At 33.4% G+C, this 72,089-nt stretch overlaps 4 protein-coding genes and 2 long non-coding RNA genes across 6 annotated transcripts in view; 5 read left to right on the forward strand and 1 right to left on the reverse strand.

The window, feature by feature from the left end:
* The first annotated feature begins 12,906 nt into the window (after window positions 1–12,906).
* LOC145005732 (putative pectin methylesterase CGR2) lies at window positions 12,907–16,040 on the forward strand. Its single transcript, XM_078964842.1, has 7 exons — window positions 12,907–13,094; window positions 13,548–13,683; window positions 13,793–13,832; window positions 13,909–13,941; window positions 14,036–14,419; window positions 14,524–14,579; window positions 15,679–16,040. Exons 2-7 carry the CDS (start codon window positions 13,567–13,569, stop codon window positions 15,829–15,831), a joined length of 783 nt encoding a protein of 260 aa, XP_078820968.1. The 5' UTR covers window positions 12,907–13,094; window positions 13,548–13,566; the 3' UTR covers window positions 15,832–16,040.
* Window positions 16,041–22,575: 6,535 nt separating this feature from the next.
* On the forward strand, window positions 22,576–23,332 carry LOC145004593 (pathogenesis-related leaf protein 4-like). The gene has a single exon (XM_078963540.1). It carries the CDS (start codon window positions 22,599–22,601, stop codon window positions 23,088–23,090), a length of 492 nt encoding a protein of 163 aa, XP_078819666.1. The 5' UTR covers window positions 22,576–22,598; the 3' UTR covers window positions 23,091–23,332.
* Window positions 23,333–30,408: 7,076 nt separating this feature from the next.
* LOC145005944 (uncharacterized) lies at window positions 30,409–33,669 on the forward strand. Its single transcript, XR_013662722.1, has 3 exons — window positions 30,409–30,603; window positions 31,448–31,515; window positions 32,815–33,669. It is a non-coding gene; the product is annotated as an uncharacterized LOC145005944 (long non-coding RNA).
* An 18,329-nt stretch (window positions 33,670–51,998) lies between these two features.
* LOC145004714 (pathogenesis-related leaf protein 4-like) lies at window positions 51,999–52,591 on the forward strand. Its single transcript, XM_078963692.1, has one exon. The coding sequence runs from the start codon at window positions 52,023–52,025 to the stop codon at window positions 52,512–52,514; it is 492 nt and encodes a 163-aa protein (XP_078819818.1). The 5' UTR covers window positions 51,999–52,022; the 3' UTR covers window positions 52,515–52,591.
* Window positions 52,592–63,188: 10,597 nt separating this feature from the next.
* On the forward strand, window positions 63,189–65,005 carry LOC145005787 (myb-like protein X). Its single transcript, XM_078964895.1, has 2 exons — window positions 63,189–63,460; window positions 63,907–65,005. Exon 2 carries the CDS (start codon window positions 63,953–63,955, stop codon window positions 64,877–64,879), a length of 927 nt encoding a protein of 308 aa, XP_078821021.1. The 5' UTR covers window positions 63,189–63,460; window positions 63,907–63,952; the 3' UTR covers window positions 64,880–65,005.
* Window positions 65,006–70,971: 5,966 nt separating this feature from the next.
* The window catches only part of LOC145004103 (uncharacterized), a 6,108-nt gene continuing 4,990 nt past the window's right edge, over window positions 70,972–72,089 (reverse strand). Inside the window, exon 4 of the long non-coding RNA XR_013662269.1 lies at window positions 70,972–72,089. This exon is cut by the window's right edge and continues 497 nt beyond it. This is a non-coding gene — a long non-coding RNA (uncharacterized LOC145004103).

The following is a 72,089-nucleotide window of genomic DNA, read 5'->3' on the forward strand; positions in this document are numbered from 1 at the left end:
GGTGAACGAATTTGAGGTGTAAATCCCTTAGAATTAGAGTATGATAAGGATTCAAGGATTATCTTATTGGTTGCTTAATGGATAATCAACTAGATAAGGATAATGACTGAAACCCTATCTCTACACCTATATAAACACCCCTAGGGCCATGAATTCGTGTATACCTTCCCAAGAGGTCCTAGATACGAATTCTAACCTCTTACCTCTTTCTTTATACCTTCTCCATTTGCTTATGGTGTTTGTGAACCATTAGAGGAGTGACACTTGTGACTCTAAGCATTCCAAAGTCAATTCAAGGAGATTTGTGATTGTTATTGCTACATAACAATCAAGGTAACACTATAAACTTATTCTCATGTTAATATGATTATATGTATGCTAGAATTAGGGTTTATAGTCTTGGATTCTGAGCATGTACAATAGAGAAACCTAGATCCAAGCATTCGGGTTTGTATGAGCACATAGGATGTCTTATGACCAAAACCCATCATGTAGGTCATGCTTGTGCCTTAGAATCTAGGGTGTTAGGAGCCCAAGTTGAGAGATGTGATAAGGGCTTCATTGTCTGTTCTTGTATGATTGGGGCTTGGAAGTTTGAGTCACGGCCAAAAGGCTTGATAGGGTCACTTAAGTCTTATTGGGATCTATGTGCATCTTGTTAAGCTGCAAGTGTTGTTGTTTGTTGGTGGATCCATAGTAATCCCGAGTGTTGTTGTTGGTTAGTGGATTGGGGATAATCCCGAATCTGTTATTGGTTAGTGGATTAGGGGTTAGTCCGAGTGCTTGTTGGTTGGTGGATCGGGGTAAGACTGAATGTTTTTGTTGGTTAGTGGATCGGGGGTGAGCCCGAGTGTTGGCAGTAAATAGCTAAGCAGGGTTGCCGAAGCCGAGTAGGAGCGTGGCCCAGTTTAGTATGTGACCAGTTGGTTTTCATCGTGATGGTGCACTTATGTGCGAGATTAGCATGAGGGAGTTTGGCCGATAAGGTTTTGAGTTGTTCAAATAAGCAGATTTTTGGACATCTTGGTTGATGTGAGGGGTTGCATCTTGAAGTGGAAGCGAGAGCTGATTTCAAGGATGAAATCTAATTTAACTAGGGGAGCATTATAACATCCTGTTCTTATCATTTCTTATTTCAGGATCGTGGTCCAGAAGTCGATTGTGTAAAGGCTTTGGGTCTTAAGGAGGTAATTGTTGGATTAGGTGTCTAAGCCCATAACTATAATTGGGATGTACTTGATCCGATGGTAGCATGGTCCTTTTGGGTTGCCTTCACCATATCAATTTGATAGGATGAATTATGGAGAAAGAGGTTGATAAATGGTTTATTAATATATTATAAGAATAATATATTAATTGAGAAATCATATTATTTAATTAGTATTGATTAGAAATTAATTTGGAATTAATTTAGTGATCAAAAGAGACTGATTAAATGTAAGGGGACTGATATTGCAAATCATTGATAGTTGCAAGTTGGGCTGATGGACTCCTAAAGGATGGAGTGCACGAAATCTATAGAAGCACATAAACATTTCGTCCAAGGGGCTTTCTAGAAGGATTCCATGGATTGTTTAGGGCTTAAGCAGAGAATTAGGGTTTCCATCTAAAACCCTAACATCTCAACTATATAAGGAGCCCTTAGCTTAAGGTTTTCGGCCCCTATGCATTCATTGAGAACCCTAGTCGAAATCTTGAAGCTTCCATCACCTCTCTCTTGTTCATCCTTTGCTAAGTGGTGTTTGTGACTACGTTAGAGGTGCAACACTTAAGGCATTAAGATCTTGAAGGTCAAGATCAAGCTACTAACAAGAAATGTATTCTTCTAACCTAAGATGATTATATTTTGTTTTTCTTGTATGCTAGATTATGGTTTTGCTTTTGAATATTAATTTGAATGCATAACTTGAGAAAAACCTAGATCCAAAGCAATTAGGGTTGCATGTGCACATAGAAATATTGTAATGCTCAAAACCCATCAGTGGTATTAGAGCTTAGGGTGTTTTTATGTTATATTTGATCTAATTGTAATCATTCAAAGCTGGAATGAAAATCGGTTTTGCTGACTGACTGCTGAACTTGATGAGTTCTATGATGAAATCGACGAGTCCATGCCCTGACTTGACGAGTTGGTTCGTCTGTTGGCAGATTTTTTGGATTTCAAGCCTATTTTATATAATGATAATTACCATAAACTATTTTAACTATTTAAAATCGAACTTTTTAGATATGGTAATGAATATTCTCATCTAATTAAAGGATAATGGTCAAATTTTAAGATAATGTTCAAAATTATATGAGTAGTTTAATTATTTAAAATTTGATCTAGAAAGCTTTGAAGAGTCTCAAAATTTTCCCTCAACTTTTGGAATTTAAAATTTAATTAAAAGCTTAATTTTAAAATATTAAATTCTAAAACCCTAGTATTTTAAAAGTTTAAAATACAACACTTATACTATTATAATATATGTATATGTATATATATATATATATATATATATATATATATATATATATATATATATATATATATATATATATAAGGAAACGACCTATAAAATGACCGCCATTAGGTATCCACTCTTACCTACCGCACTATTGACTAGTGGAGGGTCGTTAGCCAAACGAGTAGGATAGGACATTAATTCCTCATTAATAAGTATAATGAAAGTTATAAAGTAACTAAATATTTTTATAAATTCACAATCTTAGTTACTTTAGGAAAAATGTGAAAATGATGTTAGTTCATGAAATTTCACTTTGCACCTTGCTAAGTAGTTAATGGAGCATGTGTGGTTAACCGGCACACTAACTTGGACTAACAAGTATGGCAATTGTAACACCCACAAATTCGGGTTAGTCAATTTACACACAATAAGCGTCAAAAATGACTTTGTAATAAAAGATTATTTAGAATAAATAATCTTAATCAAGTTATATTATATTTCACAAGGGTTCCGTACATATAAAGAACTCCGAAATCCGAGTTATAACGAAGAAGTTATGAGCTGTCGAAGTTTTACGGTAAAACCGACACGACACCGGGAATCGTACAAATTGAATTTACGATAAAATACTTTCTAGAATTAGCAATCTAAACGAAATTCGTAGTATATGTTAAACCAAGAGTGTACATAAAAAGAACATCCAAATCTGACTTCGTACGAGGAAGTTATGATTTTTCTAAGATTTAGCATAACAGTAAACAACCTGGAAATTCGAATTTTAGATCGGTCGATTTTTAGCCAAAATAATCTAAAAGAGAAATGAAGATATCGTTAATAGGAGTTAAACGATAAAAAGACAATATAAAACGGAGCTCGTATGCGAAATATATGGACGAAGCTTAGTCTCTACTCTTCAAGTGCGGCGAATTCGATGCAGATTTGTAAATCTGAGATAGAATAAGAATTGGTCGACGAGGTCTAAATGAAACTTGTAGTACTCGTAAATACCAATGTGTGGATATAAATAACGTCGAGAATAGAGCTCGTATGAGAAAGATATGGATGAAACTTAGTATCTACTCTTCAAGCGCGACGAATTCGATACAGTTTTGTAAATCTGAGCTACAATGAGAATTAGCAGACGGGGTACAAATGAAAGTTTTAGTGCTTGTAAATACCAATGTGTGGATATAAATAATGTAGAAAATGAATCTCGTACGTGGAAGATACAGACGAAGCTTAGAGACTACTCTACGATAAAACCCCTATAAATAAAGGGTGAATCCTTCATATTTCTCACACCTTTCACCCTCTCTTTCTCTCTATACTTTCTCTGTATAAGTCCCCTAACCCCCCCCCTCCCAGACTAGGTAAACCCCTATCACCCGAAGGAAGCCACGAGGTTCCCGAAGTCCCGAGAAAAAGGGTCTTTTGGTTCGGAAACGCTGCTCCAAGCGAAGCCCGATTTTCGAGAAAATCCGCTGTAAATGAGTTACGCCTACGCTATTTTTAATATAACTTTTAATTAATTATAGTAATGTTATTAAGACCTTATGGTAATTATTTGGGCTATTATTATGGGTTATATAAGTGTTGTTGTAATATATTTTTAACCACTCGTGGTACAGGGAATCTGGTTTGTAGGGCCGCTTGGGTTGCTAGATTCAGAAGTGCTATATGCCAAAATGATCTTGCCCTCCGGGATTTCATGTCTGGCCCCTGTCTATACATAGTGGGTGAAGAGTATTGTTTAACTCTTATATAATAGTAATAATAGCTAGACTATTAATTAGTCTCGGTAAAACGTTAGACTAAACTCTAGTGGTAATGGTACTAGGTTTTGTTGAAGGAAATTGTTTTAAAGTAAACGAAGTGCTGTCCGAGAACCGCATCACCACCTTATCAGGTGATGCGGGCCCTAGTGTGGAGGATCGGGCCCTTGCGTTCCTAGAGGCCCACGATCGTGTGACTAAAGGGGCTTCACGGAAATAGCCATAACTTTGGCTACGAATCTCCATTTCGGGCCTACGACCAGTCAAATCGAAGCTTGGAGCAAGGAGCACGTCTAGATAAGTCCCCAAAGGGGACTTACCCATTTTTTAGTCCAGAAATCGCTTTCTAAATGGAGTTATGAACAATTTTGTTATTTTTCCTTAATTTTTGGGTTTTGTTTTTGGGTTTGTATTTGGCCCATGGACTTTTAGGGTTTCATTTTAATTTCTGCTTCTTATTTAACTGTTTTTGATGTAATTTGGATGGTCGATCATCAATTTTATGAACTTTCGATTTTCTCCCAAATTCTGTGTGTTAATCCAGATTTGAAGCCAATCCCACGGTATTCGTAGAATCAACGTGGTTTTGAAGAGATTGTCCTGGCTATTCTTTTAGAATCAACAGGTTCATTCTTGTTTATCTTTGTGTTGTTTTTTGCGCTGCATCATCAGGTGAGTGCATAGTTACTTTCATCTTACACATAGATACGAAGTATTTAATATAAATTATGTGTTGTGAGTGCATAGTTACTTTCATCTTACACAAAGATACAAATTATTTTATATAAATTACATGCTATGTGTGCATATTATCTGAATACTTGTTGTCTATGCTGGATGAACGATTTTATACATGCTTCAAATGAATTAAACTGTATATGTACTTTTATATCTACAAAATATGTCGGGTAAAACATGGGTAGATGAAATATGAGTCGGATGATGAGATAAGAGGTGATATAGACCATGAGATAAGGGTGAGAGGTGAACAATGAGAGAAGCCTTTTACCCAAATGATGGACCCATCATCTAGCAGAGTATGGATGACAACCATGGACTATTCTAGATAGCCCAGTGGAACACTAGCAGATGACAGGTGTGAATCTTTTTTGCTTGGGAATATGACTAAATAACCTTTCACCTGTACTTGTGAAAGAGGTGAGGGATTGTTGGATCTCATACTCATAGATGTGTGTAGGCCCTTCAGATCCATCAGAAAGGATGCTAACCTCTTCTATATGTCTTTCACCGACGATTATAACAGATATTGATATATCTACTTAATCAAGAACAAGTCGGAAACCTTTGAAAAGTTCAAAGAGTTTAAGCAAGAAGCGGAGAATTAATTGGGTGGGAAGATAAAGATGCTCAGATCCGATAGGGGTAGTGAGTATCTTAGTATCGAGTTCCACAACTATCTTAAGGAATGTGGAATTGTTTCACAATTGACGCCGTCTAGAACACCGTAGCTAAATGGTGTGGCTGAGAGGCGCAATTGAACCTTCTTAGACATGGTTCATTCCATGATGAGTCGAGCTTCGTCACCTATCTCATTCTGGGGGTATGCCTTAGAGACTGTCGCCCATATCCTTAATCTAGTCCCAACTAAGAAGGTTGCCAAAATACCTCACGAGATATGGATATAGAAGGTTCCCTCGTTGGCACATATCAAGGTTTGGGGTTGTGAAGCTTTCGTAAGACGAGAGATTCACAACAAGCTTGAACCTTGAAGTGAGCGGTGTATTTTCATCGATTACCCATAGAAATCCTTTAGATATCCTTTCTACAGACCTAGTGACAATGTGGTCTTCGTAGCAAGGAGAGTGGTTTTCCGCGAAAGAGAACTCATATACCAAGATATCACAACTAGCATTTTGGCTAATAATTATGTCTATATGTAATCAATTCTTGATGTATCTTGTAACTTCAAGTTTAAGGTTATACATATTACTGATTTTAAAAACAACTGTTCAAATTAAAACACACTCGTGAAGCCCAAAACCTAATTCGATATGTTTCATACACTCGACTTTGGGTTGTAACCCTAATACCCCGGTTCAAACTCTTATTAGACCATGACCCTCTTATTGGGCCTAATAGGCCAATGAAAAATCTCAATTGGATTATGTTCAGTTAAGGAACCTTATTTGGGCCCTAAATGGACCCACATTCATTAAACTATAGCATGTTGGGTCATAAGACTTTTATGGTCCTTAATGTGCCTAGAATGTCTCATTTCGTTTTCATGGTCCTTATTGGGCCAAAAACCATATAATTAATTGTAATGGGCTAAAAACCCTTTGTTTTTACCCTTTTTGGGCCGTGAACTCATGAGAGGGCCCAATGGGCCGAAAAAATTATTTTAGGCTACACAAATTCGAATGATTATCCAAATGGAACCAACACTTATTCTTTTCTCCTTTCTCCCCTCTCATTCTCGTTTTTGTGATAAAAAATTTCATAAGATCCAAGACCTTGACACCTAATCTTTATTCATAGGTAATCGATGCAATTACCTCACATGTTTCCAAGGTTAAATACACTAAACCTTCATGTAATAACCATCCCATTCTCTCCCTTTCTTCTTCTTTTTATTCTCGGCCAAGGAGAAAATTCTCCACTCTCCATTCAAACTTCCAAACACACTAAGACACCTCTCTAAATCCTCAAGAATTCTTACTTTTCTTCTAAACTTTTGTGTGTGCTTGTGTGTGTGTTCAAGAATACTTCATCAAGGTTCATCATTTTGATAAGATACTCCATATTCAAGTGTTTAACTTCATCATAAGACAGATCTTCACTCATTAACACTCTAATTCGTGATTCATTCTCTTGAAATCACCTAGATTTCGAAGATCTCATCCAAGGAGTAAGCTAGGCCGAAAACACCTTCTTCATTTCTTCAACAACCGATCCATCGCCCCAAAGTGAGTTCATATCCCCTATTTTCGGTTTTTATTATGTTTTTGGGGAGGATACAGGTCGCTTTATGTTAGATCGATGTGTTTATGCATGATTATGTGTGTTTCTATGTTATATGTTTAGACTATGTGTCGAGACTTCATTAATTTCGAAAGATCTACTAAAACTTGGTGATGTTTGTAAATCAAAACACTCTATGCAACTTATCATGAAGATGAAAGGATTAAACATGATAGGGATGTTTGAAAACTAAGTAAAACCGTTTCAAGGGCCATTTTTGGACAAATAAACAAAAAGGTGAAGCCTTTAGGGCATTCATGGCTTCTCAAGGACCAAAAGAGTCATTTTTATATAAAAATGGGTCTTAAAGATATTTATGGTTTTAAAAGGGCTAAAAGTGTTAATTTTCACAAAATGGGCTTAAAATTTGACCTTTACGGTTTAATGGGCTAAATTTGTAAACTTTTGACTTTTGTGGGTTAAATTTTCATTTTAAAGAAAATTTCTTATCAAGCAATGAATGAACATATTAGCATCAAATACAATTGAAACCAATCAAAGCTCTGATACCACTGAGGGGTTTGAGCCAAAAGAACATCCTATGTGCTCGTGCAAACCCTAATGCTTGGATCTAAGTTTCACTAATTGTACATGCAATCATCCAAGCCTTAGAAACCATAGATCTAATGAGAAGGACTTGAAACTACAATAAACAAATCAGATCTAGATCATTACCTCTTGTTGCTTTCTTAAATATTCTTGTCTTTGAAGCTTAGAGTCACAAGTGTCACTCCCCTGATGGCTTACAAACACCAATATCAAAAGAATGATCTTGGAGAGAGGTTGGAGGCTTCTTGAATTCGGCTCTATAGCTCTTAGGAATAGGGTAGGCCGAATTCTGGAACCTTAGGGTCCTATTTATACTGTAGCTGTTAGGGTTTAAGTAAAAAAAACCTAATGGATTGCTTAGGCCTTAAACTATCCAAGGAAGCTTTTGGAATAAGGCCTTAGAGCCGAAATTAGGGATAGACACATCCTAATTTCATCCAAGCCTAGTCCAAGAGACTCCTCAGCCCAATACTTAGCTGTCATACATTTGACAGTTTAAGTCCCTGTCATTAAATTATTTTCTTTTAGCCACAAATTTAATTTCTTAATTAATTCTTGTGTAATATTATTTTAATTATATGATTTCTCCATTAGTATATTATTCATATAACATATTAATAAATCATAATAACCTCTTTATTCACAAATCATCCTATTATGTTGCTTTGGTGAAGGCAACCCAAAAGGACCATGCACGATCGGGTCAAGTACTTACCAAATATAGTTACGAGCTTAGACACTAATCCAATAGTAAGATCATATGTTCGGGTGGCTATCTCACATCCGGTTACTTATGGTTACACATTTCATGGAGGTTAGCTGGTAGCGAGACAGTGTGCTCTGAGAGGACTAGTAGGTGGTAGTGAGTTGTATGATTGATGTTTACCTATCTTATGTGCCTACTTGATTCTTGATTGTTTATGTGTCGACATATGCATGCTTGTATGTTTATCGTTTTAGGGTATTTTGGGTGATACTCACTAAATTTTGTGCTTACACAGTAGTTTATGTTTTTCAGGTTTTATCGGTGATCGTGGGAAGCGAAGGAGGGACTATACACACTCATCAACAACATTAGGGATTTCACATTTCTGATATTACTTTGATTTTCACTAAATGTATTTTGGAGTAAACGGTTTTCTTTGTAATGGCTAGAAATGGTGGGTCTAAATCAGGCAACTATAGTGGTATATCTGCATATTCTTTTGGATGACCAGAAATGGTGGGTCCAAATTAGGCAACTGTAAATGTATGTCTGTTCATCTTCTAGATGACAAACACTTGATTCGTTTAAACGATTCATCAGGCGGGGATAAATTTTCCTGATAATCCTAGATTAGGATATGTGATAATCGATTGGGGTGGGTATGTTTAAGTATGAGGGTTTATAGATATCCAAGTCGAAGACTCATCTATATATTGTTTGGTAACAATTGGTTTAATTTGTAGTGTGTGTGTATGTCAATATATATATATATATATATATATATATATATATATATATATATATATATATATATATATATATATATATATATATATATATTAATTATAACATTATGGGATTGAAATCCCTATGTACCCACCAAGTTTATCAACCTGACCTACTTAGGTAGTGTTTGTTTTTTGTCTGCAAATCTGTGTGACCTCTTCTGTCTACGTCGCGCAGACCACACGCAGACATTAACCTTCGTAAACTGTTTGTTTTTTGAAGACTGCAGACCTAAAAATGTCTGCGTGCCCTCTTCTTGACGCAGATGTGGACCAGAGTCTTCTAACATCTTCATACATCTTCTAGCATAAAAAAACATATATATCTTTATTTTTTTAAAGTTTTTTTTAAAATTTATATTTTTTCCAACTTTATTAATGATAAACAACTTGAAAAAAAACCTTAAAAAAAAACGTTCGACGATACAAACATGATATTTTTGACAATTTTATAAATAAAGATTTATTACAATAATAGTTGTTGAAGTTGTTTATATAAATATGAAAAAAATCATAATATATTCTTATATTTTCTTGCCAAATTTTGTAAAACATTATTTAATACAGTATCGGAGAAAATATTTATGGTACATTTTTAATGGATTTAATTGAAAAAATCGAAGTTTATTTCCATCAATTTATATATCAAATTCTTTTATCACTAATTATAATGTTTAGTTATAACTGTGCAACCAAAGTTGTTGGTTTTTATCAAATATATACGTTAATTCATATCATTTTTATTTTTATTTTTATACAATAATACATAAAAGTTTATCTAGATTCGTTAATTATTTATAACAAAGTCATAAAAATATTAAAAAATCACTTTGATGTTTAAAAAAATCAGTTTATTTAGATTTCAGTTTATTTTAGTAGTCCGCAGATGTTAAAAAAACAAACAATCTTTTTTTTTTCAGACTGCAGACGTTTGGTCCACCTCTTTTACTGCAGAGGTCTACAGATGTGGTCTGCAGACTGCAGATATTTTGCCTCAGAAAAAACAAACAACATCTTAGTTTCTTTATATCATAAGTAGCAGTACAAAGATACATACATTATGGGAGATTCAAGGAGATGTAGACTGTTAGTTTAAGATACTATAAGACCTGTTGATACTTATATTTTGTATCGGTTAAGACATCCTAAACTATTACAAATCAATGATTTTTTTTTCAACTGTTATATTTAATTGGTTTAACTGAGTTTTTATAAAAGTCGAACAATCGATCAAGAAAAAGATATAAAACATGTGGTAACTAAACTGCATTTTTTTTCGTAATTCTCAGTCGAATCAACTGGACCGGCATATTTTAACCAATTTTGAAAAGAATAATAGAATTTTTTTAAAGATAAAACTGCAAAATTGGTCCCTATGGTTCGATAAAAATTGTTGGTATGGTCCAAAAAGTTTCCAAATTGCATGAAAGGTCCAAAATCAAGAATTTCCTATGATTTTGGTCCTAAAAAAGTTAAAATGTCCATCTTGCCTTTTAGTTTCTTTTCTTTATTTCCTTATTTTTACTTTAATACTTTTTTAATTAAATAGAAAAAGAACGTCCCCAACCCGTCGTTCTTCCCCTTTGTTCTTTCCATTTGACTTTCTCTACATCCCTCTCTTTTTCTCTCTTATACACAACTTGCAAATCAAGAACAATTTCAGAACAAAAAATGTGTGTGGGTATGTGCTTTGTTATAAACCAGTATTTCCAACAAACAACAAAACTTTGATGAGCACCAAAACTCCAACATCATCCTTGCAATCATCCCTTCTCCCTTTCACCTGTAAAATCTTACTTCTACCTGCATCATCTTATTCACTCACTCTTGCGTCCCTTTCACTCCCTTTCTCTATTTCTCTATCGTCATCTTACTAATTCAACACTCATATACACCGATGAACACACATACAAACACTCTACAATCAAGTTGCATTTTGAATCTTAAATTTACAAGCCCTATATTTGCAATATCTATAGAAGTCAAGCCCATAATTTAACAAGACCCATGTTGAATCGATTCATATAGGTTCACTTGGACCTCTAACCTACGATTGAAGGGTAAGACTCCCATGTCTCTCCTATCATCTTCTTGACCAAGACACCCATATTGATTAATCACATGAACAAATTTAGAATCTGGTAACTCTCATAACATACGCCTCATGCTTAAATCGAAAACGTTCTGTGATTCTGAACCTAGAATCTGGTAACTCTCATCTCCCCCGAAACATTTTGCTTCAAACGACTCTCTTATCACCGAGCCCTATGATTTCGATTCCAAGACCTAATTGACTCAATTTCGATTTCCCCAAATCCATATAGAAGGCCAGATGTGTGTCTCATTAAGCTCCTTAATGAGATTGTACGATGTTGGAAGCATCTGGAGGTAGGGCTGAGATTATAGTGGGTTCGTGGGCATCTGATCCTAGTGATGGTGGAATTAACATATCATTGAGTTGTCTCAACTCAACGAGTATATTTTTCCCACCATGTTTTCTCCATCTTTATTCAAATTAGGTTGATGGAAGCTACAATGTAATTAGGTTGATGGAAATCATCATGGTGAGCAGCGTTTAGTGTTTTTCAAAAGAGGATGAAATGCAAAATCATATAATCCATGAGAGAGAGAGAGAGAGATAGGCCTGGCAATGGAGAGGGTTTTGACCCTGATCCGATCCAAACCCTTAACAATTATATGGGTTTGAAGCATAGTTTTTGATCCGTTTACCCGTTAATGACCCGTACCCGCTAACCCTTTTATTAAAAGGGTCGGGTATGGATCATCATCGATCCGCTCCGTTTATAACCCGCCCCATATAAATTTTAGAAATATAAATTTATATTTTATATTACATAAAGTTTACATTAAATTCCAATCAGAAGTTCAAAGAGAAAAGCCCAAAGACTAAATTGTTTTTACATAGGATTCGAGGACTCAACTTCTAGACTTCCAGTCTTCTCCCAAGAGTCATGATTTCAATTCATTTATATTTCATCATGTAATCACCAATTTCATTTATAAATCAATAAGGTCATTTATCAACTGAAAGAAATTTTGTAATTGCTATTCTCTATCAATGCAATCGACGATCAAAAATCGATTGGAAGTAACTAAAATAATGATTTTAATTTCAATAGAAAGTCCTCGAGTACATAATGTGTTTTCTAAATCAAAACTTAGTTTTATTTATAAATTTGATTTTATGATTTAAGTAAAATGTGTTTGATTATTCAAAAAACCTACGAGTTACGGGGCGGGTTTGGATATCTGCTGATTCGGTGGATAAGGGTATGAGTTTGATTATTCAAAACCCTGCAGGTTCCGGAGCGAGTTTGGATCGGATTTTGAAATTTGTTAAAAAGGTTTGGATTAAGGTCGATTCGCTTCAAACCCGCCCCATTGTCAGGTCTAGAGAGAGAGAGAGAGAGGATGTCCATTCTTTTATTTTTATTTTTAATTGATAAAATATTAAAATAAAAATATAATTTGATTTTGGACCAAAACTTTTTAAACCGAGTTCAAGTGTCCATAGTTTTTGGTAAATCACAAGCACCAATTCTACAGGTTACTCTGTTTTAAAAGACGGCTATTATTGTTGTTTTCTCTCGCTAATATTCTTTATTTGTTTATTTATTATTGATTTTTTGTTGTAGTTCTTTAAACCCAGCCCCGAGGTGGCAGCGGAGGGAAGGGATAAGGGTAAAGTAGCATAAATATGCCACTATGAACGCACAAGAGTCTTTCCCCTTTTTCTACATTTACTGAAACAAAGACAGATCCAGATCGGAACCACTGGTAGGCTCAACTAAAGATCCCGAAGCTCCAAGCTCTCTCCATTGTTCAGTTGAAGGTATCTCTCTTTGTCTTCTTCGCACACACGAGACCTAACAAAGCAGTTTCTATGTGTCTATTACATGGCTATTAACTGCTGATTCGTTCTTTTTTAAATTTAAACCTCCAACGTAACGTTTTTGACACAGTTCACAGATTCAATTTCTTTGTTTTTGATCGGAACGATTTCGTTAAGGACTTATTTTTAGTTTACTGATACTTTGAATTGATTGATTGTATGCTATATAGAAGTTAACATTACAGTTAATCGCATTGGAAAATTATGCTCAATCCCAACATTCATCAGCATTGGACTCTTTGCTTATGGAACTACAATGAATTAACCCTAACATTCGAAATTTTGAAATACGAACAACGATAAAACAGTATATTCAGATATCAATGTTCTAAGATCCAAAATTGATTGGGATCATGTGACTTTCGAGAACACTAAATCCATTTTGATATGCAGGTCAATCACAACTATAACAATGAGAAGACCATCATCAGGTTTATCTAGAAGAGATGGAGCTAGCATTCCATTTATGGGATCTTTACACCCAAAATCACGCCCATCACCTTTCCTTTCCATTGGGCTTGTACTACTGGTAAATCATTTGAATAAACATATTCTCATTTCTTCATGTTGCCCTAATCTCCATTTGTCCTAATTTCCCTTTCCTAAACATACAGTTTCAAATTCTTTGATTTTTTCAGGGGGCTTTTCTGATAATTGGGTATCTTTACAGTGGTTCAGGTTATTATCAATATTCATAATTATAGTTACTTAAACCTGTGGATGCTAATCTAAAACTAATCTTATATTTTGACAGGTGGAAACAATGCTGCTTTTAATAGACTTGAAGGTAAACACAAACCATTCAAGATACTATACAACTGAACATTATTTGTTTCACATCACAAGATTTGTTTACAACAATTTCCTTGTGTTTTATGAAGGTGGTGGATCATGCACATCTGAAATCTTTCAAGCATTGCCATATCTGAAAAAAGCATATGGAGAGAGCATGCATAAAATCCTCCATGTGGGCCCCGACACGTGTGCAGTGGTGTGGAATTTGTTAAAAGAAGGGGATGATAAAGAAACAGAAGCATGGGGTGTGGAGCCATATGATTTGGATGATAGTGATGCCAATTGCAAGAGTCTTATAAGAAAAGGAATTGTTCGTGTAGCTGATATCAAGTTTTCTCTTCCTTATAGATCAAAATCTTTTTCACTTGTTATTGTGTCAGATGCATTGGATTATTTGTCCCCAAAGTACCTCAATAAGACACTTCCGGAATTGGCTCGGGTTTCTTCGGATGGATTTATTATTTTCTCAGGTAAAATTGTATTTCTGTAAGTTTTTTTTAGTAAATGACCATTTTACCCTTTTGTTATGTTGTAATGTTATGATTATTTGTTGTACTTTGTTTTGTGGATTTAGGTTATCCTGGGCAACGGAGTTTGAAAGTTGCTGAGCTGTCGAAATTTGGACGCCCTGTAAGTTTTTTTTAGTAAATGACCTGTTTACCCTTTTGTTTAGAAACACCCGTATATATGTGTGTTTTCATTAGCTTAGTATATTAAGTCCATTAAGTCAGAAAAAAAGAAACAACGTGATGGACGAAATGATTTGTCTGATTTTGAGTAAATGACCATTTTACCCTTTTGAATAATTAAGATTTTTGGTAAATGACCGTTTTACCCTTTTGTTTAGAAACACCCCTATATATATGTGTGTCTTCATTAGCTTAATATATTAAGTTCATTAAGTCAGAAAGAAACAAACAATGCGTTGGACGAATTGATTAGTCTGATTTTGTGTAAATGACCGTTTTACCCTTTTGTTTAATCAAGATTTTTGGTAAATGACCGTTTTACCCTTTTGTTTAGAAACATCCGTATATATGCATGTCTTCATTAGCTTAATATCTTAAGTCCATTACATTAAAAAGAAGAGTAAATTACACGAATGGTCCCTATGGTTTAGGGTAATTTACGCGTTTGGTCCCTAACTTATTTTTTTAACTCGGAAGGTCCCTACTGTTTGTTTTTGTTACACGCTTGGTCCCTATATCTTACCTAAAAAGACTATTATGCCCTTAATTTTTTTAATTTATTTAAATAAACACCCTTAATCCCACCCCCTCAACTTACCTCACCTACTCCATCATTTTTTCCTCTTTAAATAATAGTCTTTTTAGATAAGATAGGGACCAAACGCGTAACAAAAATAAACAGTAGGGACCAAACGCGTAACAAAAACAAACCATAAGGACCTTCCGAGTTAAAAAAATAAGTTAGGGACCAAGCACGCAAATTACCCCAAACCATAAGGACCATTCGTGTAATTTACTTTAAAAAGAAACAAACAACACTTTGGACGAAGTGATTCGTCTGATTTTGAGTAAATGACCATTTTACCCTTTTGTTTAAAAACTGTTCTACATATGTACAATTTAAGTGCTTAATATATTAAAGTCTATTAAGTTAAAAAGAAACACACATTTCCCCTTACATCCTAACCTTTTACAACTTCGACGTCATTTAAAAATGTAGTTATTTACATAAATGACATATTTGCCCTTTTCTGTATTAGGCGAAACTACGAACTGCTTCTTGGTGGATTCGGTTTTTTGTTCAAAGCAGAATAGAAGAGAATGAAGAAGCAATCAAGAAGTTTGAATTAGCTGCAGCTGAAAAACACTATCAATCATCATGCCAGATTTTCCACCTTAAATCATTCATTTAAAACACCCCTCAAGGTTAATTAATTATTATTATAAAGTTTATAAACATTACACGATTCTGTATGTGTTTTTTAAAAAGAAGAAAAAAATTGGTATTTATTGTAAATTTTTGGTTTAGCATCATTCAAGATGATGTAGTTTGTTGTAACTTTATATGATATGTTTTTATGTAGTTTTGGATAATAGTGTCAATTTAGTCTGTTTGCTTAAAGAGTTCTTCTGGTTGCCTACTTTTTCATTCTTTTGGTGAAAAATGAAAATGCATTAGAAGCAATGTTCTTAGGGAAATTATTATAACTATTGTATCATTTTTTTTTTTTTTTTTTGAACCGGCAAATCTAACCTACTCCCAAACTACTGTATCATGTAACGTGTTGATAATAAATTTGAGAACTTTGTTAATTATTCTTTGGTTTAGGTCATTTTCACTCAGCGAACGAACTGTTTGTTTTATTTTACTTTGCTTAAACTATCATTAGTTACCGATTTATTTATTTTCATTTTAGTCATTGAATTTTTCTAGATGTTTTATTTTAATCATTGGATTTTGTTTAATCTATCATTAATATTAGTTATTGAACTTGTTTAAAATTTTCGTTTTAGTCGTTCTACTTTAGTATTATTATTTATAAAAAGGAAATCTCTAGTAAAGTTCTAAAATTTTGGTATAGTTTATGTTTTAGTCAGTGTTGTAAAAATCCCGACTAGGTCCCGATTAGTCCTTAGACGCTACTCGACCGATTAGAGGACCCCTAGCGATTAATCCCTACATATATAATGAGGGAAACATTATAAAATTATGAAATTTTAACATTTTGAAGAAGTTTTATCTCTATAAAAACTATTTGAGGCATGATTAGTGTTGTATTAATCATATTAATTTATTTTGATATCATATTAGTGGTATTTACTAAATTTGATATGATATTAGTCATATTTAATTTTTTAAAATTTAACAAATTAGCAATTAATGATACCTGATTAATCACCCGATTAATCTCTGTCTAGCCGATTAATCGTTTGACCCCAGTCCACCGATTAGCTAACGCCGAACGTTTTTTACAACCTTGGTTTTAGTCCTTTTTTTTTTGTTTATTTTATTTTATTTATTTATTATGAAAAAGTCATGAAAACCAATGTTTTAAAAAAAAGGTTTACTTAAATCGGTATAATGACCGGTTAGACCGGTGTATGTCGGCATTCGATTTGTATATATTTCAGATAACCTAATCGATTGAACTATTTAATTTTCTTTGGAATTGGACTGTTTTATTAATAGGTTATGTGAAATTCAATTATCCACGTCCAATAAACCGGTTCAAATAGTTTTTTTTACTGGTTCTATCAAATAGGTTCAACCCACTTTCTGAAGAAATTGTGTGGTTCAATCCAGTCTAGAACGTGACATAAAACCGACTATTGTTGAACCACTTTTGTTTCGGTTTCCTGGTCTAACCGGTTCAAACCAGTTTTAAAAACAGCAATGAAAATCGGTAAAGTGTTGCATTTCTTACCCCTATTGGCATTCCACGTCAAGGCATATCATTTATTTGAAAAAATCAAAATTTTTCAAAGGAAAATGAGAGGTTATTACACACAAAGGATGCCTCTTACCACTAAGTTAGAAGGATCTTATTCTTATAACTTGCCGAACATATATATATATATATATATATATATATATATATATATATATATATATATATATATATATATTAATTCCAGACCTAAAAAAAACAAAGAAAAAAGAGAAGAGGGGATCTAAAACTCTGGCACTCCCTCTCCCATACCAACCTCTTAGTCAATTGTGCTACAACTAAGACTGTAAATAAATCGAACGAATACGAACAAAGACTTGTCCATGTTCGTTTGTTTAAGTTAGGCGAACAAAAGAACGTATACGGACGGATAAACAAACGAGTTTTTTTGTTCATGTTCGTTTGTTTGTGTCCGTGAACACGCTAAACGGACATAAACGAACAAGGGCGGAGCTTTATACAGCCCCCCCCCCCCCCCCCCCCCCCCCTTGATTTTTTGGTTAAAAGAAGCCCCTATACTTTAATTTTATACATATTAGACCCAAAAATATAAAAGCTACCTGCATGATTACAACTCACTTTCTACAATGTATCCCATATATTCCACACAAAATCACAAACCAGTCAAATGAGATTCAGAGAGAAAAAAACACTACACAAATCATAGGAAGTAGTAAGATTGTGTGTATGATTAAGTACCTCTCCATCAATAATCTCCCGCTGGCCAAATCAATAATGAACGACAGAACAACCCTAGGAAACGGAGATGGCAGTGGAGACGGTGGTTGTGACATCCCCGAAATCACGATCAGAAAAGAGCGGTTTCATTTATGATTTTAAAATAATTTCAGAATAAATCCATTGATTTAAAAAGGTTGCGAAATTTGTTCCAAAAAAAAACAATATGGTAAAATAATGTTTATCAAAACATTTCTTTAAGAAATGTATTTTCATTTTATACTAAAACTCGGGATGTCATGTTCCGATACAGACACAAATTCATAAACAATAAAACATAGACCTTACACAGTTACATACAACTACTGGTCTATAAACAAAAATATCTTCACAAGCTCTCCAACTTATGCTCTCGCGCCACTACCTGTAATACAAAGAAACTGAGTGGGTCAGGCTTGAGAGTCTGGTAAGCATATAGGGTTTTCAACCCACAATAAATAATTATATTTAATTTCACCAACCAATAACAACCCGATTATCCATTACCGTTATCCTCACTTTACGTCCCTATGACAACAACTATTACAAAGGACCTAATCTAGGATTTTCATGGGGCGGACACTACTGCAAAGGGGTTTCCTCAGCTATGAATGTCCTAAGCCAACCATGAGGGGGATAGAATACAACAAATCAACACCCAAGTTCACTACACCTACAGGTTATGAGCCTACCAACGTTCCACTAAACTGTCTAGAAAAGTCCGTGGTCATTATCCATATTCTGTTGGACGACTAGATCACAATCACATCGAGGCCTCTCATCATTTTTATTTCATCACACATCACTATCTACCCATATTCTGCCCAACATATTCGTAGATAAAGTATACTTGTTTATATACAACTTAAAACCTGTATAACATATTCATTCAATACGCATACCAAATAAAAAATAGTATATAATCACATAACACATATTTCATAGAGTATAATTCATATATGTGTATTATCAGAAAGCAACTACACACTTACTCATATCATATATCTAATACATTCATCAATACTTGTATTAAAATCGTGTATATGAAATGAACTATGCACTCACTTGATAAGATGTTTATCGGACAGCACTACGGCTCTAAGTTTAGTATTCTTCGGTGAATCTGGGATATCTTCACACACCGGGCTTCTCGCGGGCAGAGCTTCGACTCGAAACTCTTTTCTTCTTGGGATCTTCAAGGCTTTGGGACTCGTTTTGGGTCTCGGGATGATACCGGGGCTTTGGGGGTACTTCAAGACGGCTAGAGAGAGTATCAGGAGTGAGAGAGTGAGGAATTAGCAACCATGGCCGGCTGCCCTTCAACTTCTATTTATAGGGCTGAATTTTTGTGGTCACGTCGTGAGCCACAACTGCTCATGTCGTGAGCTCAGTATGTCACTGTGTTCGTTATTCAGCCACTTGCTCTGGAAGGCTTTCATCACCTACTCACGTCGTGAACACTGTGCTCACGTCGTGAGCTCTGACATAGGTGGAAATTCGTGCCCTGAACTTTAGAAATTCATATCTTTTGCATACGAGCTCCGTTTTCGACGTTCTTTATATGCACGCGTAGGTGAGATTATGCTCTACAACTCTCGTTTAGACTCTGTCGGCTAATTTTGATTTTAACATTTATTATAGTATTTTAGTAGGTCGAGACAGAAAAACTCCGTTAGGAATTCACAACTCCTTCATCTGACGTTTGTTTTCATTTGTTTTTTCACCATTAGACTACTATCGACGAGATCTTCGATTTTCCTTTATATTGTTTCGGCTAGAAATCACTCGATCTCATATTCGAACTTTGGGCTGCATATTGCTGAGTCGAAACTTCGAAAAATCATAACTTCCTCATGCAAAGTCAACTTTAGACGATTTTTTTATGCACGCTCTCGGTCTAACGTATTCTACAATTTTCATGTAGATTACTAAGGCTAAATATTGACTTTGCATGAGGAAGTTATGACCTATCGAAGTTTCGCGACAGAACAGTACGACACTGTGTGACGTAAAGAGGATCGATGAAGACGGTGACCCAAGTTGAGGAGTAAAATAACAGAAATCGGTGAGTAGAGATGAGTAGACAATAGAAGAAGATCAAAAAAATAACACGTATGCCATGGCTACCCTGAACATACCACATGGAAAGTCTATCTCTAATAAAGAGCAAAATTTATGAAAGAAATAATAGTAGATGAACATGAACAAGACAAAAAACAAATCAACAAATTGGAAAAGAGAACTGTTCCTCAGGGAACACTCTTTTATAATAATAATAATAATAATAGTAGGTTGTAGCTCAATTGGCTAAGAGGTTCATTTGGGACAGAGATTGCTCTCTCCTCTCTTCTTTTTCTTTTTTAAAGGTGAAGAACTAATATATTATATACGTATGTTTAACAAGGAATACAACAAGATCCTTTTAGCTTAGAGTTAAGAGGCGTCAGTTGTCTACGGGAGGTCATTGGTTCGAATACATCCCCTTCTATTTTCCTTTCAAACAATCCGATTTTTTCAAATAAGTGATACGAGTTGATGTGACATGACACGTAGCATGCCGACTGAGTAGACCATTAGTTGAAAAAAAATTAAAATGCTAAATTTTACCCTTTTTTAGGATATTTTCAAACCCAAATGCATGTTGTATATGTTCTCATTTGAAGAATCAAAATGTTTTTATTTTTTTTAAAGAATTTTGAAAAGTTGGCCATACAGTTTTTGGTATCATCCCTTATAAAAAAAATTAACGTTTTTCTCGTTGTGAAAACTATCTCCAAGTAATCACAAAACAAAAAACGAATGTACATTTACTGTATATTTTTTATTTATGGAATTATGTAGGTATCAACTAAGTTTAATCAAGTTTCCTCTAAAGATTATTGAAACAAACTTTTTTAGAACTTACATGGGTTTACAAGGAACCAAATTACACTTTCTTTTAAAACATATTTATAGAGAAATTAAATATTCTCGTATTTATTCTTTCTATCCATCGTTGTTCTACCACTTTTAGATGATGAGAAGTGTAATATAAATTTATTAATTTTATTTAATATCATAGGTGTCAAAATCTTAAATGTATAGGAAGATGGTAGGAGAAAAAAATAGAAGCATATATGATTTTTCTTTTTTATAACAACTAACTCATATATACTTTAAATCCTATTTCTAAACTATATATTTATTATTACTTATATTTTATGTCAATCTACTTGTCTTGGCCAAACTTTGATAACTAATTGACATTCAAACGGTGACGTTACATTGCCATGACCTGGTTTGTGGAGAATTCTCTAGTAAATGAGCGCTGTCAGTGTTCAAGTTCTGAATTTATTATTTAATCTTAGGAAAAATATGAACATACTTTATTATATCAAAATAGGCTATAAAAATTAAATAAAAGGTCTTTCCATCATCCATCAAATTACAAATTCTTTTTGTACAAGTTACATATGTAGCAACATGACATCAACATATTTGACACGAATTACCTAAATTGTTAATGATGATCAACCGAAATGTATCCTTTTGGTACACTCTATGCATCTTATTATATATATTATTCATGTATATTCTATATTTCGTTTATGATTCGATGGAAGTTCTACATACATAATGGTTATATTTATATCAAAAACATTTTTACTAAATAAAAAATACACAGGAAGAACTTGCACTCACAGATTACTGCAATATATATAGGTTGATAATTAAAATGAAATAATAGTTTTTGTTGGAACAATTATCATCATTCTAGGTTTACATCTACCTTTCATATAAGAAGATTTGAACACTTCATTTTTGGCTAAAAGGTCGATAAAAATAGGCCGAGAAGTTTATAAAGTCACATAATGTGCATCGGTGTTTGTTCATATATAGTCCCTTCAAATTAAATCCCTTTATAAAAATATTATATTTTGTATATTATTTATATATGAAACTGAAAAACAGAAAAAAAAAATTTAACTGACCAGTCCAACAAAAGTTTGATTCAACCTGAAAGTTTGACACTTTAACTTTTATCAATTATCTTATGCATACATTTTGCACAAACTATACCGAAGGCATTATTATGCACGGATAATAGAAAACAACAAGAACCAAATGCATCCAAGAAACATACACAAAATCTATACAAAACAAATGCAATATTTTATATAAGATATCTTATGTTACGATACGTACCCAAAAGCATTAATTCAGTCGAATCTAAATATAGTTGCCACTTGTTTCATTTTTATTGGGTATTGGATGGCGTAAGCCCAAATGGGGGTTTAATTTGTGATTATTTTAAGACATTAACGCCACTTGTGTAATTTCAAGATTTGAAGCAAAGGTCTCTATGTCCAAAGGGGAAGTTTTGGCGACTTTGCTTAGATTTGCATGCTTAACTTATTCACCTTTGCACATGTCAAATGGTCATCCCAATATCACATAACATCCTATAAATACCGTTTTGTATTTCATGTCCCTCCATCATCGAACATCAATTATCCAACAAAGTAACTACAATTATGGAGTCATTTAAACTCTCATTTACACTTGTTTGTTTCTTTACCCTAGCAATTCTTCACACCATCAATGCCCAAAACTCCCAACAAAATTACTTAGATGCTCACAATGATGCAGCGCGTACTCCGGTGGGTGTCGCTGACATCATATGGAATGCCACTCTGGCTACCTATGCTGAAAACTATGCTAACCAGAGGAAAACAGACTGCAATCTTGTCCATTCTGGTGGACCTTATGGTGAGAACCTTGCTATAGGTAGTGGTAACTTCACAGGAACTGCAGCAGTGAATTTATGGGTAGCCGAGAAGACTTATTATGATTATGCCACAAAGACTTGTGCTAGTGGACACGTTTGTGGACACTATACTCAAGTGGTGTGGCGTAATTCTAATCAACTTGGGTGTGCGAGGGTTCAATGCACTAATAATAATTGGTGGTTCGTTATTTGCAGCTATTATCCTCGTGGAAACATCATTGGCCAATCTCCTTACTAGTGAACTTGATATGCTGGTGATTTATATATAGATAACATATAAATACACATATATGCATCTTTTTGGTGTAATAAAGAATAAAAGACTAAAAGTGATACTAAAATATTGTTTGTTTTTTGATTACTTGTACGTATTCATCTTCTTCTATGTTATCTTTTTGTAATTATGTATTTAGCAAATATCTATATTTATAGGAAGCAAGTCAAAAAAATACCATAACAGTAAATATTTTGATGATCTAATAGCTTGATAATTTCAATGACCTCAAGGGTTTAAATACAAGAGAATAAAACAGAAAAACTAGGAATATATAAACTAGGAAACTAAAACTAGATAAAGTAGGAATACATAAAGGCCAATGAATCTTGGATGACAAGCAAGGCAGAAAATATTATCGGTTTTCTTTACTCCCCCTTAAGTGGTGCATGAAGGTTACGAATGTCAAGCTTGTAAAGTAAAAAATGCATACGCTTGGCACTTAACGCTTTTGTGAGGAGATCAACAAGTTGGTCGTCAGTCTTGACATGCCGAGTCACAGTTTCTTAAGAATCCACTCTTTCTCTAACAAAAAAAACAATCAATTTCAACTTATTTAGTATGTTTGTGAAACATTGGATTGTTAGAAATATGGCAAGAAACTTGATTATCACAAAACAAAGTGGTAGGGCGAGTACGTGGTGCTTCAAGTTCCTTTAAGAGCCAACGCATCCAAATAGTCCGTCCTGGAACATCAAGTATAAGGACACCCAAGCTAGTCTGCATAACAATACGCAACAAGGTTCAGACCTCTTGCCTTTAGAAGTAAAATGCCTTGTCTATGTATGGCTTTTAGATAACAAAGAACACGATCTGCATCCATATGGTTTTGGCGAGCATCTGACACAAACTGACTAAGAACATTAACTGCATAAGCTATATCTGGTATGGTAGCTTGGAGATAAAGTAACCTTCCCATGAGTCTACGATAGCGACTGGAATCCATATTTGGACTTTTGTCATCATGTTCCAGCTTTGATTTTGGTTCCATAGGAAACAAACTAGGATGACAACCTTGTAAACCACAAATGTATATTGTCGTTGAGTTAATACAAAACCATCTATAGTACGTGTCACCTCGATTCCCAAAAAATATTTTAATACCCTAAGATCATTGATACCAAACTTTTCATCTAAATGCCTTTTGGTACTTTGTATCTTTGTATCATCATTACACACAATAATGACATCATCAACATATATTAATGTAATAACAAATGATTTCCCTTGCTTATATACAAACAAAGAGTGATCATCAGGTGACTGTCTTAAATCAAGATCAAGTAGAACTTCTGTAAATTTTTTATACCAATTTCTTGAAGCTTGTTGTAAACCATACAAAGACTTTCTTAACTTGTGTACTCGCGTCTCTTCTTTTCTTGAAAAACCCTATGGTATTTTCATGTAAATGTCTTGTAACAATCGATAAACTTTGGTCAGCGTTTGGCGGTCAAACCACCGCGAGCTGCTTTTCATTAAGGACCAATTGTGTGTAATTATATGTTTATGACGTATATTACAGAAATTATAATCATGATTACTTTCAGAATGTCTCAAACTGTTCAAACCATCTGTCGTTGAAGATCGGATCGAAAATCATCAAAAACTAATTATACTTGTGATGTTAAAATAAAATTTTGCATTAAGTATATTTGAGAGCTATGAATAAGAAATTTGAAAAAAAAATTATGTTCTCCTGATTCCGTGGATATAAAAAACATCCAAAACAGAGATCGTATGGGCAAGTTATGTCTATCTTAAGTTATAAAACAAGTATTTATCTGATTTTCGTAAAATGAACTGTAAACTGCATCGTTTGGGATAGCTACAAACCTTGTAATTCACTTTTGAGCACGCTTTTGAACTCAGATTATGGTATATTATTTTATTTTATTTTTATCAAATTTTTAATCTCGATCAAAATCAGATTCGTAAAATCTATAGAATCTGAATCAATTAATCGCGAAACCTAGAACTATTGATTTTGAAATGATTTCTATTACTGGCAATGCATTTCAGAAATGAATTAAAATTCCAATATGTTTGAGGTAAATTTTAACGATAGAAAGAACACTATATTTTCTAAATATGCGTGCAATCATATAAATATGTGTATGTGTATTAGGGATGAAAGTGGGTCCAAACCCGGATCGGGTGGACCCGGACCCGGAAAACATGAAACCGGTTAATGAGGTTTTGAAGAACCGGAAACCGGACCGGTATGTAGGAACCGGTTCTGGTTCGGTTCCAGGTATAGTACCGGGTAAAGTGGGTCTAGAACCGGAAAACTTGGAAACATCAAAGCGGGTGGGTTCGAATCGGATAAAGTGTGTTTAGAATCGGAAAAACCGGAACATTTATGGACCTCATGAATCGAGTCTGCCACCCATTCCTCGATAATTTTGTAATCGTCTTCATTGATGATATACTCATATACTCTCGAAGTAAGGAGGAGCACAGTCAACACCTATACCAGATCTTGGAAACTCTGAGAGCCGAGAAGCTATATGAAAAATTCTCCAAATGCGAATTCTAGATTTGCAGTGTAAACTTCGTGGGTCATGTAGTCAGTGAGGAAGGAATTTATGTGAATCCTTCCAAAATCAAGGCTATTGAAGGCTAGACGATTCCGAACACACCAACAAAAATCCGACAATTCTTGGGTCTTGCAGGATACTACCGAAGGTTTATTCAGAACTTCTCCAAGATAGCCAAACCCATCACAACTCTAACACAAAAAGGCGTACCCTTCAACTGGACGGACAAACAAGAAGCTACTTTCCAAACCTTGAAGCGAGCCCTCTGTAGTGGTCCGACATTGTCTTTATCGGAGGGAATAGAAGACTTCGTGGTGTATTATGATGCCTCGAACCAAGGGCTAGGTTGTGTGCTGATGCAGCGTAGAAAAGTGATTGCATATGCGTCTAGACAGTTAAAGACCCACGAGGTAAATTACACCACCCATGATCTCGAGCTGGAGCAGTGGTCTTCACCCTAAAGATTTGGAGGCACTACCTCTATGGTACAAAGTACACCATCTTTACGGACCATAAAAGCCTCCAGCACATTCTAAATAAAAAGGAACTGAACATGAGGTAGCGAAGGTAGGTTGAGCTGCTAAATTATTATAAATGTGAGATCAAGTACCACTGAGGAAAGGCTAACGTGGTAACCGATACCCTAAGCAGGAAAGAATACTCAGGTCGCCAGGTGAAAACATGATCAATAACCATCCACTCTCATCTAACCACACAAATCAGGGAAGCTCAATTAGAGGCATTAAAGCCAGAAAATGCCACTAATGAAACACTGTGCGAGATGGATAAGAATATGGAAGTCAAGGGAAATGGAGCTTATTACTTCATGGAAAGTATCTGGATCCCAAAATTTGGAGGATTCAAGGACATGGTCATGAACGAAGCGCACAAAACACGATACTCCTTCCATCTAGATTCCGAAGATTTACCTGGACATTAAACAACATTATTGGTGGCCCAACATGAAAGCATAAGTTGCCACTTACGTCGGCAAGTGTCTCACTTTTACCAATGTTAAAGTGAAATATCAGAAGCCATCGGGAATGTTACAACAGTCATTAATACCCGAGTGGAAATGGGAAAGGATCACCATTGATTTCATAACCAAATTACCTAAGACAGTGGACGGATTGGACACTTTCCGGGTGATTGTCAATAGGCTAACAAAATCCGCCCATTTCTTACCAATAAGGGAGATGTACAAAATGGAGAGGCTAACACGAATCTATATAAAAGAAATTGTGAGACTCTATGGAGTGCCGATATCTATTATCTCGGATTGAGATAGTAGATTATTTCACGATTTTGGCAGTCGCTCCAGAAGGCAATGGGAACACAACTAGACATGAGCATTGCTTACCACTCTCAAACCGACGGCCAAAGCGAGCGAACCATCCAAACGCTTGAAGATATGCTCCGAGCCTGTATGATTGATTTCTTTAGGGCATGGGATACCTACTTGACCTTAATCGAGTTCTCATACAATAACAGGTATCACATCAACATTAAGGTTGCTCCTTTTGAGGCTTTGTATGGTCACAAATGCAGATCGCCTCTTTGCTAGGCTGAGGTGGGAGAAACCCAGTTGGCAAGGGGACAAACACCAAATAGCACTCTTATAGGACCCGAGATCATTCGGTAAACGACGTAGAAAATAAATCAAATCAAGGCACGACTCCAAGCATCGCGAGACCGACAAAAGAGTTATGCTGATAAACGGCGGATATAACGACCCAAATTCTTTTCGTTAGTTAGTCCAATGTTATATAGGATTATGTGCTTAGTATAAAAGAAAATGAACAAAAGAAGATTAATTTGAAATTTTAAAGATTTAATTGAGATTTACATAATTTATAGGATTTAATTAATAATTAAAATGTATTAAATCCATTTAACTAATGTGAGATTTATTTAAAAAAATATTAAAAAATAAAATAAATAAAGAATAAATAAGTTAGGATTAAAAGAGAAAGGGGTCATGACGTCATGTAACATTTAAATTAATTAAACGATGTTAAATCTAATAAAAGGAAACCAAGATGTAAGTTAAATTAATAAAAAGAGTCAAATATGATTCCATAAAAGTTAAAGTGGGTTAGATGCAAATTATGGAGGATTAAATAAAGAATGTACAGAAAAATTAGACTTGGTTATTCAATAAGAGTAAAGTTCAGGAACCAAAGTTGTAAGTTCGTTTTAAATAACCCTATTCAATTAATACAAACTGTCGCATCCTATCTTCTTCTTCGTTTCCGTTACCAGACGACTTATATGCCTTTCCCCTACACCCTAGTAAATCCAATCGGCGGATTCTAAATACACCCGAAAATAAACCATTGTTAAAGTCAAAAACCACTTTGACTTTAATTAACCCAATTTGATGGGATTTTAAACGATGATTACTTATTAAATTGATTACTTATTAAATTGACATATTATATTGGACACAGGAAAGTAACCTCTCTAAATAAATTATTGATATTGTTATACCCATTTATAAAAACTTTCATTTATAACCCTCTAACATATATTATATTTATAATTTTTACCTTCACCTATTAAATATTTTATAATAAGAAGTAACTTAATATTTCAATTTTATTTTGTGTACTTATAGAATTTATTTTGTATAATTACTTAATCAATTTTATTTTGTATAATATCTCAATTTTATTATAGAGATTTTCATATAATATTTTAATTTTTTTTAAGTTTTATTATTAACGATATCAATCGGGCTGTAAGATGAACCTAACGAACATGAATATGGATTTGTTCATATTTGTTCATTTAACCTTAAACGATAAGTAATGATCACAAACAATTAAAGAACAATAAAAAACATAATATGATATTTTTTCACAACTATAATAAATAAAATTTTCATTTTCATTTGCCACCGTTTTGTCAAACAGTGACATATATTAATTTTATTAATTATTAGGGACACCAACAACATAAATATTACAATTATTACGTGGTGCATTCGGCGGAAAACAAGTTGACGAACCTTGTTTGTTTAAAAAATAGACGATTACACCATACTTATTAGCACCAATGAGGAATTTAGTATCTGACTATATATATATATATATATATATATATATATATATATATATATATATATATATATATATATATATATATATATTATACCTGAATATACATATTTGATCAAAGGTTGGATTTTAAGAGGTACAAGGCATAATGCGATTTGTACAATGAATTTATGCAACAAATTTTATCTGGTCAACAATCAACTAAATCTCCTTTTGTCTCTCGAAGACAACCGAGTCCTGAAGTCTTCTTGAAGCCCGAGATGTTGGCAAAAATCTTTCAATTCTGGTAACCCCTCCCCTTATATTAGGCATTCTTCTCCTTCTCGAATATCATTTCCTGTTTCTCTTTCTATGAAGCAGATTTTCTTCCTCTCTCAGCCAGAAAACCCTAACACCACTCACCACCACCCGTTTACCCCTGCCACCACTGAACCATCAACATACTAACGGACCCCCCTGCTACTTTATATCGACTAAAAGAGGTGAAGCACCCCGATTACTATTGGACCAAACCTATTTGATTTCGGATTTCACGGATTGAGAAGGACCAAACCTACACCCATAGATTTCTACATGTATTTTTTTTGTCCGTTTTGATTTCCATCTTGATTTCCCTTGCCATCTCTAGAAGTTGATTTCACCCATGTTTTCTTGTAAACATATGGAGAGGGATCTGATGAACCCATGTTTTGACCTATAATTTGTTAAATCAGATGGAGATGGATTCTATTAACCCACATCTTCCACCGCCATCTTCACCCTCTCTTATTTCTACTTCCTCCACAATATTTCTTGCCCATCTCTCCTTTTTTATTTGTAGGAAATAATTTATCTTTCTATAAAATGGTTCTAGATACAAGTGGTTTGTGAGATGGTTCTTCTTGCTCTACTGTTATTCACAAATGAATACACTGCTATTAACAAAAGTGTACATATGAAACGTGCATATATGCATAAACGTTGAAAATGCATACATTTACGACGTGCTTCTGTAGGAACAACTTAATATTATAAGCCACTATTTTTATAAATACTGGTCTCAAAAAAATGTTGGTTAGATTATGAGTTTTAGTTGAAATAATGTATTTCACGCAATAACTCTTTATGTAGAATATAAGCAGAATAATTTGGCCTCAAATTCATCAAACTTGTACAACAAAATATTAACATACCCCGAACTATATAATTCAAAACTTAAGGATATAATTTGTAATTAATATAAAAAGAAAGTTGAATATTAAAAAAATAATTATTAAGAATTTATATTATATTAATTATATTGTTGTGAATGTAATTGGAAAGAATGAAAATAATACAAATAAGATGATTATTGATGTAATGTTTGAACATATCACTAACAACAAATTCGATTAATCTATTTTACAAGAAAAAAAAAACAATACTTACAAAGAAAACCAAGTAAAATATATGTTTACATTATTTTCATAACTACAATATATAATTTATATATTGAAATAAGATGCTGATATTACTTTACCTATAAAATTGTATGTAAAGTAAAGGACTATATACGTAAAATTTGTTAATACATGTGATGAATTATTTAATTTAAAGATAGAAAAGATCATAATCCAATTAATACATAATTCGAAGGCCATAAATGTATAATTATTATATTGTGATGGGAAAATTAATATATAATATGAAGAACAATGATAATGATTGCTGCTTTATCAAGTCAAACTGGTTTTTGACTTTAAAAAATGGTTTTGAAGGTAGTTTTAGGTGTGAATAACAACACCCACGAATTACATCCCTCCTTGGGCAGCCCTGCCATATAAGCGAATCGACCAAAGAGAGAGAGCGAGAGAGACAGAAGGAGGTTTTGCGGTGCTGCTGTGCAGTTGCGTTCAATTCCCGGTAAGCTTTATGTTCCTTCTTTTCTTTCCTGATACCTGCCGATTATGCTTCCTCTTTCCTGTCATAGTTAAACAATAACGAGGCATAGGTGCAGTTTCTGTTTTCACGATTTTGCTTCCCTAAGTCCACCCTTCTTAAACCATGAAAAGATCCCATGTTGTCCATGTTCTTTCTGCCTATTCCATAAAATCAACTATATATAGCATCTCCTTCAGTATACTAATGAATTTCGTGGATTCTTGGTACCAAATACAACGGTAACGGATATCTCGGCTGGTTGTTTAGTTCATACCCACTAGCCCTCCAACATTGACTTTCTTGATTCCTACTCAACGTCTTGTATATTAAGAAAGAAAAAGAGACATGGAGAACTACATATACATAATTCATGAAGGCACACTGTTTTGCATATGAATATTATACTTATTTCATTCTAAGATCCTTAGATGTATATAATATTAAATCGAATGTATTAATATTCATGGGTTATGAAATATAAATAAAAAAATGTCATGCCCTCCATATAATTAAGTTTATGTTTAATCACTTTTACTAGGCTACGAAGTTTGTGAGTTGGATTATTAATTCAAATTATAGGTTTTTAAATATAATATAAATAAAATAATAATAGTTATAATGGTAAACTCCATATTTGGATTTTTGGGATTTAGGTCACCAAAGATTCAAGTGAATCGGAAATCAGTAGATTGAATTCTTGATTTTTAGTCATAACTATTATTATGATAATTTAGTCTCTGGCAACGTGATGATTTAACTAATTAAGAAGTGAACACTAATTAATTAATTTAATATGAACTAACTTACGTGCTTATGTGTTTAATAGGGGAGGACTTGAGAACTTCAAGTGAGTTCAAGACTTGGAATAGAAGGAGGATTTCATCAATGCTAAAGGTGAGTTCATAGTTTTAACGTACTAAGGTTACATTATTGAAATGTGCAATCCGTAGATGATGATTTGATTTACTTTAGGATGACTGTGTCATTTCATGTGCTTGATGATAATATGATATTTATGATGCTAATATATGCTTTATGCTAATGCCATGTTATGACCTAATTGCTATGTTGCTTACACTTTGATGTACTTGATATATATGACATGCTAGTTTAAGTTGCTTGAAATATGATGTATGGTTATGTTTTGATGTGTTGGTTATGAATACATTGCATGTTTAATACACATTTATATGGTATGCATTACATGCTTTACTTAATGTATAAATGACTTTGCAAGGTTATGCGTAGTGGGTTTGGGTAGTTTGATGATCTTTTCTTAAAACCTTATCCGGATCATTGAGGGTGCCTACTAGGTTGAAAGAGTACCTATAGGAAGAGCTATAGCCACAACGGTTGTTAGTTGCTGGTCTTTTTAGATGACCGTGTGACACATGATTTGCGGGCACTTCGGTGTTCGTGAGCTGAAGTGATGTTGGTCCCTCGTTCGAGGCCATCACAAACATCACGTGGGAATCAGGAGGTGTATCGGTAGAATTGGCACCATTTGTATTGATCCTGAACGACACCGCGAAGTACTTGTACTTTGCAAAGTCGGAGTAGCGAAAGTGGAGTCACGGGGTTGGTGTTTCGGGTGGAAGTCATGAGTCACTTAGAGCATTCGGTTGGCTGTGCACACAAGTAGTGAACGAGGTGTTTCTCTTGGGTTAGGTAGCACTAAGGGATACTTTTCTATCAATCGGCTGGATAGATATAATAAAAGGTTGAACATGTAACAAAAGGTTGGTTGCATATTAAAATGTTGAATATATAACAAAGGTTGGTTGTATATTAAAAGGTTGAATATATAACAAAAGGTTGGTTATTAATAAAATGTTGAACAAGTAAAGGTTATCTATATATAAAATATAATTGTTTACATGCTATTCAGTTGTTTATATGGTATTTGGTTGAGCATATATGTTATGTGGTAGAATTGTAGTTGAACATTTATGCATGTATGTAGTGGAATATATGACTGGTTAACTATATTATGTGGTTGTATTGATATCTTTATTTGTCTATCATTTTTATGTTTCATCATAAAATGAATGATTGACCCATTTAGGGTTTGTATGTTTTATGTGCAACTTTTTGAACTCACTCAGCTTGGGCTGACACTTGTATCTTTTTTCCTTTGTGCCTTTTGGGCTGACACTTGTATCTTTTTTCTTTTGTGCCTTATGATCGGTGCAGGCAGTTTAGAAGATTGACCTTGATGAGAAGGGTCTTATGGGTAGTAGATTTATATTAACGATATCACTCTTGGACACGTTTTTGATTATTTACTTTAAAATACTATTGTTTACAATTTAAAAGGTTTGGAATTATGTTTGAATTTTTGAAGTAACGTTGTGGTTTTGAAAATGTTTAAATAAAAAAAACTAAGTCTTCCGCTAACGTATTCTGTTAAATAAATGTTTTAAAAAAGAAAAAAATTATGGTAAAAATCACAACGTTACAGTGGAAGCATCTGGAATTTCAAATCGGAGATCGGGTGCTATTGAAGGTCTCTCCCTGGAAAGGGATGATCCGTTTTGGGAAGCGGGGAAAACTAAATCCGCGATACATCGGGCCATTCGAGATTCTTGCCCGGATTGGTCTGGTGGCTTATAAGGTGCAGCTACCTGTGGAGCTTAGTAACGTATGCCCCGTGTTCCACGTGTCGAATCTGAAAAAGTGCTTATCATATGAAACCCTCTTCATCCTCTGGATGAGATCGAAGTAAAAAAGAATCTCCTGTTCGTCGAAGAGCCGATTGAGATAATGGACAGGGAAGTGAAGCGTACAAAAAAAATTCGCATCGCGATTGTGAAGGTTCGATGGAACGCTAAGTGTGGACCGGAATTCACATGGGAACGCGAAGATCAGATGAAGCAGAAATACCCTCACCTATTCTCTAGTTCTTTGTATTATCATTCAAAAGAATTTCAGGACGAAATTCCCTCTAACGGGGGTGATGTCACAACTAGTATTTTTGGCTAGGAAATTCTGTCTATATGTAATCAACTCTTGTTGTAGCTTGTAACTCTAAGTTGAAGTTATACATAATACTCATTCAAAAACAACTATTCGAATCAAAACTCATTCGTGAAGCCCTAAACATAATTCAATACATTTCATACACTTAACTGTGGATTTGTAACCCTAATGTTCCGGTTCAAACTAAGATTTGACCAGGATCCTTTTATTGGGCATGTTGGGCCAATAAACCCACAACTTGATTATTTTGGGCTAAGAATCCTCATTTGGGCTCTAAATGGACCCACATTCATTAAACTATAACATTTTGGGCCATAAGACTTTTTATGAGCCTTATTGGACCTAAAATCTCTCACCTTGCTCTCATGGGCCTTATTGGGCCGTAAACAACTTCCATGAACCTCAATGGGTCGAAAACTCATTCTTTTTGTCATGTTGGGCTGTAAACACCTATATAGGCCCACATGGATCAAAACTCCCTAATCGGCTAAAGCAAAAACAAGCCCAAAACACTCTTTCTTTCTTTCCCTCTCATTCTCGGCCTTATACACAAAAAAAGATGGGACAATATCATGGAGACACCTCATGTTTACATGGTGAATATCCATGCAATACACAACATGCAACAAAGAAATATTATACTTTTATGCCATGTCTTCTCAGTCCCTCCCTTCTCTTCTTATTCTCGACCCCCTCTCCATCCTCCACTCTCCATTCAAACTTCAAACACACACAAAAATTCTCTCTAAGCTCTTAAGAAATCCTCACTTTTCCCCCTCCAAATTTTCGTGTGTGCCTCAACAAAACTTCTGTCACACCCCAAAACCGGAACGGCGGAAACGTTCTGGGGTGGATGACGTCATGTCAAGTATCACAACACATGCATTATAGTAATCAAAGTACACAAAACATTGCATTAATAGTAATAGGTTTACATGGTTACATTACAACACTTTAAAGTAATACAAGTAATAGCATAAATACAACGTGGCACTAAGCTATCTTCATCAACAGCTCCGGGGATGTACCTGTCTAATGCTAACCTGAGAATACAAGTTATTTGAAAAGCGAGTATCAGCATTTTTACAAATGCTGGTGAGTTCATAAGTATTTAGCGTCATTTAGTCAAATAACTTTATAAAGCAGTAGTTTAAGTGTTTTCAGTGTATTAGTGTTCTTTCCAGAAAATCCTTTTTTTTGTTTAACAAAAGCAGCCTTCTACCAAGACTGGTCAGTGTAATATGGTAAAAGAAGTTTCCCTTAATTGCTATTATTATCAAAATACTGAATTTGATTATTAAAGAAAGCAAGAGGCATCGGGGAATAACATATGCCTCAGCAGTGAGGAATGCTGGCTAAGGCAAAAGAATCATAGACTCCAGGGGAGTATCGAACTAACGTCACGCCTGGTTCAGTCTAACAGATGGAGACACAGACCCCAGAAAGTACCAAATGAAAGGTACAGCTGGTAAGGTCTGAAACAGTGAACGCAGACCGAAAACGATACCAAATGAAAGTTACATCTTGCAAGGTCATAACAGTGAAGACAGACCACAGACGATACCAAATGAAAGGTACATCCCGCAAGGTCAAAGCAGTGAAGACAGACCACAAACGATACCAAATGAAAGGTACATCTCGCAAGGTCAAAACAGTGAAGACAGACCGCAGACGATACCAAATGAAAGGTACATCTCGCAAGGTCAAAACAGTGAAGACAGACCGCAAACGATACCAAATGAAATGTACATCTCGCAAGGTCAAACAGTGAAGACAGACCGCAGACGATACCAAATGAAGGGTACATCTCGCAAGGTCAAAATAGAGACTACAGACCGCAGACAGTATCACATGAAAGACACATCTAGCAAGGTCAAACAGTGTGACTTTGAAAAAGGTGACATCAACATACAGTGTAAATTACTGACGAAATACTGTTACCTTAAAGCCATGAATTATAAGGCAACCCAGGATACTCGTAACCATACTGACTAGAGTTCTAGACGCCCTACAAGCATCTATAAAATGTGACATTTGTCACCCCTTGGCTTGGTAGGCCGTGGACTGTAGCTAGCAGTCAGGGTGCGGGGTTGTCAATCCCGTATAGGCCTATACACACAATGTCCGCTCTCCCTACAGGAGACTCTGGTTACCAACTAGACGACGGAGAAGGCCGCGTCCCGAAGATGCATCCCAAATAGAGGATAGTGTGTTACTAGAAGGGAGTGGGTTTCTAATGTGAGTGTAGACTAGAGGTAGAGACTCTTACAGAACTGACTGGAGTATTTCCTGTATGTCTATACTCATATACATAGTATATAACTAATGAACCAAGCGACTTTCAGACGGCCACCCGATCCCACCAGACCACATCTCAATGAAGAAAAGGAAATAGGGCGGATGTGCCTTCCTAAGTATTTCAATCGTTACTTATATGTATCTATATAAGCATAGACGTACATCTAACTACAACTGAGTGTGTAATAATTGAAGACATATCATCGTGGTGTGAATTCATACAGTGTGGAATAAAAGAATCGTAAAGTATAAGTGTATCAAGTATAAGTGATTCTTGTGAAGTAGGAGTGTCCAACGAGTGAAGTAGGAGCGGTCGCAAGTGAAGTAGAAGTGTCGAACAAGTATAAGTGTATCACGAAGTAGAGGCGACAATAAGTGAAGCAAAAGTGTATCAAGTATAAGTGAAGTAGAGTCGTTATCAAGTATAAGTGAAGAAGAATCGTATCACTAAGTAAGAGCGTGAATAAGTATAAGCATCATCAGGTATACGCGACTATAAGTATAAGTGAAAGCGTTACCGAGTCGGAGTATAAAATAAGTATAAGCGAAGCAGCAGTATTTAACAAGTAAAAATATACGTCTAACAGGGAAATCTTTAATGAAAAGCCTTTATGTACAGAGAAATTCACAAATTGTATTCTTTTGTAAAATATGTTTAAAAACCTTAGAGGATCTTTCATAAACCAATTTTAGAATGAATTTGGATAAATCAGTAAGTTACGAAACAAGTAAAAGTCATTATAGTGTCCCACTCGGTAAAACAATGTAAAGTGGTAAAATCTTGTGCATGCGGGTTATCAATCACATGCGATTGACATGATAACTGGCATGTTTAACTTGTATTCCCCCTATAAAACATTTAAAAACATTAAAAGGTTTATTCAGGTGTATGAACTCACCTGGTGTAAGTAGGTCCGACGAGAGTGCTGTTTGGGCGTTCGGTGCCACGTAAGGACTCGAACACACTCAATGACCTATTTAACATATGATAACATATGTTTACATACAGTTAGTACATTTAATGCTAATTACACAAATATACGCGCTCAAAGGAGCGGAAAACACTTTTGGTTAAGTGTTTGGGGTCCCGGGTAGCGTTTAAGGGTGCTACGGGTCTCCTATCAGTTGTGGAACTTTGCTAAACTCAAATATCAAGTGTGTGAATGGGTTTAAAGCATTAACATGGACCATTTTGGAGTTTACGGCCTAGCTCAAGGGAGTTTACGGCCGTAAACTCCCAAGGTCATATTCTTGGGTGTTTTATGCTTCTAGCTTGCTCATTGATTTATTCTAAGCACTTTTCCCAAAAGGCATGAGTGGATTTGAGGCTTCTAAGGGCATTATATTGGAGTTTACGGCCTAGGAACACTCCCATGGGAGTTTACGGCCGTAAACTCTCATACCTTGGATTTTGTGAAGTCTTAAGCCCCAACTACCTTCCTAGCAATTTATAATGAAGTGTGATGCTATTTTGGAGGATTAAAACTACCATTTGAGTGGGTTTGGCGGAGTTTACGGCCTAGACAATTTCTTGGGCCGTAAACTCCTTTTATCCCTCCATTTGTTGTGTTTAAGTCCCTAAATTCCTTCCTAGCATTTTATAGAAATAGTCTAAGGCCATTTGGGGAAGCAAAACCACACTTTGGGCATGATTTGGGGTGTTTACGGCCTAAGCATGTGCTTGGGCCATAAAATCCTTTTTATCCTTCATTTTGATGTGTTTAATTGATCCAAACCCCAAATGCTAAGTCCCTAAATTATGTATGAAGTCTAAGGGTGGTTTGGGAGTGTTTTTGGGGCATTTTGACATGGTTTAGAGGTGTTTACGGCCTAAGCATGTGCTTGGGCCGTAAACTCCTTTTTATGCTCCAAAATGATTGTTTTAAATGTGCAAACACTCCTAGGCTAATTCTTCTATTTATTTCCAAGCCATTAGGGACAAGTTTGGGTCATTTTGGCCTTGATTTGGGTGTTTACGGCCTAAGGAGGTGCTTAGGCCGTAAACTCCTTTTTCATTGCTTCTAAGTTCGATTTTTGGGCTATAAACTCAATTCAATATGTTTAGAATAAGCTAGGGTAAGCGGACTTACAATTTGGAAGCGTTTGGTTGCGGTTTCGGGGCGAAAACGGGTCTAGAGAGAGAGTATAGAGAGAGTATAAAAAGTCTCCAATGGACTCCACTCACCCTTACATAGGGTTTTGAGTTGGGACCCAGTGGAATTTTACCCGATACTGCCGTTAAACGGGGCTTTTGGTCGCACCCGATTTAGTGGTCGTGATAATAAACTAATATTTTCCAAGTAAATGGAAATATGTGTTATGTATTTTTATTTCCTTTTATCAAGACTCAACGGCATATAAACATACACAATTGAAATGTTTATTAAATTTGACGGCTTCTCATTTACGGAACTTTTGAACAGTGGAATATTCCGTTAACGGTAACGGAGAAATGTAACGGGGCAACTTGGGTTGTCACAACTTCATCAAAGACTATCATCTTGGTAAGCCACTTCCACTTAAGAAGTTTAACTTCATGTTTACGTGAAACTTATTTCTTTTAACACTCTCATTTCGTGATTTATGCTCCTAGAACCATCTTGGACTCGAAAACTCTCCTCAAGAAATAAGCTAGACTGAAATCTCTCTCATTTCTTTACCAAAAACCAATCCATCATCCGAAAGTGAGTTCATACCCCCTTTGAGCCAAAAATGTTAATTTTCGGTTAAATGGGATGAAAATGCCAATTTTATTAAACTTGGTCCGAAAAGGTAATGTATACACGTTTGGATCGAAAATGTCAACTTTCATAAAATTGGGCCGAAAATGATAATTCTAACAAAAAAGGGCTAAAAATGTTATTTTATTTGTAAACAAGCCCTTAAATGTAAACTTTTGGTCTTAAGGGACCTAAAGCGTCATTTTTACCAAAAATGTGTCATAATTGTAAAATTTCGATTTTATGAACCAAAAATGTCATTTTTACAAAAAGTGGGCATTTTATGTCATCTGGGTAAAAAAATAGGGTTTAAATGATCAACGTAATAACAAACAGAACAAATACGTCATTTACACTTTTAATTGGGCCTGAAATATACCTTATATGCTTAATGAACCTTCGTGGTCCATTACATGCTTATTGGGTCTGGAATATACATTATATGTTTATTGGACATTTGTGGTCCATTTACATGCTTGTTGGGCCTAGTAAACTTAAAACATACACGGAAACATTATTCACTGCGTTACATAGTGTAATATAATATTCGTGTAAATTCAGTTAAGGCTCTTGTGAGACATTTCGGTTGTTCGTATCTATTTAGTGTACAACTGTAGCCTGTATTTATAGCCAGAGTCTCCTGGATGGAGAGAGAGAGAGAGAGAGAGAGAGAGTTTGTGTATAGATCTATACGGGGTTGACACCCGACACCTAAGCTGTTCGCTACAGTTAGACTAGACCAGTCTAGGGTGATAAACCTTACCTTAATCAAGTCGGCGTCTGAAAAACGTCAAGACAGGTGGATTAGTCATTATCAAGTATGGTTATAACGACTCACATAGAGAATAATTCCATTATAAATTTACGGAATACGCATACGATTTTAACGATACAAAAACATACATACACTAATACTCGGTCTTAGGGTTTTAAGACCACAACATTTTTTTATATAAACATAAAATATTGGATTTTCTAGGAAAACATACAATTATACCAAACCTTCTACTTACAACATAAAATATAGGATTTTCTAGAATACTCATGTTATACATTTTCAAACAATAACACACGTGCATTAATACAAGATTGGATAGAAAACTTTCAAACCATTTTTACAGAAAATATCGGATTTTCTGGCGTTTACAAAGCAATACAAACTTTTTATCTAAACATGCTTATGAACTCACCAACATTATATATGTTGATGTTTTCAAAATAACTTGTATGTTCAGGCAATCGTTAAGTAGGTGGATTTCAAGAACATATTGATTTTTGTTATATTTGTTTGTTATCATACACTTTATGTTTTTGGGATGTAACTTTTATAAACAATTATAATGATGTAAATCCTGTATTGTTGTGTTATTGGATGTGTGATGATGATGTTGTCTTGTTTCAATTATATACACTGTGATGATATTACAAGATTAAGTCACCTAACCCCCGGTCGTTTCCGCCGTTTCTCTGGCTCAGGGGTGTGACATATGAGAGTTTAAAGAACTCCTCATACAATCATTTGAAAATTAAAGTGGAAAAAAATAATACCTTCCAGCAAGTAGCCACCTCCTTGACCATAATGAGATTTTCGTTTTGTTACATAAATCATCGACTTAATGTTCCATACATAAAAGAAAAAGTAACAAATTAAAACCCCTACTTTCACAATAAAAATGATATCGACAAATTTAGCTCCAGTTGCATGCTATTAGTATTATCAATGTATTAGAAGAAATTTAAACAAATTCCAATCAATTATATATATGTTACCAAGTCAAAAATAGTTTTCCTTTCAGATGAAATTGTTATAGTGCTATTATTCTTACCCATGGAAAGAATATTGTTCATAATAACTAAAGATTAGGATTGGAAGAATTTAAAAACAAAATACTCATAAATTTATGTAATAAAAAACTTACATCCATGAAAATAATGTTACTTATTCATGGCCTTAATTGATCATCAATTTCAAGAACTCATAATCATTCCAATATCAACCAAAGGCAGGAAAAAGTATGAAAAATAGGAAATGGTATTAAGCATACTAAATACACTAACGCCCAAGGAGTTAATTAACTAAAAAATCACACTTTATTGTAGGTAGAACAACATACACACCTTTTAAATACACTCAAAAATCACCGTTCATAGCAATAGGCCCTTTTGTGTCAAATTGACCTTCAAGGGCTTTGTTTTTGGTCTCTGATTCATGATTCTACTATATGTGATAGAATACAGACCCTAATCAGAAAATCCTCACAAATACAACCATAAATGTTGAATTTGAGAAAAAAAAATCACATGTAAATAAGAAATTAATAGATTCATTGTGGAGATTTACTTTCAACATTGATCAAACTACTTCAAGCCTCAATGAAACCTAAGAAATAATAAACTTTGTGGTGGTTGTCGAGGCCAACAAAAATAAAAACCCTAAATAATACACACTAAAATAGTGTATAGTGGTAAATGGGTCGAATCCACGAAGCTTGGTTCAATTTATAACTCTATGAAAAATCTCTTTGTAAAAATACTTGGAATATGACAATAAATTAAAAATGGGGGTTTTGATGTTTTGAAATACTTGAAACAAACTAGAATTAATTATGATTTAAATGGACAATTGCAACAAAAATAAGAGTTTGATGTAAAATCAATAAGGGAAAGATGGTTGACTTTAAACTTTCATTACTTGAACATTTGGTTAAATAATCATGAGAATACCAAGGTGCAATACTTGTGTTTATAATCTAATTTGGCTATAGCAATTTATAAGCATAACTTACCTCAACTTTTCTTTTGTGTTAAAATGACTAAAGAAGCTCATAGCACATTTCCTAAATCAAAGTCACAAAACTAATGAAGCATGTAATTTTGTGAAAATCGATTAGCATTGGGATTTAAGAGTCACCAAATCCAAAGAGTAATCTATTGCTTTCATTACCACTATGGAGAAAATATTTTCTTAGTCAAAATGAAATGAAAACAAACATTTAAACTAATTGTTGCTTGTTAAATTGAAGACCCATTACTTAGTCAAGAATTTAACCAACAAAGATAACATTCACATATCAATATTCATGACTAGAGATATATAAACATGAAGGAAGTTTTTATAGAAAATATAATCATAGATATTCAACACAAGTTCATGGAGTTCTTCAAAATAACCAAAACATTCAAGCAATTACATCCAAGTCAACCAATGATAAATCTAGCCTAGCATGGCTATGATTAAACAAAAACAAGAGAAATTAGAGATACCAAACATTGTTCAAGATGAAAGATGAAGGAAATCCACAAATCTTCTAATCTTCTAGAGAGAAAAAGTGTTGTTCTTCCATGTGTTAGATGCCAAGCATGCCTCAAATCTCCAGTAAAAGTGCTCAAAAATAGGATCCAAAAGTCCCCCAAAAGCATTCCACCAACCTTCCCAAAATAGAGTCAAAAAGTCAAAAATTCGGATTCTCCACAGTGCGATCCACGCGGACCATTTGTAAATCCACACGGACCGCGTGGATTCTGGGTCATTTGGCCCATTTGATTGGCCTTCAAGTTTTTGCTCCTTTTTTTCTTGATCCAGCCCACATGTAAAGGTTCTTGATAGCCCAATTGTGTCTTCTTGACTCTCCCACGATGGGTCATTGCTTCCTTGATCTTCTATAGCTCAATATTCTCTTCACATCATCATCATTCTTCATCTATAATTAAGCCCACTTGCTCCTTTGATTATGTCGACAACATGCCCAATCACACCACTTCAAGTCCACAAGCAAACTGTAAGCCTCCAAAAGTTCCGCACTCCTTTCATACCTCCAATGACAAATAGTCTTCGATAAATCCTGCAAATAAGCTCAAAAGACTAGAAAGCACCCGGTAAAGGAGAAAAATAACAAAAAGAGAAAATATGCATGAAGATTAACTAAAATGAGGTGGTTTTAACTAAAAACAAACAATGAAAAGAAGTAATAAAAACGAAACTATCACTTTGAAATTAGAATTAAATCGAATTAGGTTCCATGCATAGAAAATCATGGTGAACAGGAAACAAAGTATGAGGAAGAGGAAACATTGAAGCATTTACACTAAAATCGATTATACAATGTTATTAGAGATGCAACAATTAGAAACATAATTCAAGAAATTTACCTCAGATGAATAGTTTACAGGAGAATTTATCTACATGCTTATTTAGAGGGTAGAAACATCCGTAGCAATTCAAACTATTGAAGCAATTAATTAAAGGAATGAACTTATTACATTGAAACATACTCTTATATAAGACCAACTGAATGTGAAACTCCTTGTAGCAGAAGGATAATACATGCCCTAAGACTAAATGTGAGAGATAATCAAGAGATGGAGACGAAATAGATAGGCAGCAGATGGAACGCTCTTTTATCGACATAGATTGCATATTTAGTATATATATATATATATATATATATATATATATATATATATATATATATATATATATATATATATATATATATAGGGGATAAGGAATATACATTACAACCCCACCTAAGCTTAGGTACTAAACCTCTAAAATATGTCGTTTTAACATGCTAAATATACCCGGTTTGGTTTCATTTGGTAAATATATCATACTCCATAACATTTCTTTCTTTCATTATCGTTTTATCATCTCTGTTTTCTTTCCTCAATTATCGTTTATTAATTCATCCAAGTGAGCATTACTAAACCCTAAACCTAAACCTAAACCCTAAATTTAAACCCTAAACACTAAAGCTAAACCCCTAAACCTTAAATCTATACTAAACCCTAAACCCTAAACCTCAAACCCTAACCCTAAACCCTAAACCCTAAACCTTAACCCTAAACCCTAAACATAAACCTAATTAACCCTAAACCCTAAACCCTATTGTGTCGATCTTGAATTTACATCTTGAAGTATTAATCGTGAATCCATTAACCGTAATCTTTATATAGTAAAGTAATGTATTTTCAAGAGGTTTAGTACCTAAGCTTAGGTGGAGCTGTAATGTATATTCCCTTTTCCCATATATATATATATATATATATATATATATATATATATATATATATATATATATATATAAACACATACAGAGGGGGGAAATAAGGAGGTTATAAGAAATTAGTGGGATCATCGGTAGGTTGAGAAACCGATTGCTCCAACATCAGAAGAACCGCTGACTATGAGGAAAGTGGGGAGAATGACGGCGTAATCGTGGGAAGACCTGAAGACGGGAGGGTGAGAAGTAGCCTCCGATTAACTGTATATTGAGAGTTATTACAATTAGAATTAAAAGTTGAATGAGTTTTAAGGGATGAGATCTTTTATGTAGTTATACACTCAAAAGAGAAAGTCCGATTTAATACATATTAAAAGACTTCAACTTTAGTGCTCACCAAAACGAAATTTCAAGAATTCAATCCGAAAATCAAGATAGTGCCAACACTGATTTCTTGGATAAGTTTTCTCCAAAAGATTTATTCAAAGCCATTCACCTCCAATAAATTTTTTTCTTAGCATTAAATTTTACAATAATAATATAAATAATTTCATATACAATCATCATAAAGTATAAATATTTTAGTACTAAAGTTAAACCAAACCTCAATTTATGAAACTAAGCAGGAAAAAATGATCGACGGGGAAAACGGATAGAGAAAAAAAACCTTGTCATTCTCCTCAAAATGAAAATAGATTTGTTGCCATTAGCCTCAAATAGAAATTTGAAATATGAGCTGAAATGAAAATCAGTAAATTAGATATAAACTTATGCATAAATTGAGGAGATATTAAGGGAAACCGTTTAGAGAAATCAATCAATTGATGATCAGTTATATCAACTATCAATTATCAATTATCAATGCAAGTGGATGGAATGAGCGGAAACAAAGAGACATGAGCTTTAGAAAAATGACATGTGGCATACGCAATTGTTCTTTTGAAATGTGGCATAAGCAATTATTCTTTTAATTGTAGAGGTAGAGGTAGGTGATGTTTGTTTTTTCGAAACAAAAACATCTAAAGTCTGGAAACTAAATCTATAACCCTCTGTGGTAGAAGAAGTGGACCAAACGACTGCAGTTTATGATAAGAAATATGTTTGTTATTTAACGTCTGCAGGTTGCTGCAATAAACTAAAATTTAAATAAAATGATTTTAGCAAAGCCTATATCAAATCAAAACAAAATTTTAATAGACAAGATTGCCTAAATATGACTACAAGCTACTAAAAGCCAATATGATAAAGCAAATTAGCAACACAAAAATCAAAATTTCTTTAGATAAAATGTCAAATATCACTCCTTTTTTTTCACTTTCATCTATCAAGCTCATCTTGGATAAGTTCACATTTTATATAAGGTCAAATCGTTTCTTATTAATGAAAATATTACACATCATTTATATGTCTACAAAAAGGTATGCACTTCGAATCACTCATACATCATTACTACCATTCAATAAAGGTTCCAAAATTGGTATAGAAATCTATACCAAAATCCTTCAAGATAACTAGTTAAGCTCTACATGACGCTCATACTAAAATCCTTCAAGATAACTAAGTTGCCCAATCTAATTGTTTCCCGTAATCTTCTTCTATAGCATATAAACATTAATATCACCATGGTATCCGAATAGCATGTTCGATACAAACCAAAACAACGACAAAATGTTTATGTACACAAAGGAAGAAGGAGAAAAGAAGATGGTTCTTGTATTCCAAAAAATCACTTTTATTATCAACACCAAGAACAACTTTTACATCAAATTACACAAATGTACATATATAGACTCAACCATCATGGCTTTTCAAACCAATCATCTCAACCTTTCCAAAGATTTTGATTCCTCGATTGTAATGCTTTAATTCTATCTGAACCATTGTATCCTTTCATGTAAACTGTTGAATTATCTAGCTTAACTTTCAACATAACAGAACTCTATATTGGCTTAGTTTTTCTAGCAATGAATCTTGGATGATGCTTGAATCTTTAACACAAAAAGAGTTGAAATCGTGGTCATAAAATAGACACTCATATCTGCAATCAATTCTATGAAGGTGAAGCAAATCAGAAACGAGAGCTGATGAAGGTGAAACAAATCAGAAAAATATATTGCATTTCAGCAAACCAGAAAAATCATTTATGAAAATGAAAACAACAACCGAATTCAAAAAATCAGCATACCAAAAATCAATTTCATGATATGCTATAAAGAAGGGTACACCGCGAGGGATGCAGGGGTGAGGCGACGATGGGAGGTTGCGAGTATTGACAATCAGAAGTGGAAAAGGAAGAAGGATGGATCGAAGGAAGAAGATGTGGCATTTTGTCTTGGGGGTAAAATGGATATTTTTTCTAACTTTATTTTAGTCAACAAAATGATGAAACTCTGAATTTTAGGAAGCAAATTTGTTACATGACAGAAAATTTAATTCTATAAAAATCATTCTTGTAAAAATGAAAAGATGAAAATTATAAATTTATGAATCTTATGAAGAAAGTAAATATTCTTGGAAAATAAAAGATATTATGGTAAAAAATATAGAGATTACAATTCCAATTTTATAACTCAAATTAGAACTAATAATTGCAAATACAAATCTATAAATCTTTTAATGCCGAAAGAATTAAAAGAGAAAAAAATAAGTGCAAGCATAAATCTAAAATTCTAATGAGAACGTAAGTATTCTAACAATGAATAATCTACTATATTGTGAGTATTCTAAAAAACTGTGTTTCATAGTAATTGCCGGTTCTTGAATTCATGGAAAGGAAAGGTGTTAATGTGTTATTGGTGAAAAAATGTCCGGTTTATTTCCTGAAAGATAATCACTTCTTCTTTTTCTCTTCTTGACTGATCCCAAGCCCTAATCCTTTTATACTAAAGATTAAATTAAAAAGGAGAGTAAATTACATGAATGGTCTCTATGGTTTGGGGTAATTTGCGTGATTGGTCCCTAAATTATTTTTTTAACTCGGAAGGTCTCTGTTGTTTGTTTTTGTTACACGCTTGGTTCCTAATGTTTATTTTTGTTACGTGTTTGGTTCCTATCTTAGCTAAAAATACTATTATTTAAATAGGAAAAAATGTTAAGGTAGGTAAGGTAAGGTAAATGGTTGGGGTTAGGGTTGTGTTTATTTAAATAAATTTAATAAATCAAAGGCAAAATAGTCTTTTTTTGGAAAGACAGGGACCAAGCGCGTAACAAAAACAAACAATAGGGACCTTCCGAGTTAAAAAAATAAGTTAGGGACCAAACGCGCAAATTACACTAAACCATATGGACCATTCGTGTAATTTACTCTAAAAAGGATGATGAGATAAATCATATAAGGTAAACCGATATAAATAGACATGATAAAAATTGATGATATGATTTTAAAGAAACGTGGGATTAAAAATAAAAATTCGAATAACAAAACCAATTAGGTTCCAAATCAACTTATCGATTCTTTCATTCATATCTAATATTGCAAAGATAATAGTTTAAGATATAATGAAAACATAAATTATACCAGTCTTACTTCCAAAACAATCACAATAATATACATTAAATTGAAAGACCTCCAAAAGGATCTAAAGAATCTGCAATGAAAAAATGTAAAGCATATGCAAATTTCAAGTTTTCAGGATGAGTACAACTTGTAATCAGACCCAAAATGGTAAATTTCACCAACAAGAACAACCAAAAAGCTCATCTATTAAAATTTATACCATAGAATTGTAGCAAACTGTCAGTTTTTGGGCCTGTGAACTTTCATCAAACAGTTGGCGTGCGAACTTCTCACAAATATGAGGAAAACAAAATAGACACGTCAATTTGATCAAAGGGAAATAAGAATAGCAGCAAGCAATCCTATGTATGTATATTCATGAGCATATGTCTCAAATGTTGTTCGTCAACCCCCTCAAATTAAGGACAAAAAAAATGAATAAAACATATTTTTGAAAAGATACTAGAGTTCGTCGGGTAATTTGCACCGGAGGTCGTGAGTGGTGGTAGATATTGTTAATTGTTGGTCGCCGGAAACATAACAGAATGTAGCGATGAGTGTTAGTAAGTGGGGTGCCAAAGCAAGGCAACAAGGCGTTGGTTCAGCGTGACAAATGATGATTTGTTGGACCATGGTGGTTGATTTTTGCCCTTGAATTCTAGTTGAATGGTGGTGATGAAGATCAACAGGGTGGTCGATGAATTTGTGTGATGGTAGAGTGAGAGAAAATAGATACGCCTTGTAGGAGAAGATGGAGTAAAACGTTTATTAGTCAATTACCTAAATTAATGATTTAAATTAAGATATAATTAATTGGTTATTGTGTTATTTTACAATAATGCCCTTTTGTAGGTTTTTAAACTGATTAACTGAGAATGACTTATAGGTTACATGATATATATATATATATATATATATATATATATATATATATATATATATATATATATATATATATATATATATATATATATATATATACACTTAAATTTTTAATATGTTTGGTGTTTAAAATTTAAAAGTTGTAATATTAACATTTAATGTATTTATAAAGTTTTAAAGGTTTTTTTTTTTTGAAAATGAACTTTCCTAACGAGGGTTTCCGGGCCAACTTTCTTATATTAGCGTGTCCAATTTTCCTCCAATCCTTTAACATATAAACTTAGATTAGAAATTAATGAAGGCGTTTTAGATCAAATTTTCAATATCATCTATTACAAAACTCTTATTTATAAAGCCACATTCACCTTTCGTACTCAAGAACATGAGTATTGTCATTCATAAAACCCTCATAGGTGTTGGTATATAAAATTATTAACATTAATCAACCAAAATCATTATCTATACAAGTTGTTACCTACTATATTTGGTATGGTAATGATAATAAAAAAGATTGTGCAGATATTTTTGTTATGGTATACGGTTTAATGAAAAAATAAGTGATACCTTATTAATTCTATCCGTTGTAAAATCTAAATAGACTTGCAACTTTATATATATATATATATATATATATATATATATATATATATATATATATATATATATATATATATATTGCCGTATAGGATTGTCTAAATAAAATGGGGGCTTAGTTTGTTATTAACAAGACGTTAATACCTGACAGTTTGTTATAACTCTATGGTATATAAATTTATACCAAATTCCTTCGAGATAACTAGTTAAGCTCTACCTAATGCTCATACCCACCCATCCCTTGATCACCTTGCAATTCAAATCTATCATATTGTTATCATTTATCATTATACCCCTAAGTTGCCCAATCTAATTGCTTCTCGTAATCTTCTTCTACAGCATATAAACATTAATATCACCATGGTATCCGCATAGCATGTTCGATACAAACCAAAACAACAATGACAAAACGTTTATGTACACCAAGGAATAAGGAGAAAAGAAGATGGTTCTTGTATTCGAAAAATGTCTTTTATTATCAACACCAAGAACAACTTTTACATCAAATTACACAAATGTACATATAGAGACTCAACCATCATGGCTTTTCAAACCAATCATCTCAACCTTTCAAAACATTTTGATTCCTCGATTGCAATGCTTTAATTCTATCTGAACCATTGTATCCTTTCATGTAAACAGTTAAATTATCTAGCTTAACTTTCGACATAACAGAGCTCTATATTGGCTTAGTTTTTCTAGCAACAAATCCTGGATGATGTTTGATTCTTTAACATAAAAAGAGTTGAAATCGAGGTCACAAAATAAACATCCGTATTTGCAACCAATTCTATAAAGGTGAAGCAAATCAGAAACGAGAGCTGATGAAGGTGAAGCAAATCAGAAAAAACATATGGCATTTCAGCAAACCAGAAAAATCATTTATGCAAATGAAAACATCAACAAAGTCTAGAAAACCAATATATCAAAAATCAATTTCATGATATGCAATAAGAAGGGTACCTATAAATAATAGTACACCACAAGGGATGCAGTGGTGCGACGAGAAACGAGGTCTAATGAAGGCGCAAGCGAAGGGTGAGGCCGTCAACGTGACGGTGTGAGGCTGTGAGTACTGACACTCAGAAGTGGAAAAAGAAGAAGGATGGAGCGAAGGAAGAAGATGCGGCGTTGTGTGATTTTTTTATTTAATTAAATTAAAAAATATAAAATAAAATAAAAGATAACATAATATTTTTTACTTTAAAAATAAAGTCTTGCTAGTTTAAAACAAATGAATGAATTGTGTATTTATTTTTATTTTTAAAACTTATAAAACAAAATAATAATAATAACAAAATAAAGAAACCCACAACATGTTTTAGTGTTTTCAATTTTTTCATTAACGTATATTATTTTTTGATATAGTGTAAGATCTTTTTCACAACATGTTTTTGGGTTTTTCCTCCTAGATGATCCATACTTCGATTCAATGTATGAAGAGAAGAGAGAGACAGGTTTATCAACCCGCTTCAATCGATTAAAGGTAGGAATGGCAACGGGACGGGTTCGGGGCGGGGCGGCATATCCCATACCCGAACCCGATATTTATATTTGTCCCCGAACCCGACCCGAAACCCGACGGGTTTCTTATCGGGGCGCCCCGTCGGGGCTAAAAATATCCCCGAACCCGACCCGAAACCCGAAACCCGATATAGACCCGAAACCCGACCCGAAAATGGTGGCAGAAAAAATTAGGAAAACTACAATGAAACAATTGAGAAATTAAAACCTTACAAATGCTTAAAATACAAATAAGTTCTTAACATAAGTGAACCAAATAGAAATTACTAAAGTCTAATATCGTAACTAAATTCATCATAATTGTGAGAAATTGGGAATACGTGATGGGATTGAAGGTTAGAGTCTTCGGGTGGCTGAAATGGGTTAGAGGGATGAAATCTCATTTATATATATATATATATATATATATATATATATATATATATATATATATATATATATATATATATATATATATATATATATAATTTTTCGGGTCGAGGCGGGTCGGGGCATGCATACCCCACTCCCTGACCCGAACCCGAACTAAAAACCCGATAATGACCCGAAACCCGATAAGAGTGACCCGACCCGCCCCAAAATTTTCGGGGTTCGGGTTTTCTTGTCGGGTTCGGGTTTTTTTGCCATCCCTAATTAAAGGTTTCATCCTGTTGAAGCCGCCGATCAAGGATTCACAACCCGGCGGTACCGCCTCAACCCATTCCCAACCCGAACGTCCACTCCGTCCTCCCTTAGGGTTGAGAAGTGTTTTGAAGTGGTTAGTCGAAGGTTGCATGAAGAAGCACACACACAAAGCTTTTTGGGTTAGAAGTTTTCTAAAAAAAATAGTTGCAAAAGCTTAACCACTGTATGTGTTATGTGCAGGGCCGGTCCAGACGGTGGGCAACTCGGGCGACCGCCTAGGGCCCACATCTCCAGAGGCCCAAAATTTATGGGATATGTAGTGTATATTATTAAAAACAATTATTACCTAAATGTTTTTTAGAGTGTAAAGTTGGTTCAAACTCAAATTAGCTCATAAGATAAACAATTTGGTTTGCTTGTTATTGCTAATTGAACACGTCTATACCGAAGAATAAATAATATTTTTTTAATCTTTATTTTATTTGTCTTTGAGGGATCCCTTTTTTTCTTTTCGCCCCGAGTCTCACATACGTTTGGACCGACCCTGGTTATGTGTGGCGCACCGAAAAATTATCTATTAGAGAAAAAAAAAAAACACACACACACACAAAAATAGTACAGGTAGATCGGGTATTGCCGGGTGTAAGCCCAAATTGAGGCTTAGTTTGTTATTATCAAGATGTTAGCACCAGTTGGGTTATTTCAAATTTAAATACAAAACAAATGCAATATTTTATATACCATATATTATGTTACGATACCTAAGCTTCCAGTCAAATCTAAATATACTTGCGACTTGTTTATTTTTTACTAGGTATAATTGGATGGTGTAAGCCCAAATGGGGGCTTAATTTGTGATTATCATTAAGACATTAACGCCACTTGGGTTGTTTCAAATCTTAATACAAAACAAATGCAATATTTTATATACGATATGTTATGTTATGTTACGTTACCTAAAAGCTTTCAGTCAAATCCAAATATACTAGAGACTGGTTTATTTCTTATTGGGTATTGGATGGTTTTACGCCAAATGGGGGCGTAATTTGTGATTACCATTAAGGCATTAGCCACTTGGGTAATTTCAGGATTTAAATCAAAGGCCTTTATCTCGAAAGGGCAAGTTTAGGCGACATTGCTTAAATTGCATGCTTCACTTATTCACCTTTGCACATGCCAAATGGACATTCCAATATCACATAACATCCTATAAATACCCTTTTGTAATTCATGTCTCTCTCCATCATCGAACATCAATTATCCAACAAAGTAACGAGAAGTATGGTGTCATTTAAACTCTCATTTACACTTGTTTGTTTATTTACCCTAGCAATTCTTCACACCATCAATGCCCAAAACTCCCAACAAAATTACTTAGATGCTCACAATGATGCAGCGCGTACTCCGGTGGGTGTCGCTGACATCATATGGAATGCCACTTTGGCTACCTATGCTCAAAACTACGCTAACCAGAGGAAATCGGACTGCAATCTTATCAATTCTGCTGGACCTTATGGCGAGAGCCTTGCTAAAGGTAGTGGTAGCTTCACAGGTACTGCTGCAGTGAATTTATGGGTAGCTGAGAAGATTTATTATGATTATGCCGCAAATACTTGCGCTAGTGGACATGTTTGTGGACACTATACTCAAGTGGTGTGGAGTAATTCTAATCAACTTGGATGTGCTAGGGTTCAGTGTACTAATAATGGTTGGTGGTTCGTTGTTTGCAACTATTATCCTCGTGGAAACATCAATAACGAATCTCCTTACTAGTGAACTTGAGTTATGTTGCTAGTTATATTTGAATAAATATGTATGCATCTTTTTGGTGTAATAAAGAATAACATTGACTGGCTTTTAGTTACTTGTATTTGTATTCATCTTCTTCTATGTTACTTTTTGTAATTTTGTATTTAACAAATATCTAAATATATGGAAACGAGTTAAAAAATATACCATAACAGTATACTTATCATATATTCATGCAAGAGACATAATCAAGAATTTTGCAAATATATCACAAGATATTGTCATAATAAAAAAAATATATATAGTATAAGTGTATAACTAGCAAAGATTTCCGTTCAGATGTTACAAGAAGGTATTGCTTTGTAAAGTGTTATGATGGATTGCATACTAATAGGAGGTCATAACTTAAAGTAAATTCAATAAATTGTTAATTCTTTTATCTCTACCTTCAATTCTCTTTTGTGGCACCAAATCAAAAGGATGTGCGTAGGAATGAAAATAATATTCATCTTTATTTTATAGAGCTCTAGCGCTATACAGACTCGAACCATAGACTTTCTCTGTAAAACAGATCAAACTTTTGTTCGGTTCTATCTTTTTTTTAAACTTATGAAGTCTTGTGGTTGTAGTGGACCAATTTGTTAACATACCACCAACCATTTTTTATTAACATGAACTTGATTCAACACCTAATTTGTTGAATTATTGTTGCTTCTTGGAGATGGACATTGTCACAATCCGAAAACTTTTCATCTTTGTAACCCGTTTTCTGTCAGTTAAATCGTTACGTTCCAATTTTTACGTTAACTTTGTTCAAATTAATAAAATTGAGACTTCTCATTTTTACATCATAAGTGTCGGAACACATTAGAATTGCGTGAAAACATTCCAACTATTTATTTGGAAAATTTATAAGTTTTGACCACGTCGGATTACGGTAACCAAATCGGGTACGACCAAAATCCCCGTTCAACGTCAGTATCGGGTAGAATTCCACCGCTCCCCAAACCCGAACCATATATAAAGTTGATTTGGGTCTCATTTGAAGCTTTTCTCCTCTCTCTCTCTACTCTCTCTCTAGAAACTCAAAGATTGATCCAAAATCACCCAAATCAAGCTCCAAATCAGTAAGATATCCATCCTAACTCATAGATTAACATCTTTAGCCTTCAAATTCGTGTTTAAATTATGAAATAGGACCATAAACATGAGTTTACGGCCCTGGAACACCCTTGGGCCGCAAACTCACATAGATGGGGGTTTTTAAGCCTTAAAACCCTTCCAAACCACATTTGGAGCTTAGATATGACTTAGGGACTTACATTATTGGACTTGGAATACCAAAAACTCATCATTTAAAGGGGTAAACATGAGTTTACGGCCCAAGCACATGCTTGGACCGTAAACACCAATTCATAGGCCGTAAACACCCTTCAAGGTGTTAAGATGCCCCTTAAACACCTCCTAAGCCTTGGAATAATGTCTAGAAGCAACCACAAATGTGTTAGGGACCTTAAACTTGATAAAAACCACTACCTTAGGAGTTCACGGCCGTAAACCCCCCAAGGATGGGTTCATGGGCCGTAAACTCCTATAAATGGGTCAAATGGTGCCTTAACTTCACCCTATGACTTGTAAAATGAGTTGGAATCACATGTGATTAATCTAGGACCACCAAAACACATTAAGGTGCTATTTGTTTTTTGAAGTCAAAATGTCTACAGTCTGCGGACCACATCTGCAAGTATCTACGGCAGAAGAGGTGGACCAAATGTCTGGAGTCTGCAATAAGAAGACTGTTTGTTTTTAACGTCTGTGGGCTGTTAAAATAAATTAAAATTTTAAACTTAATTTCATGTCATAAACATTAAAAATGTATTTTTAACAAAAAAAAAAGAAAAAAGAAAAAAGAAACTGCACAGTGACCCATGTTTTTTTTGGTTTAGATTAAAATGAGGTCTGAAGACCTTTGAAGACAGTGGCTCATGTCTGCGCCAGGAAGACCTTGCGCAGATGTTTTCTAGATCTGCGCACTTCCAAAAAACAAACAATCTGCGAGGACATATGTCTGTGCGTTGTCTGCACGGCGCAGACAAAAGTGGTTGCACAGATCTTCACACAAAAAACAAACAACCCCTAATACTTGGTATATAAGAGTTTACAGCTGTAAACTCCTAGTTTACTGCTGTAAACTCCTCAAATGGTCCCTATGATGTTCAAATTTCATTCCAATGCCTTAAAATCAAGCCTAGCATTACCCCACAAGTGTTATAAGGCCATTTAGCAACCAAGAACACCCCACCATGAGTTTACGGCCGTAAACTCATGGGGAGTTGATCATTTGGGCCGTAAACTCCTTTAGGAGTTTCTCTTGAAGAGCAAACTCCATATCCAAGCCTTACACACCCTTAGATGCTACCCGGGTCACTCCAAACACTTGAAATGAAGTGTTTTTGAGTCTCGGAGTGTACTGTCTTATCTAATTAGTGGTTCAAAGTCTAATTAGATACAATTATGTATCTCTTCATAATACATAGGAACCTCGTGCATTCTCAAGCCCCGAACTGACATTTAGCATCCAAACTGACACGTTTCTTGACCGGTGAGTTCATACCCCTACGTTTTTCCATGTTTTCAATGTTTTCAGGGTGGGAATACAAGCAAATTATAAATGTTTTCGAAACTTAAAACTGATGAAATTCTATAAATATCTGGCAAACTTTTAGATATCTTTACCCCTTATGTATTGTGCGGAGCATAAGGGATGTTTTATCGAATATAACCACATAGAATTCAATTACAGTAAAGGAGACAATCAAACCAATCAAATTATTATGGAAATAATTTGGGAACTCCCGTTCTTGTTTTACGGACACAGATTTCATGCAAAGTTAATAGATAAACTATGTCTGATTCAGTTTATCTCTGTTTAACTTAGAGTGTCATGCCAGATAATTTCATTGTATTAAACTGTTTTTACTGTATTATGTTGCAAAACGACTATGATGTTTGATAACAACCGAGTACACCGTGAATAATTTAATACTAGCTTGTGAGATTTATCTTCATTGCCCTTCGGGTCATCAGTAAATCCTCCCCGGAAGTATAACCAGAGTCTCCTAGAGGGAGAGCGTGGAATTAGTAAATAGATCTATTCGGGACTCACAATCCCACACCTTAACTGCTAGCTATAGTTAGGCGGGCACGTCTAGAGTGACAAATTCCGGATATCGTCCGACGCCTGGAGAACGTCAAGGAGGTCTCGTGTCATATTAGCATGGTTATCTGACTCACAATACGTATTAAACTAAATAGTTTTATTCACGGATTTGTTTTCTTTCTTTCTTCTATAGTCTTATTTATGTAATAAGACTACCTACTTTCGTACTAGATGGTAGTCCAATGATCTCAACTTATGGTTTTCTTATCGTACTAGTGATAATCAGGGTCTCTTATGGAAATCGACAAACATGTTAGAAAATATGGGATTTTCTTGAATAACAACTTTTCAGAACAACCAAAGAAAACATGATCTTTTTACATAAACAAACAGCTTATGAACTCACCAGCTTTATGCTGATTTTCAAACTGCTTGTATTCTCAGGTCCACATTAGACAGGTAACCACAATCTTTTGGAGAAGACGGAGCGTTTTAGAAGACACGTCTTTACTTTTGTTCAAACTATTGTACAGTTAAATCATGTATCACCTTACTTTCAAACAAATGTAATTATTCATATGTAATGTAATGTTTTGTGTCTACTATGCTTACTATGTACATTGGTTGTGATACTTACATGACGTCCTACGCCCCGGAACGTTTCCGCCATCGGTTTCGGGGTGTGACAGATTGGTATCAAAGCCCTTGTTATAGTGAACTAGTATACCAATGTTGGGGTGCAAAGTTATTCATTCATGACTTTGTAAATGTTTGACTTTTGTAAAACCCACTTGCATGTGGTGCTTTAGCCTTTAGACCCATTTGGTAGTTAGAGTGAGAGAGAGACATGTAAACACCTCTATAAATACTGGGTTCATACCACTTGTAAAGGTGTGCTTGAGAGATGTAGAAGTGAGTGTGTAAGTGTGTGTTAATTATGTAGTCTAGATCTAGATCCTTTTTGTAACACCATATACATTCAATATATCTCTTAAACACCCAAATCACCATGTTCAATTGTGCAAACTTAACTTCCGCATGCTAAACCATGTTCTTATGTCACTACAATTGGTATCAGAGCTTGGTTTTCACGATCAACATGACTTTTGAAGAACGATTCTCGGTTTGGCAATTTTTGTCGCAACTTGAACAATTTTGGTGAGTCTCTCTCTATGATCTCTCTTAATTTCGTTGAAATCGTGTGTAACGTTTTTGAATTTTGATCATTTGACTCGTTGGATCAAATTTTTCTTGAAAAACCCATTTGTTTTGATCCAATAATTTTTTTTGTTGATCAAATCCCGATCCACTCTCATATTTGTTTGTTGGATTCAATTCTTAATTTGTAATTGTTCATTTGAATCCAAAAACAAAAATAATGTTGTTACTGTTCAAAAATTGAGTCCAATTTTGATATACACATTAATGTTCGAAGTTCATGAGCCTAGTTGATCCATATTTCTGAATCTGTTACTGTTCATCCAATATTAAGCCCATTAGACATTAAATCCGATTGTATAGTGTTGTGAGCCCACACATCTTTAAATCCATCTCATTATACAATTGTTCTTCATGACTTTGTGTACACACACTTATCTTACTTGTACTTTCAGCTTTTGTGTCTTCTTTATCATTGATTCTTGAGTTCTAATCTCAGTTTGATGAATCTGAATAATCGATTTGATTTAAATGTTGAATTGAGTCATCTCAACTTGTGAATCGATTAGGTTAGTTGTGTTCAATCACAATAATCGATTATGATCAAGTAAGAGTCAAGAAATCAAAATTTGGATCGTTGATTTTGATGAAATTGTTGGTCAAGAACACTTGAGTGTTATGAAGAACAAGTTGAAGATTCTTTATTTGATCTGAAAATTAGTGATAGATTCGTGATTTTGATGTTTCTTGCGCTGTGATTTCAAAAAGTCAATATCAGAAAAAGTCAAAGATGATTTCTAAGAGTTGATTCATGAAATTGAAAGATGAAATCACTAGATTTGAGTTGAATATGAGATATGGAAGAAGAAATCGATTATAATTTGAAAGTTGATTTCGAAAATTAGTGAATTTATGGTCTTGATAACGAACAGTGACTAAAAGAAAGAGCGAACTGGAAAGGCTGATTTATTTTTGATGAGTCGAGTCTATTGATTTCATTTGTAATTGTTTAGAATCGATGGCTTAGGTAGACGACTTATTTGGAGTCGATTATTGGGTTTATTTGATTTCCAAAGTCGAATATCGGTGTGCTAGGTTGCTCAAAGAACGAACTGGAAATTGATTGTTAATGTCGAATGGGTTTGATAAATGATGTCGATCAATTGATTAAAATCTCGATAATTGTTTGATTTCGACAGTCGAAATGGCTCGGGGATCGATTTAGAGAGTTTGACAGTAAATCAAATTCGCATATTAAGTTCGCATATTTGGCTTGGATGATAACGAAGAAATTGGGAGTGATTTTGGTGTAGAATGGAGTTAAGAAATCAGATAACAAAATCAGTTGGGTTCGCATTTGAAAACAGATGAGTCAAGATCGTTTGCAACCAGATTCGCATTTGTGAGAATCAGTTTAAAGATCAAAACATGTGTTCGCATCTGAAAATGTAAAGTCTTGGTGAATGAACTGCGAATTAAAAATATTGTGATTAATCTGTGCAAGTTCGCATTTGGGTTTCAGTTAGTATATCAAAATTGGATTCGCAATTGGGATGGTTATTCGCATTATGTTTTGATTTGAAGATATTCGCATTTGAGTCTCAGTTGATTTCGCATTTGGATAAATTGGGTGAAAGATGCGAAGGGTGTGGGAATGAAAATGCGAAGCATTCCTGTTATAATCGTTCAATGAAGAAGAAAACAAATATGTTCGCATTTGGTCCCTGATCTTTTCATGAAATAACACAAATGGTCCAACTTCGCAAATGGGGTCATAAAATGATGAAATTGCAGATTTTTCAAATCTGATCCCTGCAGTTTGTGCGAATTTACACATTTTACCCAGTTTCGCAAATGGGAGTGTGTTTCGCATATTTGGTTGTTTTTGGCGCAACGGGTCACTGCAGAATTTTGATTTTGACAATTTCTACCCATTTTTGAGAAATTTTGTCAAAGGCAATTCGTGAACGACAATAAAAATTGAATATTTTTTGGTTTTCCGGATTGAAGCACAAAGTTTATGCCACATGTTAAGGGGGAGTTTTGACATGAAAAATTCCGAATAGAGCACGTTCTTTTTCCTTGGAGTTTTATAATCAAATTTCGATTATAAAAAGGGGGAGAAGTTTTATATGGAAATTCGAACTTGAATTTTTCATATTACGTAGATTTGAAGACCGAAGTGATCTTGAAGTTTTGAAGTCTACGAGATGATGCAATTGGAAGTTCGGAAGTGATGTATTCGAAATGGGCTTGGAATTATTGAAGATTTTTGGGGTGTGTTTTTATGCGCAACTTTGGGTGATTATTTGGAGTTTGGAATACTCTTGATCATTCGTTGCTGCTCGGATTGTATGGTCTCACATCCTAGAGCCCAAATTGAAGAGTCATGGAAGAATTGAAGATTGAAGTTTGTTTCGACATGTGTCACCTTTGAGGCTCGAACCGCGTAGTGCTTGATTTGGAAGATTTGAAGTGGGTCATTCATTCCTAACTTTGAGGGGGAGAAAATTGGGGTGCAAAGTTATTCATTCATGACTTTGTAAATGTTTGACTTTTGTAAAACCCACTTGCATGTGGTGCTTTAGCCTTTAGACCCATTTGGTAGTTAGAGTGAGAGAGAGACATGTAAACACCTCTATAAATAGTAGGTTCATACCACTTGTAGAGGTGTGCTTGAGAGATGTAGAAGTAAGTGTGTAAGTGTGTGTTAATTATGTAGTCTAGATCTAGATCCTTTTTGTAACACCATATACATTCAATATATCTCTTAAACACCCAATTCACCATGTTCAAGTGTGCAAACTTAAATTCCGCATGCTAAACCATGTTCTTATGTCACTACAACCAAACCTTACATGGTATAAGACTATAAACATTTAGGGGCCAAAGTGCTCTGAACTAAAAGTATACTTTAAAATAAAAGTATTTTCAAAAGTATAAAAGTATACCTAACCGCCGAAATCCATAACTACGAGTAGAACAAAACATAAGTAAATGGGTGTTGTACGTTGCGGTTAAACCTAGGCAGTTATGTAGTCGTGTCTAGGGTCAATATAGCCTAATCAACTATATTCATTCAAGACACAACCAACATGTGCTTGGGAGTGACTGTGGTGTGCAGCATGCCTAAAACTTACCTAAGATCCAAACAATGATTCATCAATACAACGAAACATAAAATACTATGGGAGTATTTTAGCCAGAGCCGAGTACATTGAAGAAATTCATTCCGAGTGTTGCTACTCACTCTTTTCTTAGCGATAGTTTGTCTGTTTTGATAACTCTTTCATGTTTGTCGCTTACTAGAACTTTATATCTGTCATAAAGAGAACTTACAACTTACTACAACTTTCTTACTATTTACTACAATTTTCTTACAACTTATTTACATCACTAAAATCTTATGAACTCACCAGCTTAAATGTTGATCAACTCTTTCAAAATAAATTTTATTCTCGGGAAACTAGTAAACAGGTATGCGCGTTGGGATTCAGAAGATGGAGCATAGTTGCTTCATGTCTTGTTTTGTTATTTACATATGCAGTATATATTTTGTGAACCACATACTTTGTAAACATGTTCTTTCTAATGAAATGGTTGTTTATTACTTTGATTACTATGATGCATGTCTTGTGATACTAAACATGACGTCCTGCGCCTCCGAACGTTTCCGTCGTTCCGGTTTGGGGGTGTGACACCCGAGAAACTGAACCGACCAGAAACCGACCATTTATGGGTTGGGTTGGGTTGGGTTTGAGTCCAAAACCGACCCATGCACAACCCTACATATTTTCATTGTTACCAACTATAGCAAGTGACATTGGTACATGTAAACAAATTAACAAATTAAATGGTTAAATATGTATAAGAAAAGAAAGTTTTCTAAATATGAAAGAAACGAAAAATTAATTACCTTGATAAGTCATTTTCCCTACTCTTAATAGCGATTTTATTTTTCATATCAGTTTGTATTATTCTTTTCAAACGTTATTTTTAAAATATTGATAATTTTCTAAATACTAATTAAATATTAATCGATTTTAAACTTTACTTTTTAATTAATAAATATATTTTTTTGTTTTGTGAAATATTTTATATAGACTCTTATAACTTTTTTCTTTTGTTTTTAAGCATATACAATATTATTAAAGTAAATAGTATTTAACAATAAAATTAAATGTGTAACAATAGTTATGGAGGGTCTTTTAAAAAAACATAAAAAGAAAATATTACTTACGAAATAAAAAAAATATATATGTATAATGTAAATGTTTTAAAAGTATTCCAACTTTGTAATACTTTTTAATTAGAAGTTTATTAAATTTTAAATTTTTTTAATACAACGTTTTAAACTAGTATCTAACGAAAGTATTTTAAAATGTTATAAAAAATATTAAATTGTCAAATAAAATCTGTGAAACATTTTAAAAATGTTGTAAATGAAAGTTTAGAAATAAATGTATAAACGTTATAAAAAATTTTGTATGAAAATGTAAAAAAAAACTATAAGAAAAATTTAAAACATTTATAAAATATTTTGTTTAAAAGCACTTGTATTAAAAATATATGAAAGTATAAAAAAAAATTTAAAAACTATACGCAACGTTTAAAAACATTGTATTAGAAAAACCTATAAGAAAAAATATATATATCATAAAAATGTTGTAAGAAACTACAAAAATTATTAAAAATTTTGTAAAAAAAAAAAATTATTCACATTTACACAACTTTTTTTTTTTTTTTTTTGTATACATTTGATCATATAATTTTAGACAATTTTCTTTTTTTGTATATATTTGTCCATTTAATATATTAAATGTGTTCACATATTACCATTGTTACCTGCTATAGCAGGTGGCAATGGTAAAATGTGAACAAATTTAACAAGTTAGATAGCAGGTGAAAGGTAACAATGGTAATATGTGAACTCATTTAACAAGTTAAATGGTCAAATGTGTACGAAAAAAATAAAGTTACCTAAACGTGAACAAGACGAAAATGTAATTACCCTCGCAAGTCATTTTCTCTTATATTACACAAAAAATAAAAGTTTGTCAAAAACTAAAAATAACTTACAAAGTTATTTCGTTTTGATACCATATTAATTCGAATATTTTAAGCGTGTGATAACTAATAAGCATTTTACAAATAAGACAAAATTGTAAAAAATGGTCCCTGTGTTTATCATAATTATATGGTTTTTGTCCAAAAAAAGTTTGGTAGTGTATCGGTTGTCCAATTTCGGATACTTTGTGCAATTTTGGTCCTTATAGTTAGCATTTTTGTGTGATTTTGGTCTATACCCAATCTAAAATGACTAATATGTCATTCAAATTATTTTTTTTCTATCTGTTTTAATTGAATTCTAATTCCTTTAATTAAAAAAAAAACAAAAATATATATCACCCCACCAATCTCTCACACAGACACACATCTTTCACACACAGAGAAGGCCACCGAAACCCTAGAAGTATCGGGCGTCAAATTCGCAGGAGAAAAACACCCAATCTGGTTCGGATTTTGGTTTTAGCACATGATTTTGTCCTGTTGCCTTCATCCTCTACATGCTCCAAAAAAAAAAAATTAATATTTGATTCCTTATGTGAATATGAGCTTTATTTGATCATTGTTGTTTATTTTCTATAAACAAATCTTGTAGGTAGCTCAATGAGCTTTGAGTTGAAGCCAGAGTAAGGGTTAAAGACGGTGATATTAAGGATGACACTGCAGGCCGTGGAGGTGGTGAATGTGTTTTTAATGGTGCTGAGCTCTGGCGAGAATAGTGGCTGATGATTGTGGTTCCGGATATCAGTGATGAGGGTGAACCGGTGATGAAGGGCTTCTTTAAGATAAGAGTAGGGAATGGGTTTATTTGTTTTTATTTTTTATTTTTTGTTTTAAGTTAAAAAGATATAAATTTAATTAGTTTATGTATTTCAACAATTAAAAAAATAAAAAATATAAATTATAATGGCATAACTATCATTTTAAGTGTATAGGGATCAAAATCAATAGAAATATCAAATTTGAACCAATGGTACACTAACATTTTGTTTTTGACCAAAATCATATAAATTTGCGATTTTGTTTTGGACCAAAATCATATAAATTTGCGAACAACGGGAATATTATTATAATCTTATCAAAATATAAGTTGTTTTAAATAAGCAATCTCAAACGCCCTCAATCACGAAACACACTCGGGTTATACATCGACAATTATAACAAAGCCAATCTAATCCGGACTTTTTAAGTTTCTCGACTACTTTTATAAAAGATATTTAATTATTAATAAAAACCACTTTTATTAAATAAGATTTAGCCAAAACGCAAGAAAGTCACAAATAAAGAACAAACTCGTGACTGAGACAACTATTTATATGGTTAAATGCAACAACTCTCAAAAGCCTTTTCTTTCACTCCCACCATTATTGAACTTCCATTTCTTTTTGCTTAGATCCACCCCCACACAACACACACACACAAAACAAACACAGAGTGTTAATGGCGTATGTGAGAGAGAATCAGATTCTCTGTGTTTGAAACTACACAAGCACTGCTCCTCTTACTGTTTAAGCTACCATACCATCATACTCATGTAGAACGAACTTTGACTTCAACAAATCTACGAGCAAGCTTCAGTCTCCAGGTATTTATCCATCTTCCTCGATTGTTGTTTTTGGTATTGTGAGAGTTGAGCGTCATTTGCTCGTGTTCAATCGATAATTTTGATCTGTGTTGAACTGTTCGAGGTGCGGGTTTTGATTCTCGAAGTTGTTCGTTTTCTGAAAACTTTCTTCTTTTGTCTAGGGTTTTGTTTGTATTGTGCTAATTAGTTGCTAATTATTTATGGATTTAGGGTTTTTCTTTTGTTCCTTATTACGATTCCCGAATTTTTAGTGTATTCATCGCTATTTCCTTCCTTTCCCCAAATTTAGGAAGTATTAAACGTTAAATGTGGAATTTTCCACTTCGATTCAATTTTGGATCAACGGATAGTTTAATTACTAATTACATACTTGAAGTAAGTAGCAATCTGTATACTGTTTTACTCTCTTCATCCCAGATTTTTAGGGTTTTCGTTTGTGATTTCAGGTCAGTTCGTTCTTCACATAATAAAAGATTATCATCAAATTTCAATATGTATAGACCCTCGCCTGTTCGAAACCCGAGGGCAAAAGGAATCAAATCCAAAAATGTCCTGCAAATTTGTTTGTTACTCGCTGTTTGCTTCTGGTTGATCTTCCAAGTGAAACGATCCCATGAAAAGAAGAAAGAGTTTGATAACACAAAAATCTCGTTAAGCACCAGTAAACAAAGTAATAATGAAATCGCTAAACTTGGAAGAAAAGATCTCCAACCTAAATTAGAAAAGATCGAAGCGGAAGCTGAAACGCAAATTGAACAAGATGAAGAAAAGATCGATGAGGGAAAAGAGGATGAAATCGATGAAAACGAACAAGAAAAGTCAGAAGCGGAAGAAAATCAAGAAATAGAAGAAGTCATAGATGAAGAAAGTCAAAGTCAAACTGAAACTGAAACTGAAACTGGTGATTCTGTAGAAGATCATGAAGATGAAGAAGAAGAAGAAAATGGAGGTTCAACACATACACATGAAGGACGTGAAGAACACTACAAAGCAGATGATGCTTCTAGTGCAGTAGTTACTCATCTTTCTACTGAAAATACAACAAATGAAGAAATCTCAAATGGTGAAACTTTCAATAATGGAACTTCATTGATAGATCCCCATGAAAATGGACCTCCTTCAAGCACCAAAATCATGGATTCTGATTCTACAGAAGCTGTAAATGTCACAGTGGAGGGATTTGCTCCTAATTCAAGTTATGTGAAGAATGATGAGTTGAAAAGTAGAAATGAAGTTGAAAGTGATGAAGATGAAGGTGAAAGTGAGAATTTGGAGGGTAATGATGTAATTTTGGATCCAGATGAAGTGGAAAATGAGACACATTTAGAAGAGAAAGAGGTACGGATGGATTTAGACACGTTGCCTGAGATTGAAACAGAAGGTGGAAACAGTGAAGATACTGCTGCAGAAAGAAGATAAAAAAGATTTATTTTGTGTTGATTTTTGAAGTTGTGATTCTTGTTTTGTTTCAACATCATGTTTTGCTTCAGAACTTGAAGTTGTAGTCCATATTAATTTATTAATTGCCTTTCATCTTTGTATAAATTTCGTGTGAAATGTCAATTTTTTTGTTTATTTAAAAACATTAGAGACTTATTCCATTGATGGATGACACTTGGATAAAAAATTCTGTTAATAATCCTTTGTTGTAAAATAATTTTTAAAAAAAAAATGTTCTGAAATCGTTGTAAAAAAGTTTGTAAATGGTTATATGGAAGATTGAGCTTTTTAGAATGTCATATTACAACCTAAAAAAATAGTCAAATATAAGTGTGTGAATCATAATCTTAAACCTCAAAGTATATGAATTTGGGATTAGTGCTGTGATATCTAAGATTAAACAATAGTAATATATACTATATAAATCCAAATTATAAACATCTACATCAATTTCGATCAGCAAATACTATGTTGGATCGAACTTAACGAGCATAATTTTTTGTTTTATCCATCAACCAATTCCAATAATTTAGATTAATTCATTTGTCGATTCTTTGAATCATAAAAACATCAACATTCAACGATGGAATCTATGCATAAAATTTGTTTGCGATTAGATGAAAATAAGAGAGTATAGAAAGAAAACTGACTGGTGGTTTTCATCGAAGTCGACACGGCGGCAGAGCGCCAAAATGTCATAGAAAACAAACCGGCCACCGTCCCAACGCTTTCAGTCTCCGCCTCTTTCTGTCACTCTTGGGATGCTCCGTCGACATTCACGAGTCACGACGATAGAGTTGGACAAGTGGGCTGTTTTTCAACTTTTTAATGGGCTACTATTTGAACGAGTTTTGTGGCCCATGGTTTCTCTAAAAAAGTTCAAATCCTTTTGTATTTAACTTAATATTATATGTTATTTGGATGAATGAAATTATTTATCTTTGAAATTTTTACTATCTTTTATTTTAATTTAGTATGTGTTCTATTTAATATAGTTTTTCATTTACCCACAAGTCAACATATATAATGTTTGAAATAGAATCTTGCTTTCTGCAATGAGTTTTCATTTTGAGGTTTATAAGATTATATGCATGCCATCTATATAAGATTATATAAACTCCATGTAGATAATGAGTAAGATTATATACATACCATCTATATACTATATAAGATTATATAAATTCCTAAGGATAATGAAAAGTAATTTTTGGAAGGTATATGTTATACTAGGAAGTATATATCACATCATGTGACTTAATGAAAAGTGAGTTTTTAATACATGTTGATTGTCAAAGTCATTATGAGTTTTTTCAATTATGGATCAGCATAAAATACAATTCTTAAAACATAAAAAATAAAAAATCAAGATATAAAAGTTGTATGTATACTTTCCTTGATAAAATTTAATATTAAGAATTTTTTGAAAATAGAAAATTTTGTATTAAATCATCTTCATTATCATGTCACCCTTTGCAAAGTTTGCATGATAGAGTTTTTGAAAGGGGTGTCTTATTTGAACCTCTAATTATATGATATATATGTAAGGTTGAGCAAAGTTGAACCTGGAAACCTAAAAATCGACAATACTCAAACCAAAAAAATCGAAACCACAACGGAAATCGACAGTTTGGGTATCAATTTTTCAAAAACCGAAATTTTCAATTTAGATTCGGTCTCAGAAATTTCAGAAACCGAAAAAACAAAACTAGACTAAACCTATTAAATTATATAATATTATGCATATTTTATTATAAAGTTGTGAAAACTAAACACAAGTACTAAATTGTCTAGATGGTTAAGGCGTTGAACACTTAAAGCGGATGCCCTAGGTTTAAATCTTGGATTTAACATGGAGGGTTTTATTTTGTTTGTTGCTTGTTCTATATCCCTTCCAAATTGTTTCTTTTAATTCTCAAACCTCTTCCACATCAGACAAACATGAAACATAACTTTCATTAATCTCTTGTATAATCAACACCAACTTATCAATGCTCAACAAGTTAAAGTTTCAAACAGTTTTGGGTTTAAACCCAAAACCAAGGAACCGAACCCATCAGTTTAGGTTTAGGATTTGGTTTTAAATATTTGAAATCGATATCATCATTTTGGGTCCAAACCGACCCATGCGAAGGCCTAGACTATGTGTGTTTGTAAGGCGCATACACACACCCATACACTCACATATGTCTCATCACTATGAGTTTATTTACAAATACCTTTTTCGAAATGACCATCATCACGATTGATTGGAAAGAGTAGCTTTTTATACTTGATTTGATGGATGGAGACAAATCTTTAAAAGTCGATAGCTTTAATAAGAAAATCGATATTAACAAAATCTTCATCCCCTTGCTTATATGACATGTTAATTATACCAACTTCCAATATTTAATATTTTTTGGAAATCAAATACCATCCTACTTTTTATTCCTACTAATATTTATACACATTAGATCAAAACAAATGTTAAAATCAAAAAATGAACTAATATAGAGAATCGGTAGATTCTGCATATCATAATTTTTTTATGAGTACGAAAGTGGTTAGAAACAAAATATAGAAGAGTAATAATTTTTCAATATTTTTTTTTTATATCTAATCATACAATTAAAATTTATATTATTGCAATACATTTATAGTCATATTGTAATAACTATATAACATAACAATCAACTAAAATAAAAGAAGTATTTTATATACAAAAAAGTTGGTTTATATGATCAATATTGGACCATCCTATATCTAAGGGCAATTATGATCTTGTGTACCAAAATAATGATATTGGACCATCGAAAAAACATAAATATTAATTATTGAACTAGAGTCGCTGAGGAGTATATTGAGAATGATATTTAGACTCTCGGATGATCAAATGATGTCTGGAACTAGAGTTGTCGAAGAGTATATTGATGGTTTATCATGTACCAAAATAATGATGGTTTATCATGTAGTTCTTTAATCAGACATCATTTGATCATCCGAGAGTCTAAATAACATTCTCAATATACTCCTCGACGACTCTAGTTCAATAATTAATATTTATGTTTTTTCGATAACCCCAACTTAAACATACTCATCTCTTCTTTTTGGTAGCTTTTACTCGAGCAACCAAAATTTCTTGTGTCGCCTACGCTTATGCACGTTTAAATATGTTCTTCAACCCTACTAAACAATTCTAAATCCATCAATCATACGGGCCCCAAACGGGTTATCTCACATACGACCCGTAGGTATTGTAATAACATAACACCTATTAAAGTTTGGCGACGGAGAATCGACTCACCTAATACGCCCACACACGCCTAATCCCTAGCGTGAAATCTTTGTACGTTTATTATTATTCTGGTTTTCCTAACCCTACTAATATGTGTGTGTGCTCTTTTATGTTTATGATTATTCTTATTTTCCTAACTCTTTTCTTGCTTATTTAATGACTTTTTCATATATGTTCATTTATGTTTGTTCTTGATTTGAAATTTTATGTTCATTTAATTCTGTATGGTTCTTGATTTGAATATTTATGTTACCTTATGTTTGTTTATATTCATATGTGTTTGTTTATGTTCAATTATATTCGTTTGTTTATGTTCGTTTTTTGGTACGTTGATTTAAACAAACGAACATGAACAAATTCTTATTTGTGACCGGTTAGTTTGTTTACAGTTGACCATTCTCATTTCCTTAACTTGTTTCATGTCAACGTTGTAGATTTTTTTTCATCCGTTATTTCTTATTTTGGATTTTGTGCTTGATTTTTTCTATTTAAAGCTACAAGTGGTCATTTGATTTATGGTAGTGCTTTGAATCTGCAACTAATGGTAATATGGTATTGCTTTGAATCCGCGATCCTGTTTCCACCGCCCTTGAACTTGCTACAAGTGTTATCTTTATATTGTGTGTTTATTTTTTTCTTTTTAACTGTTCTGTGATAATGCTTTAAATCCACTTGTATTAGAAGAACATGAATGCTTACCTATTTTGTGTGTAAATGTGAACAACCGAGCATAGAGAATGGTTCAGATTTGCCTTTGAGCTGAATGGTTCAAAGAATCATTGAGAGGCTTTCACTGAATCAAAGATGAAAATTTTCACTAAATCAAAGATGAAAAATTAATGAATCAATATCTGATTTTTTTGTTACTCTCTCTTTCTCTCTCTCTCTCTCTCTCTCTCTATATATATATATATATATATATATATATATATATATATACACACACACACACACACACTAGTTTATAACCCGTGAGAACCACGGTTATAAAATTAATTGAACTTTTATAATAAAAGTTTATAATTATTAATCAGTTATTTTAAATAAGTCATTTTAAATAAATTATTAATTAACATATATATCAAAATTTTTAAGTTATTATAACTTAAAATTTAACATGTAATTAGAAAATGTTGAAATGAATTACCTAATATATCTACATGACACATGATATAATATTAATGAAGAATTGTATTAGAGTGACACTTAGCAAAAGGAGATTAAAAATATTCATTTATTAGAATAGGAATATATATATATATATATATATATATATATAATATTTATTAGTTTTAATCAGTTAATATATTTAATTAAATACAAAAAATAAAACTAAGTGGTTTCTAGAGAAATTTATACCACCAAATAGCATTTGTCTGACATTTTAAAATTTACAAAAGATCAAATATGAAAAACAATTTGGTCATATAATATTTTATGGTTTTTATTTATTTATTATAATTAATTAATGTTATTTTCGAAAACATAATATATACTTAAAATTTGATAAGTTATATGAAGTGATTTCATATGTTATATGGGACATGTTCATTGTGGAATCAGACTTGACCAATTATGTATATTCCATATATGTTTTGTGTGTTTAGAACATGCTCATCGTGTTCTGGAAAAAATCACCGTGTTCTAGACTGCTATTTCCTATTCCATACACACTTTACCATCACATACATGCCACATGTACTCGTTAACAATGCGAACTAAGACTAAGCATTGACGATTATTCGACATCTATGTATTTTTACCTTAGTTAAATGCATTTCAGACCAGTTATGCATGTTCTGCACATGATCATTGTATACCGGATATGTTTTTTCTAATCAAGATTACGATTTTACATTATTTATATCGGTAAAATATAAACAAAAGATATAAATAGAGAGAACATACACACAACACCACAACCCCTTCATCTTCTGAAACCATTTTCATGAACAAGCTGAGGGTCCGAAATTATATACGTACCAAGATCTTGTGGGTATCATATTCCAATGAAAAAAAATGAACGTATATGGGGACTATTAAATTTGGGTAGGTGATGATCAATATCAAATTTGTTAGATCCAAATGACCTATACCAAATAAATCAATTGTTTCTCAAAACACCAAAGTAAACATTCTTTTATGTTATTTCCTTTAATATTTAGTTCATATTTCAGTATCCCTAAAATCAAATAACTGAAAGTTCAACGTTAAATTAAGGTTTTGTTTGACAAACTAACTGAAAAATCTAGTTTTTAATAAGTTAATTTGTTAATAAATTATCTAAAACTAATTTATCTATAAAACAGTTTATAATTACTTTATATGATACAATAAACTATTTATGTAGTTTTACGAAATATTAAATTACAACTAGTATAAGGAACGGTGCTTCGCATGGGTTAGAAGGCATTTTTCTTTGAGATTTGTGTATGAGAAAAAAAACTTAAATTAAAGTTTACATCCGTTTATTACCAAATCTTTCTTTATATTCAAATGGATAAAAGCAGATAGATTTTTTCTTTCCCCTGAAGAGAAGTCATAGTTTTGGTGTCATTGATCCCACAGTTATATGTCAAACATTTATGCAATTAATAGAATGTGTTTAATGCAGGAAACTTAAAAACCAAAATAACAATACACTTATGATTTCATTTCAAAAAAGTAATATAATAATTAATAAAAAGAGTTAAATGCACGAATGGCAAGGCAACACATAAAATTAATATAATATATTTTTTTAATTAAGTAAAATATTTGAAATTAATCAATGAATGCCCCAAAATAAGGACTAACATTACTAATCTTGAATATTACGCACAAAAATTCTTCACTCAACACACCTATAAATTGTAAAAGTAAAAATTTGTGTTGGTGATTGACATTCTTACCTTCATCATACTACTTTTACCACCCGACTACCACCGCCACTAAAGACATTTGGATTAGGTCAAAAAAATATAGAAGTAGAGAAAATGCAACACGGTTAGTGTTTGAGACAAAAAAAAATACAATAAAAAAAAAAAAAACAAACAAACTTGATGTTTGGGTAAAAAAAATGCATAAACAAAAAAAGGAATAGGAACGTGGTTGGGTAAAAAAAATTCAAAAAATTCAGAAATACAAACATACATAAAGTTTGGGAAATGGACTTAATAAGGTAATTAACTTTTTGGTTTTTTCACATCTGGTAACTATCTTTTTTTTTTTTTATACATGTAGGTAATAAACTTTTTGGAAGTGTTCACATATGACAATTATAACCAGTTGTAGCAGGTTACATCCGGTCATAATGGTCATATGTGAACACCTCCAAAAAGTTCATTACCTAGATGTGTACAAAAAAAGATAGTTACTCAGATTTGAACAAACCGAAAATGTAAGAGTAAATCACACGAATGGTCCCTGTAGTTTGGGTAATTTGTGTGTTTGGTCCCTAACTTATTTTGTAACTTGGATGATCCCTACCATTCATTTTTGTTATGCGTTTGGTCATTGTCTTACCTCAAAAGACTAATGTCTCATTTTTTTAATTAATTTTCTTATTTATGTATTTATTTTTTTTATATATTTTAAAAAATTAATAGACCCTACATATTTGTATCTCCTCACGCTAAACCTGAAACCACATTCGAGAAATTTAAGCTTGATCCCACCAGTCACCATTCTATTTGTCATCCTCGTCAACTTGTCTTTCTTTTCTATCTTTAATGATATCAACATCTTCACTATCCCTTCTTTTTTTTTCAGTCCTTCAACTCCGGCGAACCAACACCATTACCCTTCTAGTGGGTCGTGGTGGTGGAAAATTCAATGAAGAGACAATGAGTTGTAGGTTGATTCGTCGAAATTGAAGGATCGAAAAAATAAGGGATGATGAAGACGTCAATATCACTAAAGATGGAATGGAAATAG

The sequence above is a fragment of the Lactuca saligna genome, chromosome 7 (genome assembly GCF_052625555.1).
Source record: "Lactuca saligna cultivar CGN05327 chromosome 7, ASM5262555v1, whole genome shotgun sequence".
Classification (NCBI taxonomy): domain Eukaryota; kingdom Viridiplantae; phylum Streptophyta; class Magnoliopsida; order Asterales; family Asteraceae; genus Lactuca; species Lactuca saligna.

What these genes read in the sequence shown, in the direction of transcription:
- LOC145005732 (XM_078964842.1), top strand. Translation starts at nt 13,567, where the DNA reads ATGAGAAGACCATCATCAGGTTTATCTAGAAGAGATGGAGCTAGCATT. An exon ending in CCATTGGGCTTGTACTACTG is followed by an intron (nt 13,684 to 13,792) that starts GTAAATCATTTG and finishes TGATTTTTTCAG; the next exon opens with GGGGCTTTTCTGATAATTGG. An exon ending in TGTCGAAATTTGGACGCCCT is followed by an intron (nt 14,580 to 15,678) that starts GTAAGTTTTTTT and finishes TTTCTGTATTAG; the next exon opens with GCGAAACTACGAACTGCTTC.
- LOC145004593 (XM_078963540.1), top strand. Translation starts at nt 22,599, where the DNA reads ATGGAGTCATTTAAACTCTCATTTACACTTGTTTGTTTCTTTACCCTA.
- LOC145004714 (XM_078963692.1), top strand. Translation starts at nt 52,023, where the DNA reads ATGGTGTCATTTAAACTCTCATTTACACTTGTTTGTTTATTTACCCTA.
- LOC145005787 (XM_078964895.1), top strand. Translation starts at nt 63,953, where the DNA reads ATGTATAGACCCTCGCCTGTTCGAAACCCGAGGGCAAAAGGAATCAAA.